Source organism: Etheostoma spectabile, chromosome 7, assembly GCF_008692095.1.
Source record: "Etheostoma spectabile isolate EspeVRDwgs_2016 chromosome 7, UIUC_Espe_1.0, whole genome shotgun sequence".
Taxonomy (NCBI): Eukaryota; Metazoa; Chordata; class Actinopteri; order Perciformes; family Percidae; genus Etheostoma; species Etheostoma spectabile.
The window spans coordinates 23,786,939-23,859,027 of NC_045739.1; the positions used below are offsets into that span (position 1 = coordinate 23,786,939).

Below are 72,089 nucleotides of genomic sequence, written 5' to 3' on the forward strand. Positions count from 1 at the left end.
TAAATACATAAATAAAAACCGCCATTTCACAGGAAAATGGGTCGTATTCTCCCTGGAATCCCAGGAAATAGCTTATTTTAGTTATCTGATTCATCTAATTTTTGGGAAAAATATCAAACCCTGCTCGCCGTCGTCCATTAATGTTTGACAATGGACAACGTGTCGGCCATTAAACTTTACATGATCGGTATCGGTGTTGAAAAACCAGTATCAGTCGATCCCTAATATAGACCAGTGTCCCGGGGAAAACCCCCCAAAACTTCCCCCCCCCCCCCCCCCCCCCCCCCCCCCCAGAGTGTTGTTAAAGGTGCTGCAAGTAGGATTGTGAAGATCCAGGACTTAGCCAAAGCATTTAAACTTCCTGCTAAAGCCCGAACGGTCTCCTAAGCCCCGCCCCCCCAATAAGGGAGAATGAATGCGTGTGATTGACACACTTGCCGTTTCTCCATGTCCTAGGTAGGACTAGTCCTTCCACTGAAGGATCCTTCAGGAGCAGGTCAGAGTCCTCCTTAGCATTTGGAGAACAAGTACAATGGAACAGGCTAGCAAGTGCACGTCATTGAATTTTTTTGCTGCATTTTAAAACACTTTTCGATCGAAGGACTCGGTCCTTAGGGGAAGTCGGAGGATCCTCGACGTTGGACGGTCCTTCGGCGGACGTTGATGACGTGGCCTCCTCCAACTTCTGGCTTTGGAGGGTCCTTCCTCGACATTGGGAAACGGGGTCAGTTAGACCGTAGGTGGGGCCAGAGGAGCCAGATTTCTTTTTTAAATGACCTGCGTAATGAAGTGTACTCGAACATAGGGTCAATTTCAGCAAACATGACAGAAAGTTGTGTAAGTCTTACCGACTGCATCTTCAAACCAGACCACTATCTGGTTTTTATATCTAAACCTTTTGGTGCCACAGCGCGACGTTCACTCGGCGAACCCCCAACGGCCTCGAAACGACCGGCAGCTAAATTTAACTGTCACATGACCGGGCGGTCGCCTCATTTTGTACGATGTCACACAGTCTTGTTCTTTGTAGTATCTCATGATTTGTAACTTGAATCAGGTTCTGTTCAAATTAAATACTGTTGATGCAAAAGGGGGGTTTACGTTGTATTTTGGTCGTGAGTTGGAGTGAACTTTGGAAAGGAGGTTTGGGCTAAAAAGTGAGGAGTTGGATGCGAGCTTTGGTTTCCCACGCAGCAAATCCTGCATGTTATCTAACATGTGACTTAAACATATCTTACATAAAGTGTATAAATGTATTTTCACTCAACCCAACCGTGCTGCCACTTGTGTCTCTATTGTGTTTATGAGTAGCATCTTTTTTATTTTTTATTTTTTTTGTTTTTATTTTTTATTTTCCCTGATGTCTGTATTACATTTGTACACTGTATTCATCAACGGAATTTAAAGAGTTTTATCTGTTTCACTACTTTTCATATTTGTATTGTTGACTGTAACTTTCTCATTGTTGTTGTTTTTTTTCAGGGTTAGACAATGTTAAGATCTGTCCAGGGACAACAGATGAAAAATAGCCTTTTGGCTAATTCTGGGGCATTTACAGCAATGTTAATTGATGTACACTGTCCCTGTCAAATGAATGAATTCAATAAAATATACTGAATTAAATAAATAGATAAAGAATGTCTAAGGTTTTGAAAGTTGGAGTGTGGACATCTGACGCTCTCCGAGCTTCTGCAGAGCTCGTATACTGACGCTGAATCTTTGATATAATAAACTTTATGATGAAGAGGCAGCGTCGAGGCGGCTTTCCTTCAACACGTCCTCCGGCGTCGCTGTTCGGACACCACATCTCAAAAATGTGTGTCGTTTTCTAAGAGCTAGAGATGACTTGTGCCTAGATTCAGTTGAATTAATTTCCATTTGTCTTTGGCGTGACCTCCAGGGCCTCGTTCAGCCCAGACGCCGTGTCACTCAACCAGGGAAACCGTAGTGTAACCCAGGTCAAATTGAATTATTTGCCTCTGTGTTGTTATTTATCTTTTTAACACCTCCATGAGACGAACCTTTGTCTTCTGTAGCCCAATCATACATCACAGCTGTTTCTATCTGCTATATTACAACATACACCCCACGTATATGCTACAATAGCAACACGGTACACACTGTTTTTTGGATTGAACGTGTCCTTGGACTACATTAAAAATAACAAAAACTTAAATCCTCACTTCCACGCTGACTTTCCCTTCCACAGCGACTCTGCCACTCGTTTAGATTGTTGTGTTATTTTCTCCGGCTTCACAGGAGGAAACGTAACAATGTGTGTGTGTCTGTTTAACAAAGTGTGTGTGTGTGTCTGTTTAACAATGTGTGTGTGTCTGTTTAACAATGTGTGTGTGTCTGTTTAACAAAGTGTGTGTGTCTGTTTAACAATGTGTGTGTGTCTGTTTAACAATGTGTGTGTGTCTGTTTAACAATGTGTGTGTGTCTGTTTTACAAAGTGTGTGTGTCTGTTTAACAATGTGTGTGTGTCTGTTTAACAAAGTGTGTGTGTGTGTCTGTTTTACAAAGTGTGTGTGTCTGTTTAACAAAGTGCTTAAACCCTCATGTCGTCCTTGGGTCAAATTAACCCATTTTAAGTTAATTTGTTGTCACCAAAAATGAGGCTGTCGAAATAAGCGCTGAAAATGTCAACATTCAAATATTTTAAGTGGGGGGGGAAAAACACCAAAAACAGTTAAAAAAGCGCCCACGACAAAAAAAAAAAGTGACAAAAATGTGTGAAAAAAGCGATAATAATAAAAACAAATTATTTATAGTTTATTAAACCAGCTCAGGTTTTAAAAAAAAAAAATTTAAAGCGCCAAAAGCTGGAAAAAGTGACAAATAAATCAGAAAAAAACCCGACAAAAACATTGTGAAAAGCACAACAACAACAACAAAAAAATCAATTTTGACCAGGGAGGGCAGGTTCATGGTTGAACAGGGAAAAAATCCCGAGGGTTAAAAGAGGTATATTTGTATATTTGTATATTTGTGCACACATCAGTAAGAGCTGCTGGAAACAAGTGATACAGAAAAATCCCCAAAACTGCTGACACGCTCTGCAGAAGAAAGCTGCATTGTTCCTTCATCTGGGGGATTTCTTAAAGGTTTTGTGTAAGCCATCCGTCCAAACTGTTACCAGTCTAACACTTACCTGGTTGGGCTGACACCCAATGGCCATGAGAATTAAACGGGAGTGGGGGCCTCGGTCAGAAGAGCTCCGCATGGGAAAGGATGGGAGTGAATGGGTTATCTGGCCGTGACGCAGGCAGCCACAAGGAGAGAGCTCTCCCCTGCTGCCTTATCACGCCGGCGGGGAACAGCTGTTACTATGTTGTGCAGCCAAAAAAGGCCCGAAACACCTCGCTGCCTGAGAAGAGACTCGTCAGGTTGGAACCGGATCAGGTGGAAGAGCCTACGTTGTCATTATTGCACAACCAAATCGAACGCGGTCCTTTCCGGGGCCCAAAACATCAGCAAACGTGCAAAAGCAGGTGGAAGGGGACAAAAAAATACAAGAAACCTCTAAAAGTCACCGTTAAAAAAAAAAGGAGCTACACTTTAAGAAATATCTGTAAATTAACAGTTGTGCGACTGTGAATTTGAACAGAACTTGTCCCTTGTACGTGGTTCACGGGTGTGTTTCTGTTAATTTTACAATATAACAGAAAGTGTTATGTGTTGTTGTTTGTTTTGTTATTAAATTAAGTCCCGATAATGAGCTGCCGGTACCTTTTCTGTTATTCAACGAATTTATTTCTTAGAGTGTAGGGGGGTTTTTTTTTCTTCAAAGAAGGGATGAACACAAACAGGCATATCACACAAATAAGACATTCACTGCTAAATGTGTCCTTTAAAGTAGCAGTATGTGACAGAGTCTTTTATTTCATATTTCTCTGTAGTAGTGTCTTAAAATATTATAACTTTCATGCTTATTATATATATTCATATCTTGCTTGTCATATATTCTTACATGCTTATAATATATATCTTTAATGCTTATTATATGCACATTTAACAAAACTGTATGTGCATTTATGGCTTTTGGATAACAACTGTTTTTGAGATTGTTTGACCTGTCCTGAAGTGTCTGTTCAAACAGGGAGAGTCCGGGATGAGAAGGACCATTGTGTAAAAGTCAGGTAGAAAAAAGATACCCTGCAGACCTCTTTAATACCTCATGAAGAAACACTGGGATTTGTTTGGTCTTCCTATTATTCAAATTATTAGAAACGCTGGATTCTTTTCTGAATAATCAATGCAAGTCTATAGTTCTCTTCACCTTTGTCTGTGAGCTTCTGAGCTGGATTTTTTAACTTTGGACAGAGCCAGGCAAGATGTTATGAGACTGTTTTCGCACTTTACACTACGTAACACTAACTTATTAACTTTAGTTATTTTTGGAATTTATGGTCATTAAACCTCATTTATAGGAAATTATACCTAATGTTTGAGTTAGAAAATCAGAAATTAGGAATTATTGAGACTAAAATTAAAGGAATGGATGTTGATGGATATTCACCGACTGGAATATGTCAACTTTTACTCAATACTATTTCAAAAACACTTCAATTTGCTTCTCCAAATGCTATAAAATTAAATAAGACCCAAAATTAGTGAAGTAGAGATTGTACTGCAAAGAGCGTGGTGGAATCAATCATGTTATTTTGGGGAATTAAAGACAGATAGACATGCATGAGGACAACGGGGCAAACGAGGACAACATGGGACAACATGAGGACAACATGAGGACAACATGAGGACAACATGGGGCAACATGAGGCAACATGAGACACATGAGGACAACATGGGGACAACATGAGGACAACATGAGGGCAACATGAGGGCAACATGAAAAATGAGACAACATGAGGACAACATGAGGACAACATGGGACAACATGAGGGCAACATGAGACAACATGAGGTCAACATGAGGACAACATGAGACAACATGAGGACAACATGAGGGCAACATGAGGACAACATGGGACAGCATGGGACAACATGAGGACAACATGGGACAACATGAGGCAACATGAGACAACATGAGGACAACATGAGGGCAACATGAGGACAACATGAGGACAAACATGAGGCAACATGAGGACAAATGAGGGACAGCATGAGGACAACATGAGGACAACATGAGGTCAACATGAGACAAACATGAGGACAACATGGGACAACATGGGGACAACATGAGGTCAACATGAGGACAACATGAGGACAACATGGGGACAACATGAGGACAACATGGGGACAACATGAGGACAACATGAGGACAACATGGGACAACATGAGGACAACATGGGGACAACATGAGGACAACATGAGGACAACATGAGGGTTAAATGTCACCTTTTTCCTTTATACTTTCATGTGAATAACGGGTATTTGGACTCATTATTTGGGGCCTTTTGGGGTACGGGCTGAAGAATCGGCTTTTCCGTCACTGCCCGGCAACCCAAGCCGTGTCTCCTAAAATCCGTCCAATATCCTGTCCTAAACCACAGCTCTGGGCAGGCATTAGGCCGGTCACATTCCAGCTGGAATATGATATAACGGTCACACAAAGTACCGGTTGACCGGGCCCCTTCAAATTCAATTACTTTCCTTGCCTGAAGGTGCAAGGAGCGCTGACACAGCGTCTTTCTCAAAGAACTTCAATTGAATTTGGGTTGAAAGATGACTGTACTGTCTCGGCTGAGGACTTGTCTTCATGGGCTTTGTTTTCTTTTTTGTCACATGATGCTTTTCAATGTATGTCCACTTTGCATTCTATGCGAACCCGTGCATTGATAACTTTAGTTTACATTTTGTGTGTCAATTATTGCATTTACTTATTTAATAAATGATGAGGCCCGAGCTAGGAAAAGCATGGATTATCTTCGAAAATATAAAATGTGATGGATGTTGTATCAATCGTTGACTGGAATATTGTCACTTTTATCATCTTTTCAAACACTTACTTTGTTTTTTAATCCAAAGTTTGAATAGGACGTCTCCAAACATGAAGTAGAATTTAGTTGCAGAGCGTTTGTTGGAATGATAGTGTATAACTGGATTATAGGTAAATTGATATGGAATTGGGGTTAAAAAGCAGGGAAAATGAGATTAATAAGTCAAGAGGTGTTGTCTCTGTGATAAGTCAAAAAACGAATATTCAACAATACCACAACACACACAACACTAATTGGTTTCTGACCACAGGCCAAAATGAAAGCCAGAAAGACCCAACATTAAGGAAAAAGACTGAGTGCAAAGAGGGCTGGGACATCAATCAGAAGTATGGGGAATACAATGAGGAAAACAGGGATTTAAATAAGCGAGACAACATGAAGATAATAAAGTCAAGGAGGTGTTTCTTGGCAAAGGCTTAAAAAACAAATCTACCAACCAAAACACACAGACACACCAAACAGAAATAATGAGGATCTGACCCAGGACAAAGAAAGCCCAAAAGACTCGAGCCAGAGGGTAACGAGGAAACAAGACGCAGGTGACAAGAGGGCTGGGAAAAACATCAGGTCATCAGCACAGGAAGTGGAACTACACACAAGACGAGACAGAGACCCGGACTTCAAAATAAGACAGAAAACAGAACATGGACAAGAAAAACCTAACAAAAAAACGCAAGACGAGACAGAACCAGGCTAAGAAACATATACAGGAAAACCGACAGTTTAGTATATGCTATACTTATGGAGAAGAAAATTAAAGATTTATTCTTGTGTGTATACTGTGTTATTTAGTTTTAAAACCTTACGAAGCGTCGCCACAAAGTGCTTCACTCAAAATCAGTTAAACAGATAAAACACAAGTAAAAACAGATAAAAATCATAAGCATTAAAAACCGATAAAACACATGAATAGACAGTTAAAAACAAAATAGAAACATAAAACACAAGAATAAAAGTTACAGTGCAGCATAAGAAATTTAAAGAAATGAGCAGTCATTTAAAAAAAGGCAGCATCCAAAAAGAAAAGGTCTTCAGCCTTGATTTAAAAGAACCGAGAGTAGCAGCGGATCTGCAGGTTTCTGGGAGTTTATTCCAGATATGAGGAGCATAGAAACTGAAAGTACAAGTACAACTGTACAAGAAAAACCTAACAAAAAAACGCAAGACGAGACAGAACCAGGCTAAGAAACATATGCAGGAAAACCGACTGAACAATAACCCAGGACGTAAACACCAAACCATGTTGTTTTGGTGGCATGGTGCTTGTGTCGTACATCAACTGCTCGCGTGCTGGACAGTTTTGCAAATCTAAGTATGGCCCCAGTTTAGTATATGCTATACTTACGGAGAAGAAAATTAAAGATTTATTCTTATGTGTGTATATACTGTGTTATTTAGTTTTAAAACCTTACGAAGCGTCGCCACTGGGAGAGCGGCGCGGTTAAGCCTCAAACGATCGTCTCAGTCCTTAAATTAAGTCATAACGTCACGTAAACACCACAAAGAATGACTGTTTTTATATATTTATTTTACTCTTTTGTTGTCACAGTGCAATAAATAATGAATGCAATTAAAAGTCTTTTACATACAACACACAATAATAAAGCAGCATACTTGATAATCTCAGAAACACACAAAATAAAATCAAAAAATCAGTTCAACTGACAAGTTAAATTACACACGCTTCTTCTCTGTTACATGCTAACGTCTATATATATATACGTATATGTATATATATATATATATATATATATATATATATATATAAATATATTGAAAGGACTGCAAGTGTCGGGCATTTTCTTTGTCAATCTATCTTCATTCGCGATGAATCTATAGTGTGAGATACATGCATCGACAGATGAAAGAAAGCTTCAGTGAGAGATCCCATCGAGTCAACGGCTAAGTTAGCAGCAGCAGCTAGCCTTGTTCTCCGGTGGGGGGGGGGGGGGGGGGGCTCCAGTATAGGTGTGCTACGTCACCTGGCAACGCTTTTGTTTCCCTCCAGATCTGTTCGGGATCCCTGCTTAGTAGAGAACCCAAAGTTCACAGTCTCAGCATCAGTCTCAGGGTTTTTTTTGTTTTTTTTATGAAGACAAAGGTCACGATTTAGAAGTCGTCCCTGTCTGAGGGGAACTCCCGGGGGTCAACGGGGGCACGCTGGTCGGGTTCTGGGTTTTAATCCTCTTGCGTGACGGGGAACCTTTGCCTTTCCGTCGGAGCGAAGGCTGAGTCTTCTTTCGGTAAGCGTCCCTTTTGGGACTGTCGGGGGCCCCCAGGTGCTCGGAGAGTCTCTTCTGGAACACCGCTTGGAACCGCTGAGCCTGCAACACGAAGGTAAAACACGGAGTTGATCAGAGAACGGGATCGGGTTAGATCTACCAACTTCATTGTGGTGTCAATGTCAATGTCAATTTTATTTCCATAGCACATTTAAAAACAACAACAGCTGACCAAAGTGCTGAACAGGGTGGATGTCAAATACATAAATAACAAGTGTAAACATTACTACAACCTAAATACATCGCAGGGAGACAAACAACAACACTTTAAAACATCAGAATCCAGGTTAACGAGGGTTAAAAGCAAACAGGTGCATCTTAAGCAGCATTTTAAACGTTTGTAAGGTCTGTGCAGCTTTAATGTGCATGGGGGGGGTTGTTCCAATGGGGGGGGGGCGGCGCCCACTGCAAAGGCTCTATCGGCCTTATTTTTTAGCTTTGACCTCGGGACATCCAAGAGCAGCTGATTTCTGACTGGAGAATGATGGCCAAACCATTTAAGGCCTTAAAAACAAGCAATAAAATCTTAAAATCTGTCCTGTAACGGACGGGCAGCCAGTGGAGGGAAGGCCAAGACTGGCGTTATGTGTTCACGCTTTTTTTGTTTTAGTTAAAAGGCGAGCAGCTGCATTTTGGACTAGCTGGTGCATTTTTGGTCCTTGAGGACCATAAGGTGTGTTTTACAGTCCTGGAAAAAGCTAGTGAACTTTGAGTTAAAGGGGTAACTACCGGGTTTTTTCAGCCTTTGACATCGGTCCAGTGTTAACCCTTGTGTTGTCTTTTGTGTCACGGGGGACTTGTTTATTTTATCTACATTTTTTATTAGCCTGACGTTGTGCTTTGGGGGGTCCCGGGATCTTTTTCATTTCATGTCAACTGCCATCGTGGCCTCGCGTGGCCTTCGGGTCTTCGAAGACCCTTGTTTGCTTTCATGCTATTATACGTGTGTTGCCCCACAATCCCGCCTCGTTCATCGAGTCCAAGGAAAACCCGGAGGACAAGTAGAGGGTAGGAAGTTGGACACGCGTTTGACTGCAGGACGGGTCTCTGGGGCCCCGGAGGACGAGATGTGGGTAGTGGGAAATGGACGAGGACGAGGCAGCGGAAAAATACAACTGAACAGGAAGGTTCTCTGGGACCCGAAGGACAACACAAGGGTTTAGCAAGATCGCTGCAGTCGGTAGCGGCAAAACGAGCTTCAATGTAAGTTAACGGGGCAATTGTTGAGCTTGTAATAATTTCACAAAACTGCTTGTTTTGCTACTGACAGACTCAGATTATTATTCTGAGTGTTTGACAACATCATGGAAAGAATCCCTTTACAGATAGACCTTTAAAACCTCCGTTAGACCTTTGTTTTTAACCAGAAACCGCTCTGAGGTCGCTAGCGCTAAACCCACCAGACTCCATTTAAAAAACAATAGTTTTAGCGTGTATAGAGCCGACGTTTCTTCCATGTAAATCGGTCAATTAGGTGTTTATATCAACCAAAGTTGGAGTTGTGATGGTTGGAAAAAGTTTCCTTTTGTTTCTGTCGACTTTGAACAAAGTTCAATTTCTATCCATAACAATTTTATTATTAGTATAATTCATAACAAGAGTTATCTGGAGACCCTTTACAGATGGAGCAGGTCTAGACCACACTCCAGAATTTACAAGGACCCAACGGGTCTAGTAGCTTCCTCCAGAGCAAGCAACAGTGCGACAGTGGCGAGGAAAAACTTCCTTTTAGGAAGAAACCTGGGACAGACCCAGACCCAGACCCAGGCCCAGACCCAGGCCCAGACCCAGGCCCAGACCCAGAACCAGACCCAGAACCAGACCCAGGCCCAGGCCCAGGCCCAGGCCCAAACCAGAACCAGGCTCTTGGGAGGCGGTGTCTGACGACCGGTTGGGGTTAAGTGTATTTTAAGATGCTAAAATTATTGATTATTTACATGGAATCTGGTGGGTTTTGCAAAACAAGAATTCCGCGGATGTTTTTATGTTTAATGTAAAAAAAGGATCTTACTCGTTGACATCTCTTTTCCATAATGTTGTCAGACACTTAGAGTATTAACCTGAGTCTGTCAGCGGCAAAACAAGCACTTTTGGGAAAGTAAATACAAGCTGAACAATTGCTCTATTATCTTACATCATAGCTTCACACTGGACCAATGTCGAAGATTCATTCATTCATTATTATTATAATACGGGAAAGTTAAAAATAACATTACAATATATAAACGGGCCTGACTCAGTTTAAAAACTGGTTTTCAGCAGGTTCCTGTTCTGCAGAAACATAAAACATGGTTACAGCACGTCTTTACTGTACTGAGAGGTCTTACTCGGGTCCTCACTAAGACCAAGAGACTGGATCACATCACTCCATTTCCTCACTAAGACAAGAGACGGATCACATCACTCCAGTTCTCACTAAGACCAAGAGACTGGATACATCACTCCAGTCCTCACTAAGACCAAGAGACTGGATCACATCACTCCAGTCCTCACTAAGACCAAGAGACTGGATCACATCACTCCAGTCCTCACTAAGACCAAGAAAACTGGATCACATCACTCCAGTCCTCACTAAGACCAAGGGGACTGGATCACATCACTCCAGTCCTCACTAAGACAAGAGACTGGATCACATCACTCCAGTCCTCACTAAGACCAAGAGATGGATCACATCACTCCAGTTCTGAAGTCTTTACACTGGCTTCCTGTGTCTCAGAGAATTCATTTCAAAGACTTTGCTAGTTTATAAATCCTTCAGGTTTGGTCCAAAATACATTTCTGATCTTCTACACTATGACACCCCCAGACCTCTCAGGTCATCTGGACAGGTCTGCTACTACACTATGACCCCCCTCAGACCTCTCAGGTCATCTGGGACAGGTCTGCTACTACACTATGACCCCCCCAGACCTCTCAGGTGGTCTGGGACGGTTTCTACTTTCTGTCCCCAGAGTCAGAACTAAACAGGGTGAAGCAGCTTCAGTTTCTATGCTCCTCATATCTGGAATAAACTCCCAGAAACCTGCAGATCCGTGCTACTCTCAGTTCTTTTAAATCAAGACTGAAGACCTTTCTTTTTCATGTTGCCTTTTTTTAAATTATGCTCATTTCTTAATGTTTAATTCTTATGCTGCACTGTAACTTTATCTGTTTTTATTTTTTAACTGTTTTTTAACTGATTTTGAGTAAAGCACTTTGAATTGCCCTGTTGCTGAAATGTGCTCTACAGATAAAGCTGCCTTGCCTTGCCTTGCCTTACCGTGTCTAGCTGTGCTGTGGTCTGAGGTGCGGTGGTGGTGGTGGGGTGGTGGTGGTTTTGGTGGTGGTGGTTTTGGTGGTGGTCGTGGTGGTTGTTGGGTAAGCTGTGGTTTGCTGCTGGCTCTTTGGTTTGGCGCAGTACATCTCCAGATGCTGAAGTTCACAACCAGACGGCCGACAGCACTGGTCCACTATCCCTTTCCCTCTGGGCCGAGAACCGTAACCAGACCACGAACCTTTACCTGCAGAGAGAGAAACGTCCAACCTTAGATTATTTGTCTTTTCTGGTAAAGGGCAACTTAGATTTTGTGTCTAAATGACCAATGGGAACAACAATCTTAGCAATTGGTCCAGTATTAAGCGAGAACGCTGCAGTCAGCAACAGCAAAACAAAGCTGGATTAGGATTATATGGACCATAACATTTACATATTTATATTAACATGTTTAGTTTCAATAAGCAAAATGGGCCATTTTCATGCAGAACACTATCTTATGCAAAGCTCATACTGTGAAGTTTTAATTTTGCTGCGTGAGATTGAACTCAATGTCTCCTCTTAATGATTTCTGCTTGCTAAGCTCTCTGCTCTGCTGTGTGTTCCCGTCTACACCTTTCTTTTGTTTTTAGTGTGAGAGCTGCCGTCGGCCTCAAAACAATTTTTTAACAAAACGCTTCCAAAAAACCCCGGGCACGGGTTTCTCTGGGTATTTCCTTTTTGGGGGTTGCCATCACCTTACGGCTTAGTGGCCTTGGTAGAGGAACGGGAAAAGAAATATGTAAAAGGGCCTTGTGTAGGGGGAGAGGACACCCCTACTACGGCGTTTCCTTAAACTGCACTGAAAACCCAAAAGTTCTCCTGTATTGTCGAAACCCCAAAATTAGCAGTTCATGGGTGGCTGCGTTAAGGGTCAAAAGCGCGGCTTTTTAGGAGGAGTGGGTGTGCAATTATAAACCTACTGCAGTTCAGGAAAGACCCCCCCCCCAACCCTGTCGGGGTTGGGGTAAAAAAGTTTCAGTAATAAGGGTTTAAAGAGTGATTGTCAGGGGTAGGTACTGAGAATCGGTTTTGGACGCTTGGCCATCGTAGCGCTTGGAGGGGTTTTGCCTGCTGCAGTGGTCCTAAAACGCCGGTTCATGAAAAACCCGCACTTTGAAGCCAGGGGGGAGTTCGTCTCCGGGGAACACCATGCAAATAGCTGGCTAAATGTTTTCGAAATGCTGGCTAGATGTAAACGCTAGCAATCAAACCACAAGCTTCGTGAACGTGTTTAGAAAACGTTGCAACCAAACACCAGATATTGCTAAGGGTTTTCTGTAAAGGGCAACCTCGGTTGTCTGTCAACCAACAATGAAATAAACAATTTGTAGCTTTTCCAAGTTTTTAACTTGTCGTACGTTTTGTCCCTTTTCAACGTTTGTTTTTTACGTTTTCAAACACTACGAAACTACTTAGTGAACTAGTTTACCAGTCTTTCGGAATTATGCATAAACTCTTTGTTAGACGTTTTTTCATTCTGTCAATGCTTTTGCGAAAACACTACATCAACTTTTGTGAAGTTTTAAGTTTTTTGGAAATTTGTTCAATAACGTCTTTAATGACTTAACCTACGTGAGTTGCAAAGCTGAATTGGAATTATTAGACTAAATAAGATAATCACACTGTATTTAGTGTCAACTTTTACGATACTATTTCAAAAAGCTATAATTGGTTCATAAGCTATAAAAAGAGTCAACGCCAATGATGAGTAGCGATGTGTATTGGAAAGAGGTTGACATCATCATTTTTTTTGGGAATTAAAAAGACTGACTAGGACAACATGAGAAACAGAGGACAAATGAGGACAAATGAGGACAACATGAGGGTAAATAGTTCCATCTCAGGTTATGTTTGTATGAACAATGATTAGTTAAGATTTCCAATTTCGTGGCTGATGCGTACTGAGCAGTGGAAGTCGTGCTATGGACTAACTCAAAGCACGTTTTAATGGCGAACTAGAGTATTGCCAAAGAACCACCTAAATATTGGCATTTACTGAATCCCATGAGTCCCTATAACTAGCTGTGCAGTAAGGGCTATAATGATTATCAATTTAATGATTGATTTAATATGTGTGACTTGGAGTAATAATTTGGAATGAGGGATCTGGAAGTTCGTGACAGAGCTGTGGGTGGGGTACCTGACCCAAAAGGGAGGTAAGTCCTGCCTACAGACAGAGGTGCTGTTTGTTAGGCTTCGTGTAAATACATGAGCAGCATGCATGTAGTTGTGTGGAGCTGATAACTAGTTCAGTGTAACTGACCGTGACCTTATCTGTGTCACACACCTCTGCCAGAGTAAGAGTTAACACTCAGGGTAGAGTAACCTTGATAGCATTTGGTCCCATTGGCCTTTATTAATATCTAAAGTTTAAAAAAACAACAAGAATCAATCTGCATTTCTGTCATAACAAGATAAATTCTACGATATAAGTAAGAGCTACTTGCATCACGTTGCTTGCATTTATTTACATAACACACATAAACTAAATGAAGCTACGTCTGTGCACGTATGACATTGCAACACCCGAAGTTTATGATAAATCTCCGCTTCACGTCAAGGTGTAAGACTATTTTACACTTATTTTAGCCCACAAAGTAAGCTACCTCACGTAGTATTGTGGTATTTTTGTTTTGCAGTTTTTCAACCTATTGGCGAGCTACCGGTAGCTCGTAAGCTTTTTGGCGACCCCTGGTTGGGAAGTGTGTTCGACCAAACGTGAAAGATCTATCAACAAATAGCAGATCAGGTCATTTTGTATGCACCTTTAAGATGGCGCCAAGGTGTCTAAAGATGATCTGTTCACACCTGTCTTCCCATGCTTCTGTGTCTAAGTGACTGATGGGAACCATCTTTGAAATTGGTCCAGTATGAAGCCGGACACTACTGCAGTGAGCAGCAAGGGAAAACAAGCTACACTCTAAGTTATTGGCCATTTGTGCCCATTAAACACAACTATTGCCACTTTTGCTACTGACAGGCTCAGATTGCATTTCCAAAATCGCTTTGGCCAAACCCACCAGACTCCATTTAAATAAACAGTCATTTCATCATCGTTGTAAAACACACTCACGTTCAAAGTCAAGACAGAAACAAAATCAAAAGCAGTCTTGTCTGTTTTTACACTGTTCGAACAATCGCCACACTGATTTATTAAGTTAAACCCTAAATTCAACCACATGCATGTGAAAATATGCTGGCTTTGTGCTGGTCATGTTTATTTTCATGGGGTCTGGTGGGTTTTGCGAAGGTGTTTTTCGGGTCTGTTTCAGGCTGAACAAAATGGATCTTACTCTTTAACGAAAAAAAGGTCAACCTCTGTGGGGATCCTTTCCATAATGGGGTCAGACACTTAGAACTCTAGTACTATTATCAGCATTTCTAGAGGACGGAAATTGACGAGAAACATCTGCCCAATACAGGGTTAAATTGCAGTCCGGTTTACAGCGTTTTCGCTCAACACCGGACCAATTTCAATCATATGCAAAGAAACGGAGAAAAAGGTGGCTTACCTAAATAGATTCCACGATCCCCGCACACGAATATGAGATCACTGAGGAGATCGGTCCCACAGCGGAGTCTGGCTGCCTCCGAGGACCGGGGCCAGCCTGCCAGACACATGGTTGTGTAGAACACACACAGCCGGACGCACAACACCTGAAGACCAGAGGGAAAACTCTTAATACACAACTCCAACACCAAGGGGTCGATGGTTGTACACGTTCCCATTCTGACCGAAGGTTAACACTGGGGAAAAAAAATGACTCAAGGCAGCTCGCCTGGTTTGTGGAAGACATAGGTGCAATTATAGGGGTAATTTACAAGGGTGGATGGGGGGGGGGGGCAGTGTGGTGGCCAGGTTGGTGCAGTTGTAGAGCAGGTGCAGATATGCTTAGAGGTTTATGTCTCAGTGCAGAGGTCCAGGTTTCAAGTCCAACCTGGGTCAATTGCCTTCGTGTCTTCCTTGTCTTCCCCCCCCTCCCATTTCTCACCTAGCTGTCATGTCCATAAAAGGTGGAAAAGCCCAAAACAATTATCTAGAAAATGAAAACACCCTTTCATAATCTCCTTTACATAAAGACATTTGCGCCATAAATTGATGCAGGAAAGGCAGAAAAATTCACCAGAATGCAGGAAACGTAGTGTCTGACATTCAACATTTTCAATTTTTTGCTCAAAAGTGGAGATCATGTTGTTTTTTCAATTGAACAAAATGCAATTTCACATCATTTTTTAACCGATGTTATTTTTACCGCATCTGTGTCTAAAACGTCAGAAAACCAAACGTTGCTGAAGAAGATCTGAGTCATGTAACCAAGTCGTTAAGTTAATGTTGATGCACTGATTTTGCATCCATTCATTCAGCATGATGTAAAAACCCAGACTGAGTTTTGTGATCCCCTCACACCAAGCGACTGAAACTCTAGCGAGACCAGTAAAAAGAGATCCTGAATCCCAGATGGGATCATTCCTGGTGGAATAAAAGGTTGAATAAAAGAACAACATTACCTTGAGTGTGTGTGGCGTAGCCGAGAGACCGCGAGACGAGTGCATCCTGTCTGAGTGGACCGGCTCCAGGAGAACTTCAGTCTTATAGTGTGGCAGTGGGGGGGGGCAGGACCACAGCGCTGAGGTCTCCTCCCCAAAAACTGCTCCTCCGCACGTTGTTTCACACTCAAATCTCATCTGGAGCTCGTATCAGAGGATTTGACATGCTGTCTCTGCTGTGTCCTACCATGTATTTAACAGGATATTCACCACTGTCACAGACACGATGTCCACGTCCACGTCACCACGCCTGGGGGGGGGGGACACGTTATAACCTGGGGGTCCTCCCCCGTAACATTTAACGATACAACACTTCATTTTCATCGACTCATTTTTCAACAATTTGTGCCTTTTCTGCATCAACGTACGCCGGAATGTCTTCATTCACAAATCTCCCTCTTGTAAATTATCGGGGCCCCGAGAGCTGATTTACTGGTTACTTCTTCCAAAAAGTCAGTTACCACTTATAAAAGTAACTAGTTACTTCAGGAAGCGTTACTTTCAAGTACATTTTTAAATGTTCAAATGTGACCATGTGACCCCCCCCCCACCTCCTCTTTAATGGAACATAAACACATGTGCATGTTCAATTATTTATGAGGATCTGAATTTTATATTGAAATGGACATTTAATATTATCTATTCTTATTGTAGGTTTGGTTAAAGCGTGGAGGGGGGGGGGAACTTTAACGGGGTCCCCCCCCCGTAACTTTTAACAATCCAAAACATTTTTATCCATTCATTTTTTAACAATTTGTGCCTTATCGGTCTTTATTTGCGTAATGGCGATGATTTTTTTTCCACCTCTTTTAGGGTAGTCTTTCAAATTTTTGAAGCTAAACAAATCTACTTCTTGTAATTATTGGGGGGGGGGGGGACTTTTAAATGTTCAAATGTGCCCATGGGACCCCCCCCACTCCTCTTAAGGAACATAAACACAGTGCATGTTCAATATTTATGATGAACTGAATTTTATATTGAAATGGACATTTAATATGATTATTTATTGTAGGTTTGGTTAAAGCGTGGAGGGGGGGGGGGGGGACACGTTATAACCTGGGGGTCCCCCCCCCCCACCCCCCCACAACATTTAAAAACACAACTTCTATATCAACTCATTTTTTAACAATTTGTGTCTTTTCTGCGTCTTTATTTGCGTAAATTGCGATTTTTCTTTTTTTTATTATAGTATATTCGATTATTCATTTCATTGTGTATTGAACAGTTTTTTGGTTTTTTTTTTACCTTTTTGGGGGAAGGGCTTTCAAATTTTGGAGCGGGAATAATTTCTACCCCCCCCCCCCCCCCCCCGACACTTACAAGTTTGAAGCTTTCCCTTTTGTCACTTGTTTCAACAACGCTGTTTGTTTTTCTTAAAAAAAGCAAAATAGAAAAATGAATATAAAACACCCACATTCAATGAAAGTCATTTATTGTGCTTCTTAAGAGCGTTGCATGGCACCATCCACGTGACGTTTGGAGCAATTTGGTTGAAAGAAACACAAATTTCTAATATAGAAACTTTTTGAAAAGGGCTCAATTTGCCCCGAGGGTTCAACAAGCAGCGTACACACATTTATGCCATGTACCGTACGTACTGTATATTATGTCATATTTGTTGTTATATATAGCCTACTGTATGTATGTTATATATGTGAATAGAGTGGATCCATACAAATAACACAAAAGAAGTGTTGGAACTTTTGATATTAGTTGCCCCTCATTAGGGCTCGTCTTACCTGTCTGAGTCGCTTGAGTTGTTCATGGTGTTTGACTATGAGTGCTTGTTAACACCCGCCCACCTCGACCTCTGATTGGCTCACCGTGAAATGTTGCTCAACCTCAGCCAATCGTGCGCGGTCCACTAACCGAAGAAGAAATCGGTCTGATCAAAAACAAAATAAACAGCTGAAGTTATAGTAACAACAACCAATCATCTTTCGGCAGTAACGGCGATGGGAAGAGTAATCAGTTAGATTACTCGTTACAGAAAAAAGTACTTTTTTATTCCCATCACTGCCGGCCAATCAGATTCTGCACCAGCCAAACTCTGTTTTTTGATTTATTTATGTAAAGTCGATTGAGAACAAATTGTCCTTTGGATCCAAGACCTGATCCCATTCAGACCTAAGACCTGATCCCATTCAGACCTAAGACCTGATCCCATTCAGACCTAAGACCTGATCCCATTCAGACCTGGAAGCTGCCCAGTTCAACCCCAGACTGATCTGCTGCCACTGGAGCGGTTGCGGGTTAACAGCCTTGCTCAAGGGTCAGGGTTAGATTTTATTCTGTCGGTCTGGGAATTGAACCGACAACCTCCCAGTCACAGGCTTGCTTCTTTAACCCTCAGGCCTATAGACCTCTATGCTCATAATGAAAACCACGCCTACTAGGATGCTACCGGGACATGGTGTTCATGGGACCGGTTGGGGGTTAAGGGCCTTGCTCAAGGGTCAGGGTTAGATTTTTTTTTCTGTCAGTCTGGGACTTGAACCGACAACCTCCCAGTCACAGGCTTGCTTCTTTAACCCTCAGGCCTATAGACCTCTATGCTCATAATGAAAACTGCGCCTACTAGGATGCTAGGAAACACCGGGACATGGTGTTCATGGGACCGGTTGGGGGTTAAGGGCCTTGCTCAAGGGTCAGGGTTAGATTTTTTTTTCTGTCAGTCTGGGACTTGAACCGGCAACCTCCCAGTCACAGGCTTGCTTCTTTGACCTTTATGGCCACCGCTGCTCATAATGAGAACAGCGCTCGCTATAGGCACGTAGCCAATGCTAACAGGAAACACCGGGACAGAGTGCTCATGGGAAATGTAGGAGGATTAGTACTACAAGTACTGTTGCCAGATAAAGATTACGGTTTCCAATGCCAAACACCAAATCTCATGGCAGCAAACTTATTACGATGTGAACATCATATATCTAGATAGTAAACACATTAAACAACATTCAAATTAAACTCCTTTAACCTTAGTCTAAATAATGAATAATTTCTGCTTTTTTAACTCAAGAATTAGGTATCATTTTCTTCTAAATGAGGTTTTTTTTTTTTACCATAAAATCCAAAATTCAGTGTAAAAGTAGTTGGTAATAAGTGATAAGTGTTAGTGGCGTTTGTAAGTGGCAGAGAAAAGCGTAAAAACAGCAAAAAGCAACAAAAAGGTGTGAAAAAAAAGACAAAAACCTCAAAAATAGGAAATTTGTGTGAAATAAATGAGTATAAAAACACCCAAAAAGTCACAGCTTCTCGCTTCTTTATTGCAAAATACAAATATTATATAATATAAATAAAGTATCCTAGGAGACTTCATGTGAAAAAGTAACTAAATATCAAACAGTTGGTCCCAAAATTGTACATTAAACGTGATATATTGTACGTTTGAGGCAACATAATAGTTCATCAGAGGAACACCAGCCGAAGCAAAGCATCCTGGGAAACTGAGTCCAACGATTGGATAGGTTGGAGTGACGTCCGGCGTCCAGACGCCAGAAATCAGACGTCTTTTTAAATTTAACCCTTGTGTCGTTTTCCCGTCAAACCTGTTTTCTGGGTCGAAATTTCAACATTTTGATGGGTTTTTTTCAACGTTTTTGCAGATTTTTCTTCAAGTTTTTTGTCACTTTTATCACGTTTTTGTAGTTTTTTTTTTTTTACAATTTTTTTCCTCACATTTACCAATTTTTGTCACTTCTTTTTAACAAGTTTTTGGGGATTTTTCCGATTTTGTTTGGTCACTTTTTTCAGCGTTAAAATAAATAAATAAATAAAAAATAAAAAAAATGTTTTTGTCAAATTTTTCTTGCGTTTTTGAAGCTTTTTCCAACATTTGTCACTTTTTTCAACCTTCTTTGGTCGTAGTTGGGATATATAATTATTTTGTAAACGGCTCAATTTGACCCCGAGGACAACAGGAGGGCTAAGAGACGTGTCCCGAAAAACAAAAATTGAGGACAAGTCCCATTCATCTACATACAATGTCCACATTATGAGAAGCATTCCCATCGATTAGTTGACAACTATTAAATTAATCGCCAAGTATTTTAATAAATGATTGATCAGTTTGAGTCATTTTTTATTAGAAAAAGAAAAAATTCCACGTGAATGCGTTCTAGTTTCTTCTCTCCTCTGTGACAGTAAACGAGTATCTTTGATTGAAGGACAAAACAAGACATTTGAGGACGTCGTCTCACTTTAGGAAACACAGATCTTCCTTTTTTACCAATTTTTGCCATGTAAACCAATTCTGGTACGACCTCAAAATACAGCTATTAAACTGAAAATGAGCAGAATACGTAACTGGTTCTTCAACAACATAAATAGACAGATCAAGCCATAACGAAACTTGGCTTACGTGTATGAAAGCATGAATGTAACACACACACGCACGCGCACACAGACAGACACAGACACACACAGACAGACAGACACAGACACACACACAGACACACACACACACACAGACACCACACAGACAGACACAGACACACCACACACAACAGACACACACACCACACACAGAACACACACGCACACAGACAGACCACAGACACAGACACAGACACACACCACACAGACAGACAGACACAGACACACAGACACAACACACACCACACACAGGCAGACCACAGACACAAGACACACACGCACACAGACAGCACAGACACACAGCAACAACCACAAACAGACAGACCCAGACACACACCACCACACACACACACACACACACACAACACACAGACACACACCAGACTCACACAAACAGACAGACAGAGACACAGACACACACACACACAGACACACTAATCAAATTCGGTACCCAGCCTTAACTATCGATTATAAAATTAATCGTAGGTTGCGGCCGTGGTTGAGGTGAACATCCTATCGTGAGTGTGTCATCGTGAGCGTGTAACGCCGATCACTCTGCCTCTGTCATTCGAAGCAGGGCCGCTTCGCTCTGTCTGAGTTTGGCCTTCATCCTGGCGATCTTCTCCTCCTCCGCCAGCTCCTTAAAGTCGTACTCCACCTGCAGCGACGTGGAGGCTGCACCCCGAGACTCTCTCTGCTCAGAGACACCCAGAACCTCCTCGTTATGGAGATAGTCGGGTTCAACGTCTTCGTAGTCCGGGTCCGGTAGCTCACAGTCAGCCCCGTCGTCGTTGACCTCCTCCTCCTCCACCTCCACGTCTGGAGGAGGCTGACACCACGCTGGCTCTGTGCCGGCTGCCTCCTCCTCCTCCGCCGCCTGCTCTCCACCAGCAGGTGAATGTGCAGCTGTGGACGACGACACGTCGACGTTGTTGTGCGTGAAGAGACTCTCCTTCTCGTGTTCACCGGGTGTTACGTTGCACGCGGCGGGCGTGTTGTCGTGGCGGCGCAGCTCCGAAGGACGCACAAAAAACACAAAAAGCAGCGGCGGTGAGGCTCATGTTCACGTTGCAAGATTTAAGATTGAGACGCTTTATGAATCCCAACAGATAGATTTGTCCTATGAATATAATATGTAGATAACTAGTATTGTGAACAAGATTTACAGCTGGATATGTACTGAATATAATATACAGGTGGATATTACTATAAATAGAGTTTTTACGGATATGTACAATGAACATAGTTGTTACTATGTCAGAGTTTACAGGTGAATATGAACTATGAATACATGTTCACTTTGCAAGATTTAAGATTGAGACGCTTTATGAATCCCAACAGGCGATTCATCTGCAGCCGTTCAGGTAACACTCACCTAAGTAAGGGATGATGTAGAGAGAGACGGTTGCTATAGCGTATACAACCCCGATAGTATAATCAGGACTACAGAGTAGAGCCCAAAATTAGTAAATGTGGGGGGAAAAAACAGTTAAAAAGAAGTGAGAAAAAAATTGGTAAATGTGAGAAAAAAGCACGTTAAAAAGTGACCAAAAATAGTAAATGTGAGGAATAAAATGTTAAAAAAAAAGGTGGAAAAAAATTAGTAAATGTGAGAGAAAAAACTTGTTAAAAAGAAGCAAAGAAAAAATAAGTAAAATGTGAGAAAAACTTGTTAAAAAGTGAGAAATAAAATTGGTAAATGTGAGAAAAAAACTTGTTAAAAAGAAGCAAAGAAAAATTAAGTAAATGTGAGAAAAACTTGTTAAAAAGTGACAAAAAAAATTGTAAATGTGAGAAAAAAACACGTTAAAAAGTGAGAAAAAAAAATTGGTAAATGTGAGAAAAAAACTTCAAAAATGACACAAAAAAATTAGTAAATGTGAGAAAAAAACTTGTTAAAAAGAAGTGACAAACAAATTGGTAAATGTGAGGAGGAAAAAACTTTAAAAAAATACAAAAAAATAGTAAATGTGAGAAAAACAAATTGATTTAAAAAATTGGAAAAAACGTTGAGAAAAGTGTGAAACAAAACAAAACAACATCAAAATTTTGAAATTTCGACGCGGAAAAACACAAAGTTGCAGGTCGATGGGAAGACAACACGAGGCTTTAGTCATTTTGTAATGACTCCAGATCAAGAAAAGTCCAAATAAAGCTGTTTTACTTATTGCATATTATTATTATTATTATTATTATTATTATAGTAAAAACTCACCTGGTCCGTGGTAGACTGACTCTCTGTTTCGGGGAGAAGAGACTTCAGTGGTTTTTGGGAGGTTTGGGGCAACGTGACTCGCAGTTTCTTCCTATGTAGTTCTTGGTCTGCAGGATCAGGATCAGGACCAGGACCAGGACCAGGATGAGGATGAGCCTGGGGGGACCGACGCCGCCTCTGCAGGAGGAGGAAGGACAGGTCCCAGATCAGCGTTTAACCCTCGTGTTACAGTGACCCGTTTCAAAGTGTTTTATATCAGAAATATGGATTCATTTCAGCCAAATTGCCCAAAAATAACATGGATGACTCCATACATTCTTCAGTTGACATTGATGATTACTTTCATTGAATTTTTTGGGGTGTTTTATTTTTTTTTAATGGTTTCCAAACAGTATCCGGACTAAACTTTGACATCTGGGATCCACTCAACATCCTCTGATCTTAACTATTAGTCAAAATAATTCATAATTTCTGCCTTTTTAAGTAAAAACGTGTGTATAATTTGATATAAATGAGGTTTTGTTGACCATGAATTCCAAGAATAAATGAAAAAACTTTTATTAAACCAGCTCAAGTTTTTTTTTTTAAAAGCGCCAAAAGCTGGAAAAAGTGACAAATAAATCAGAAAAAGTGACAAAAACATCAGAAAAAGTGACAAAAACATCAGAAAAAGTGACAAAAACATCAGAAAAAAGTGACAAAAAATCAGAAAAAGTGACAAAAACATCAGAAAAAGTGAAAAAACATCAGAAAAAGTGAAAAAAACATCAGAAAAAGTGAAAAAACATCAGAAAAGTGACAAATACATCAGAAAAAGTGACAAATAAATCAGAAAAAGTGACAAAAAATCAGAAAAAGTGACAAAAACATCAGAAAAAGTGACAATAATCAGAAAGTGACAATACTCAGAAAAAGTGCAAAAATCATCCGAAAGTGACAAAACTCAGAAAATGACAATAATCAGAAAATGTTGACCAATAAATCAGAAAAGTGACAAAACTTATGAAAAAGTGACAATATTATTTTAAAAAGTGACCAATAAATGAAAAAGTGACCAATAACATCAGAAAAGTGACAAATAATCAGAAAAAGTGACAAAAACATCAGAAAAAGTGACAAATAAATAGAAAAGTGACAAAAATCAGAAAAAGTGAAAAAACATCAGAAAGTGAAAATAAAAAAGTGACAAAATGGAAAAGTGACAAAAACATCAGAAAAAGTGACAAAAACATCAGAAAAGTGACAAAACATCAGAAAAAGTGACAAAAATCAGAAAAGTGACAAAAACATCAGAAAAAGTGACAAAAAATCAGAAAAAGTGACAAATAAACTAGAAAAAGTGACAAAAACATCAGAAAAAGTGACAAAAACATCAGAAAAAGTGACAAAAACTCAGAAAAAGTGACAAAAACATCAGAAAAAGTGACAAAAATCAGAAAAAGTGACAAAAACATCAGAAAAAGTGACAAAAACATCAGAAAAAGTGACAAAAACATCAGAAAAAGTGACAAATAAATCGAGAAAAAGTGACAAAAACATCAGAAAAAGTGACAAAAACATCAGAAAAAGTGACAAAAACATCAGAAAAAGTGACAAAAACATCAGAAAAAGTGACAAAAACATCAGAAAAAGTGACAAAAACATCAGAAAAAGTGACAAAAATCAGAAAAAGTGACAAAAACATCAGAAAAAGTGACAAAAATCAGAAAAAGTGACAAAAACATCAGAAAAGTGACAAAAACATCAGAAAAGTGACAAAACATCAGAAAAAGTGACAAAAAATCAAAAAAGCATACAGAAAATCAAAAAAGTGACAAAAAAATCAGAAAAGTGACAAATACATCAGAAAAAAGTGACAATAAATCAGAAAAAGTGACAAAAAACAGAAAAAAGGAAAAAACATCAGAAAAGTGACAAAACATCAGAAAAAGTGACAATAAATCAGAAAAAGTGACAAAAAATCAGAAAAAGTGACAAAAACATCAGAAAAAGTGACAAAACATCAGAAAAGTGACAAAAATCAGAAAAAGTGACAATAAATCAGAAAAAGTGACAAAAAATCAGAAAAAAGTGACAAATAAATCAGAAAAAGTGACAAAAACATCAGAAAAAGTGACAAAAACATCAGAAAAAGTGACAAAAACATCAGAAAAAGTGACAAATAAATGAGAAAAGTGACAAAAACATCAGAAAAAGTGACAAAACAACATCAGAAAAAGTGACAAATAAAAATGCAGAAAAAGTGACAAAACATCAGAAAAAGTGACAAAACATCAGAAAAGTGACAAAAATCAGAAAAAGTGACAAAAACATCAGAAAAGTGAAACATCAAAAAGTGACAAAAAACAAAAAAGTGACAAAACATCGAAAAAGTGACAAAAACATCAGAAAAAGTGACAAAACATCAGAAAAAGTGACAAATAAATCAGAAAAAGTGACAATAAACAGAATACAATCAGAAAAGTGACAAAACATCAGAAAAAGTGACAAAAAACATCAGAAAAAGTGACAAATAAATGAGAAAAAGTGACAAATAAATGAGAAAAAGTGACAAAAACATCAGAAAAGCACCAAAAAAATGTTCCATTTCGACAAATGACAACTCTCAAAGTGTATTTTACGATGTTAAAATGACTCTTAAAATGACGTCTATTTACATGGAGTCTGATGTTTTTATGTTTAAATAAAGGATCTTACTCTTTATCCCATCAACCATGAAAAAACATTATTCAACATTATTAATCGCTTTTCCCGACATTTGTCACTTTTTCAGTGCTTTGGGTGCTTTTTTTTTTTTTTTTAAATGGCTGTGCCAACTTGTTTTGATATTTTCATTGTTGACATTTTCAGGGCTTATTTCGACGGCCCATTTAGTGCCAAAAAATACATAAATGCACTGAAAACAGGTCAAATGTGACCCGGGGACAACATGAGCGTTAACAGGAGGGTCCTTAGAAATCCTCCAGAATATTAATCTCAGCCTGGCAGTGGCAAAACCAGCATTCCCGTTGCAAGTTCAGACTTCCGACTAGTTACCAATCTTTAGTCCAGCGAGGGAAATAAGTATTTGAACACCCTGCTATTTTGCAAGTTCTCCCCCTTAGAAATGATGGAGGGGTCTGAGAATCGTCCTCGTAGGCGCATGTCCACTGTGAGAGACATAATCTATTCTTCATTTGTGCGATACAGCTGCAAATACGTATTTGAACACCTGTCTATCAGCTACAATTCTCAGACCCCTCCATGGTTTCTAAGTGGGAGAACTTGCAAAAACAGCAGCGTGTTCAAATCCTTATTTTCCTCACTGAAATGGCACGGTACCTTCTTTGGGCCATCTGGAGCGGCAGCGTGGGACGAAGGCTTTGGCTCCCGTGTCTCTCGTCTCTCGCGGCGGCTGTGATTGGACCTCCTGGTGGACAGGTAAACGTGTCCCCGGTAGATGACGACGGAGTCCTCGTACTTATCCGGTGCCGAGCCCTGGGGTAACTGGGAGGTGTGCGATGTGGGTCCAGGGACCATTTTCCCCGGCATGGTGTCCTTCAGCACCCTGTAGGCTGTCCGGTTGGGACAGACGAAGGACATCTGTCCCGACCGGAACTCGGAAGTGTGCAGCAGCGACGTGTGTGCTGTACCGCCGTTTCCCGTGTGGGAGACAAGTTTCTGACCTTTCCTCCGTACGATCGCTGGACATATGCATATGCCTTCTGGGGAGTCTGCGAGCGTCCCGGCGTCCTCGGGGACGGACACGGGGAGGCCGATTCGTCTAAGCACCGATTTGGGTAAACTCCACATGGGGAAGCTTTTCACCTCCGCCTCCGTTGGGATGTAGATTTCCACTTTTCCCAGGAGATCCATGTTTCCTGCGTATTTCCTTAACATCGTAAAATACACTTTGTTCAAAGTTGACAGAAACAAGAGAAAACTATCGGAAAAAAACATTTTTTTGGTCGACTTTTAGCTTTTCCTATAAACACAGTTTCTTTTTAGATGTCAGTTATTTTGATAATCAATGAATCAAGTTGTAATTTTTTATGAAAAGTCGAAACTTCTCTGATAACAGCTTCTTAATCCTCGTGTTGTCTTCCCGTTAACCGCGAACTTGCCCTTCCAGGTCGAAATTGCACATGGATACTTTTTTTTTGGTGCTTTTCTGATGTTTTTGTCACTTTTTCTGATGTTTTTGTCACTTTTTCTGATGTTTTTGTCACTTTTTCTGATTTGTCACTTTTTCACATATTTTTGTCACTTTTTCTGATTTATTTGTCACTTTTTCTGATTATTTGTCACTTTTTCTGATTTATTTGTCACTTTTTCACATATTTTGTAAACTTTTTCTGATTTATTTGTCACTTTTTTGATTTTTTGGGTCACTTTTTCTGATGTTTTTCCCACTTTTTCTGATTTATTTGCCACTTTTTCTGATGTTTTTGTCACTTTTCTTGTGTTTTGTCACTTTTTCTGATGTTTTTGTCACTTTTTCTGATGTTTTTCATTTTTTTCTGTGTTTTGTCACTTTTCTGATTTGTCACTTTTCCATATTTTTGTCACTTTTTCTGATTTTTTTGTCACTTTTTCAAATATTTTTGTCACTTTTTTTCTGATTTATTTGTCACTTTTTTTGATTTATTTGTCACTTTTTCTGATGTTTTTGCCACTTTTTTCTGATTTATTTTGTCACTTTTTCTGATTTATTTGTCACTTTTTCTGATGTTTTTGTCACTTTTTCTGATGTTTTTGTCACTTTTTCTGATTTGTCACTTTTCACAATATTTTGTTCAATTTTTTTCTGATTTATTTGTCACCTTGTTCTGATTTATTTGTCACTTTTTCACATATTTTTGTCACTTTTTCTGATTTATTTGTCACTTTTTCTGATTTATTTGTCACTTTTTCTGATTTATTTGTCACTTTTTCACATATTTTTGTCACTTTTTCTGATTTATTTGTCACTTTTTCTGATTTATTTGTCACTTTTTCTGATGTTTTTGCCACTTTTTCTGATTTATTTGTCACTTTTTCTGATTTATTTGTCACTTTTTCTGATTTATTTGTCACTTTTTCACATATTTTTGTCACTTTTTCTGATGTTTTTGTCACTTTTTCTGATTTATTTGTCACTTTTTCTGATTTACTTGTCACTTTTTCACATATTTTTGTCACTTTTTCTGATGTTTTTGCCACTTTTTCTGATTTATTTGTCACTTTTTCTGATTTATTTGTCACTTTTTCTGATTTATTTGTCACTTTTTCACATATTTTTGTCACTTTTTCTGATGTTTTTGTCACTTTTTCTGATTTATTTGTCACTTTTTCTGATTTATTTGTCACTTTTTCTGATGTTTTTGCCACTTTTTCTGATTTATTTGTCACTTTTTCTGATTTATTTGTCACTTTTTCTGATGTTTTTGTCACTTTTTCTGATTTATTTGTCACTTTTTCTGATTTATTTGTCACTTTTTCACATATTTTTGTCACTTTTTCTGATGTTTTTGTCACTTTTTCTGATTTATTTGTCACTTTTTCTGATCTACTTGTCACTTTTTCACATATTTTTGTCACTTTTTCTGATGTTTTTGTCACTTGTTCTAATTTATTTGTCACTTTTTCCAGTTTTTGGCGCTTTTTTTTTTTTTTTTTTTTTTAAACCTGAGCGGGGTTAATAAAAGTTTTTTTCATTTCCTCTTGGAATTCATGGTCAACAAAACCTCATTTATATCAAATTATACATACGTTTTTATTTAAAAAGGCACAAAAAGAGTTTAATTCACCCTCGTGTTGACCTCGGGGGTCAAATTGACCCGTTTTATAAGTGATTTATATTAGGAAATATTAGATTTCCTTTCAACTAAATTGACCCAAAAATAACACGGATGATTCCGCACAACGTCATTTAATTTTTTGGGTGTTTTATTTAATCTTATAGCATTTGATTTCTTTTCTTTTTTTATGGTTTCAAAACAGTATGGGGACTAAACTGTGACATCTACCCAATCTGAGACCCACTCAACATCCTCTGGTCTCAACTATCAGTCAAAATAATTCATTATTCTGCCTTTTTAGCTGAAAACGTACACATAACTTGATATAAATGAGGTTTGTTGACCATGAACTCCAAGAATAAGTGTAAAACCTGTTGTTAAACCAGCTTTTTAACGCCAAAAGCATGGAGAAAAAAAATGTCAATTTTGACCTGGAATGGCAAGTTTATGGTTAACAGGAAGACAACACGAGGGTTAAAGACAATGTTGGTTAGCATAACAAACCTGACCGGAAAGTGACACTAAAGTTTGCCCCCCCCCCCCTTGGTTTTAAATGGGTTAGTTAGCGGTTTAAATAAAGCCAAATATAATGTTAATGATTCTCTATCTATAAAACAATATAGCTGTCTCGTTCTTGACGTCCATTATTGTTTTTAACAGACAACATTTGCCCAGAGTTTCGACATTCACTGTTAGCAAGCTAGCATTACTAGCTAGCGTCATTAGCTAGTTAGCGTCACTAGCTAGTTAGCAGCTAACGCTAACGTTAGCTACAATTACGGATACAAACAAAATGAAAGATTGACGTTGCGGTTTCCACATAACGTCATCGATAGGGAACTCATTTAGCTAAATACATATTTAAAAAATGCCCTGTATTATTTTACAAACCTGGATGAAAACACCGTTTCCAGCTTTGAAGAATCCGGCTTGTGTGACCGGTGTCACGTCATCGCAAAAAGTTAACAGGATTTCCGGGTCGTGCCCTTCAAAATAAAAGCGTCAACTAAACAGACGTAAATCAGCTTTGTGTGTTCGCTGTCGTCGGGTCAAAGTTGACCCGTTTTTAACGTTTTTCTTTTTGTATCCGAAATATGGGACGTTGAAATAAGCGTAAAAAAAATGTAAATGAAAATGAACGTCAAATTCAACGGAAAAAAGCGCCAAAAGTGTCGGAAAAAAAGAGACAAAAACGTTGGTAAAGTGGCAAAAATCTCGAAAAATAGCGCCATAAAAATCGACAAAACATCACAATAAAGGACAAAGACATTGAGGAAAAATAGGGAAAATGTTGAAAATTGTAGTCATAATGAAAAAACTAAAACAAAACGACGTATACAGAGCAACATACAATATGTAATATATATATATATGGAATACCTACAGTATTCGGTTTTTTTGTACTTGTACAATCACGTATTCTGGTCTGAAATGCTTTCATGTTTAAATGATAAAACTATGTATGTAATTTGTAAATGCTGCACTTTATCCACAGTTATCTAGTTAATATCATTTAAAGTGACAGTGACACATGGAGACTTACAGCCTATTGCACAATTCTGTTTTTGTTCTTATGAATACACAAATATAGTAGTATTGGCCTGTTATCTATCTTTAACGTATAATCTGTAGTCGGTACGACATTGTGCTACAACCAGTGGTGTCGTCTATGTGACATGCAGGCGTTATTAGCATTATACTCACCAAGAAAGCTCCAGGATGTCCACATACCCACTTAAAAACTCTCAACGACACACAACAACATGCTTTCTATTATATGTTTGATTAATTTTGAATTGTCATCTCTGTTTTTCTTCTTGACGTAGGCTAAATAACAGGTATCACCACCGTAAATTGGCGCGTAAAAGTGTATCAGAACACCGAAAATAGGACGCCCAGACCCCCCCACTATGATATACCCCCCCCCCCCCCCCAAAAAGGCAGATTCTGGCCATTATTTAATACAGTACACCCACTGCAATACATTAGACCACATATAGAGCTCAACAATGTGGTTCCAAAGTAAAAAAATCCCATAATTTTCTCCATAAAGATTCAAATACAAGAGCTCACTTAAACTAGTGAATTTATTTACACAATGACCCAAAAAAACATAAATATTGTGTTAGTATTTTCATAAATATAACAGTAACTTTTTTTGTTAAACTGTACAAAAGATAATAGAAAAAAGCTTCTCAGTTAATTATAAATCCTCAATGACAGTCACACACATCTTTTTACAGCATTTCCACAAAGTCGTGTTCCTCAGTGACTCAGACAGATGAGCATGACGTGTCGTAATGAAGCGCTCGGGCTACACGTTACACCGCTACGTTTTGGTTTTGAGGTAATCTAGCCCCTTATGACTTCATAAGGAGCCAGATTCCAGATCGGCCCATCTGAGCTTTTATTTTCTCAAAGACAGAGCAGGATACCCAGGGCTCGGTTTACACCTATCACCATTTCTAGCCACTGGGGGGCCCATAGGCAGGCTGGGGGGGGCGCATGTTAATGTTAAAAAAAACTCAAAGTGACATTTTCATGCCATTGGACCTTTAAACTAAAACACCCCAAACCAAAATATCTCATTAACATTGTCGTATACTGAATACGAGATGTCATGATCCGATCAGGCAGAGCAGAGCAGGGGGAATGAGAGGGGGTAACATCAGAGCAGGGGAATGAGAGGGGGAAACACCAGAGCAGGGGGAATACAAGGGGAAATGCAAGAGCAGGGGGAATGAGAGAGGGAAACACCAGAGCAGGGGAATACAAGGGGGAAATGCAGAGCAGGGGGAATGAGAGAGGGAAACACCAGAGCACTGGGAATGAGAGGGGAAAAAAACAGAGCAGGGGAATACAAGGGGGAAATGCACCAGAAACACCAGAGCAGAGCAGGAGGAATGGAGAGGGAGAAACGCCAGTGCAGGGGGAATGAGAAGGGGGAAACATCAGAGCAGGGGAATGAGAGGGGGAAACACCAGAGCAGGGGAATGAGAGGGGGAAACATCAGAGCAGGGGGAATGAGAGGGGGAAACACCAGAGCAGGGGAATGAGAGGGGGAAACGCCAGAGCAGGGGAATGAGAGGGGGAAACATCAGAGCAGGGGGAATGAGAGGGGGAAACATCAGAGCAGGGGAAATGAGAGGGGGAATGCCAGAGCAGGGGGAATGAGAGGGGGAAACCCAGAACAAAGCAGGGGGAATGAGAGGGGGAAACATCAGAGCAGGGGGAATGAGAGGGGGAAAACATCAGAGCAGGGGAATGAGCGGGGGAAAATAGCAGCAGATATACTTTTTTTTATTTTTTATTTATATTATTTTTTAATTATTACATTATTTATGTTTTTAAGATTTTTTGGGGGGCATTTATGTTGCCAACTATTGAGATAATTGAATAATCGTTTTAAGTCTTTTTTTTTGGCCTTGATCTTTTATGATCAGCTTATAAAATGTGAATATTTTCTAGTTTCTTCTCTCCTTTGTGAGACGACTATGCAACACCATCACTAACAGGGACGTTTTAGAGCGTCCTCTGGGGGACGACTATGCAACGCCATCACTACAGGGACGTTGTAGAGCGTCCTCTGGTGGACGACTATGCAACGCCATCACTAACAGGGACGTTGTAGGCGTCCTCTGGTGGACAGACTATGCAACGCCGTCACTAACGGGGACGTTGTAGAGCGTCCTCTGGTGGACGACTATGCAACGCCATCACTAACAGGGACGTTGTAGAGCGTCCTCTGGTGGACAGACTATGCAACGCCATCACTAACAGGGACGTTGTAGAGCGTCCTCTGGTGGACAGACTATGCAACGCCATCACTAACAGGGACGTTGTAGAGCGTCCTCTGGTGGACAGACTATGCAACGCCATCACTAACACGGGGACGTTGTAGAGCGTCCTCTGGTGGACAGACTATGCAACGGCATCACTAACGGGGACGTTGTAGAGCGTCCTCTGGTGGACAGACTATGCAACGCCATCACTACCAGGGACATTGTAGAGCGTCCTCTGGTGGACAGACTATGCAACGCCATTACTACCAGGGACGTTGTAGAGCGTCCTCTGGTGGACAGACTATGCAACGCCAACACTCCTAAAATGGTTGAGAGTCCGTTTGTATTTTTTAAATATTCATTTATCAGAATTTAAAAACAAAAACAAAAAAAATCGGGCAATTACAAATGCCGATTTATCCGATATATATGTCGGGCTCTAGTCGGCTGCAGCCAAAACTTAACTCGCGTTAGTCCTCGTTAACTCTGACTAACATAAAAAGAAGTGACATGTTTTAGGCTAAAAATAAAAAAAAACATTAACTTTGTAAGAACATTAGAGTCTAAAACACCGAGTCTCAGCTCTCATTCAGTGTCTCATCTCCTCTAAAGCTGCTTCCTGCTCTTTCAGGAGCTCTTTCATTCGTCTGATCTCATCAAGTCGTCTCAGTTCGTTAGGGTCAGAGGACAAACTGTCCCTGGCTGGACCCTCGTCTGTCCTCCTGCTGCTGCACTTGTCCTTCACTCTTAGACAGCTGGTCCTTCCAGATGTTTTCACAGCTTTTCTCACAGCCTTTTTTCTCCTCCCTTTTTTGCTCGTCTGCTCGGTCGCCCACGCCCACTCGCCAGGCTCCTCCCACATTGGGTCTTGGGCACCGGGGACGCAACAGGGACACATCGTGCGCTTCCTCGTCCGTCCCATTCTCCTCGTGTTCAGATACGCACACGTTTGAGTCTGAGTCCGGCCGGCTGCGTCCTGCGCGTTCGGATTGTCCTTTTCCTCCGTGGCGAGGAAATCCTCGTCTATGGGTTCCACGTAGCCAAACGCCGGCTCGGTTTCGAGATCTCGCGACGATCCCTTGAGTGAGGTGTCCCCTTGATGGCGTTCGTTCTTCACAACATGGAGACGTCTCGCGTTCAGCTTGATGTGTGAACATTTGAGGGGCTCGATGTGTGTGGGAGCACTCGGAGGGGCGGAGCCCTCTAACAGTTCCCGTTCGGTTTTTACTTTCGCACAGCTGCAGCTTTCACGTGGACCCTTAAGGTCCTTTAAAGAAGGACCAGACCCAACTGGGGCACCGTCGATCCTCTGCAGGCGGACTCTCACATCGGCCGTTATCCCAAATATCCGTCTCAGCAGATTATCGTCCATTCGACGGGATTCTGGTGCCGGCGAAGACGTCCAGCTGGTGGCGGGATTCACAGAGCTCTGCAAGTCGAAAACAACAACAACAACTTTAACCCTTGTTTGGTATTCGGGTCAAATTGACCTATTTCAAATTTTTACAAGAAGAAAAATAGTACAAGTTACATTTTTTCTATCTGAAAACCAACGTCCTTTCCTTATTTCCTGTGATAAACATGTATTCCTGACTCAGAACATTATTCTGGATATGACACTTATGTTGTTTCCATAGTGGATTTTTAACATGAATTATAACTTATGACAAAGAACGAACCCCACTTCCATGTTTAATAGTGGTCTAGTAGAGACTGATGCATTCCCTGAACATAGATGTTATCTCAGCTGTTGGAAATTGAGATAAAGACAATATTTGTTAATAGGTTATGAAGTAAAATTTTACTTCAGAATTGGTTTTAAAACCCCAAATAAGTCCCGGGTCAGTTTGACCCGAGGGACGCGAGAGGGTCCCGAACGTGAAGACAACACCAGGGTTAAATCAGAGATCTTCAACAGGGGGTCCGGGACCCCTAAGGGGGGGGGGGGGTCTTGAGAGTAGCTGCAGGGGGGCCGTCAAAATTATTATACCATGATTTTTTTTTTAAAAAGAAAAAAATGAAAATGTAACATATGTCTGAAAATATAAATTAACATGACTCGTAGTAGTTCAGATTAAAATTTTTTTTTAATGTACACAACATTGATGACTGGTCTACAGCTGTTAGGCCTGCTGAATATTAGTGGAATATTTACTATTACTACCCATGTAAACAGCTTACATGTAGTCAGAATATTGTCTTTTTCTGAGTAAGAGCAAAAATCGGACTAATAATGTGCATGTAAACCTAGTTGTAATGCCCCTCAAAAAGGTATTTTAACTGGTGAAAGTAATGGATGCGTTATGATCTGACAGATGTACCCCTTATTAACCAAAGCAGGTAATTTGGAGGCAAAACAACCTTTCAGTGACAAGGTAGGGGCTGGGATCACTTTTTGGCAATTGCAAAAGTTCCTTTTAGGGGTGGTAACAACCCCCAAAAAGGTGTTTTAGTAGGAGTAGTACGGGTAGGAATAATGGATGGGTTATAATATGTCAGATTTAACCCTTATTAAGGAAATTTGGAGGAAAAAACAACCTTTCAGTGACAAGGTAGGGGCTGGGATCACTATTTGGCAAAATGGATGGATTGTTAATAATCCAGGGCACAGGACGCTCGCGCACATACGTCAATCACGTTTTGACACGAGACCGGTCTACTCATTAGCATCGCTCTAAACCTGGTTAGTGTCAATGTAAATGCAAAAAATGGGCTTCAGATCGGACTAATTATGTGCATGTGAACCTAGTCAATGTGGAGTATATACAATAGAAGTGCCCTCACCTTCATTTTGGGGGTGTCCATGGCTCCCTTGCTGCTGTCAGAGTTGTTGGGATTGGCTGGACTCTCCTGGACCTCCATGCTCTCCGATGGTTGGCCGGCGGTGCTCTGCTGACTGCTAAAGCTCGGACCCTCATTATTCTGCGTGTTCATCGCTGCTGGACCACAAACACGCGTTGAGTTTTTCACCGTGTTGACTGCTACGCTCCGGCCAGGTTGTCTTCTTCTATCGGCGTCCGTTGTTCCATCCAGGCTCTTCCGGTCTGCCCCCGAGACCGGATTCGTAAGGGCGTCCCAGTGCTTGGTGGCACCTTCTCTCTCCGCAACCACCCGAAGAATCTCCGAACTGATGGAAAAATTTGCAGGATCAAGAACCGGAGCCGTGAGGATGTCCTCGTCTTCAACTACCCACTTAATGGGGCTGTTGGGCCTGTGTGAAACCTTTGGAATTAATTTCAAATGCGGCTTTTGACCTTTTGATGGCGATCCACATGGAGTAGCATTGGACATGTTGCAGAGGAACTTGAGCGTGTCGAGTGCAGAGACACTCTGTGGACCGGCGGTTCTGACGGGCGGTGACGTGTAGACCACGCCGGCTGAGCCTGAACTCCGAGAGGAGTCGGCCGGCGAAGGAAAAATAGGTCTCTGGACACGAGGAGGTAGTTCAGATGCTGGGACTGCCGGGACAGCTGGGACTATTGGGACTGTTCGGACTGCAGGGACTGCCGGGACTATTGGGACTGCTGGGACTGCAGGGATTATTGGGACTGCTGGGACTATTGGGACTGCAGGGAGTGCTGGGACTTGTACATTAGGTAGAATCTGAAGGTGCCGTCCTCTGGGGACGGCTGGAGCTTTCACTGGGACTGGGAGTGGACCTGGAAGTCTTCCCATCTTCTCCCTGTTTGCCATCTGAGGTATGACAGCGATTATGTTTACTTTCTGCTGCTGTAGTGGAAGATCCAAACAGACTTGATTAGGGGTGACATTCACGAGGGAAATCTGCTTCCCGACAACCTGCTGAGCGGCAGAAGGACTCGACGCTGCCTTTTTCGCCATCTGAACAGCTGCTGGGGCAACTATTACGCAATCTGCTGGACTTTTTCTTTCTACATTAACTTCCACGCCCTTCGACTGTTGGGTGGCGGCGCTCCGCCGACTGCTCATGTTGGGACCCTCGTTATTCTGCGCGTTCATTGCTGCCGAACCACCAACGCGCGGAGCGTTTTTAACGGTGTTGACGGACATGCCGTGGACAGGTTTTCTTCTTGTAAGCGTGCCAGTTGCACCATCCGGGCTCTTCCGTTCTGTCCCGCTGTTCGAGCCGCTCGTACTCGTCTTGTCCGCTTCCTTCACAGGTGCCTTTTGTGTTTTTTGTCTCAAATCTTGTGTGGACTCAGACTCGGTCTTGGGGGGGATGTACGACACAAATATCACATTGTCTTCGTCCGGATGAGTGGCCGCTGACGTGTGAACGGATGCCGCCGGCTGAGACGACTCGCTGTGAGCGTCGTCGTCACAGAGATCGATCACTTCGTGCGACCGTTTCGGGATGATTATTCGGACACCCGGCCTTTTCTGAGGTGAAACCGACTCGCGTGATTGTTGGGACGAAGGCACGGTGGTTTTGTTGAATTCACTACTTTTTCCCGCTGCTGTGGGCGAGTCGCTTTTTCCCATTTTCCCAACAACAGGAACAACATCTGGACTGACGGAAGAAATAACCGGATCAAGCCCCGGAGCCCTGAAGCCGTCCTCTTCTTCGATGACCCACTTAATGGGGCTGTTGGGCCTGTGTGAAACCTTTGGAATTAATTTCAAATGCGGCTTTTGACCTTTTGATAGCAATCCACATGGAGCAGCATTGGACATGTTGCAGAGGAACTTGAGCGTGTCGAGTGCAGAGACACTCTGTGGACCGGCGGTGGTGACGGGCGGTGACGTGTAGACCACGCCGGCTGAGCCTGAACTCCGAGAGGAGTCGGCCGGCGAAGGAAAAATAGGTCTCTGGACACGAGGAGGTAGTTCAGATGCTGGGACTGCAGGGACTGCAGGGACTGTTGGGACTGCAGGGACTGTTGGGACTGCTGGGACTACCGGGACTTGTGCATTAGGTAGAATCTGAAGGTGCCGTCCTCTGGGGACGGCTGGAGCTTTCACTGTGACCGGGATTGGACCTGGAAGTCTTCCTATCTTCTCCCTGTTTGCTGCAGGCGTTTCCATCTGAGGTACGACGGCTATTAACTTCCCATTCTGTTGCTGCGGTGGATGCTTGTTTAACGAACTACCGAGATCCAGACCCACTTGATTAGGGAAGACGTTGATGATCGAAACCTGCTTCCTGACCACGTGCTGAGCGGCAGGGGGACTCGGCGCTGCCTTCGGCGCCGTCTGAACGGGTGCTGAGGCGACGTTCAAGTCCACGGCTTTCTGTCGCGTCTGACCCGTCTTACTTAGTTGAGAATGGAAAAACTGCCCGTTGACCATTTGTACGGGAATCAGCTTCATGATGTTCTTTCCGTCGGCTCCGACCGCCGGTATCGCCTGGTAGAAGACACCCGTCCCGCTGACAGAAGACAAAGACAAAACACAGAAAGGCGTCAGTCAAGACGAGTAAAGACTGAAAGGGAAACACATAGTTAAATCTTACACTGTTGTTAGAAAAGTCTGTAGAAATCCGGGCTAATATCCTGTGTTAAAATGAACGATTTTTCACATGTTTTTCCCGTATTTTGATTTTCTGGATTAACAGAAATATCTGTTAATAAAAAGGTACAGGGTATATACTCTAAATCTACAGGATTTTTTCCGGTTTTGGATTTACAGAAATGTCCATAAATTTATAAAAAGGTGTGAAGCGTCTGGCGCAGGTGCATTTACGGCGTTTACCAATCCACTTTTTTGCTAGTTTGACGGCGAAAAAAAGGATCCACGCGCTGTGTGCATGGTTCAAAATGGTCGTACATAGTGTCATTCATTAATCAGAGGTGTGTTTTGGGCGTGACATCCAATCAGCCAATCAGAGGTCATCTCCCATTGCCTTTGACAGCCAGGCGGGTTTGGACCTTGGTGCCTTTGGTATTAAAATGGAGGATTTGCTGAGCAGGAAGGAGAAGAAACTGAGCTACTGGTGCATGAAGTGAAAGTACGTGACCAGATCATATACATTTATAGAGTATTTACACACATATATATATATAAATACATATACTGAATATATGTATAAAATAACAATGAGATGCTGCGTTATTGACTTTAGACCAGGTTTTTGTTGGTCAATGGGGCGATCACTTCCTTCTGCCTCTAGATTATCTATTATATATGTGTGTGTGTATATATATATATATATATATATATAATTTTCCAGATTGTGTCACAAGTAAGTCCGTGACCACGTTTTTTGCAATCAATTGAAAAACGTTAAACTGGTTTCAACCCTCGTATTGTCTTCCCGTCAAAATTAAAAATCAACACTTTTGTGTTGAGGCTTTTTTATCAATGTTTTCAACTTTTTCTTACGTTTCCCCCCCGTTTTTTTAACGCTTTTGACACTTTTTTTTGACGTTTTTAACACTACGTAATAGTAACTACCTTCTTAACTTTAGTTTTACAGTTATTTTGGGGGATTTATGGTCAATAAACCTAATATTAATATAACCATAATGTTATAAGCATTTTATGGGTTGTAATGCCCCCCCCAAAAAAAGTATTTAAACTGGTGAAAGTAATGGATGTGTCATAATATGTCAGATATGACCCTTAATAACCAAAGTAGGTAATTCATTTGGAGGAAAAACAACCTTTCAGTGACAATGTAGGGGCTGGGATCACTATTTGGCAAGTGCAAAAGTGCATTTTCTGGGTGGTAATGCCCCCAAAAAAGGTGTTTGAACTGGTAGAAGTAACAGATGGGGTATAATCTACAAATATACCCTTTATTAAGGAAAACAAGTAATTTGGAGGCAAAAACAACCTTTAAGTGACAAGGTAGGCGCTGGGATCACTATTTGGCAAGTGCAAAAGTGCATTTTCTGGGTGGTAATGTCCCCTAAAAAGGTGTTTTAACGGGTAAAAGTAATGGATGGGTTATAATATGTCAGATATAATTCTTATTAAAGGAAATTTGGAGGAAAAACAACCTTCCAGTGACAAGGTAGGGGCTGGGATCACTATTTGGCAAAATGGATAGACTGTTAACAATCCAGGGCACAGGACGCTCGCGCACACACGTCAATCAACGTTTTGACACGAGACCGGTCTACTCATTAGCATCGCTCTAAACCTGGTTAGTGTCAATGTACCCCCCCCCCCCCCCTTCTCCCCCCTCCCCCCAGCCCCCCCGCTTCTCAACCCAAAGTACCAACGGTGACTGTAACCATAGTTACCTGTGAACGGAATCCATGTTCTTCGTAGCGGGAAACATCGTGAAACCACTCGAGGCTCGCGCCCCATCCAGAAGCAGCTTTGTTGGGTCTCGAGACACAACAATCCCCCCCGTCACGTGCGCGTGTTACTCCCGTTAGCCACGCCGGGCGGTTGCCTATAACAACGCGCGGGGTCAACCGTCGCCTAGATGAACCCCCGTTTCACGCGCACCGACAACATCTCTCACTCGACCTGTTTTCTTCGGGGAACTTCCGTTTCTTCATCGCGTCCGTTACATTAGACTTCCGGTCTGTTACAGCGATTTGGTTCCGGGTGGTTGGTTGCATGGTTCCGGAAGTATATAAAAAAAAAAATCCCATTACTTTTCCGTCATAATGATGTCGATTAGTAGCCGTAATGTCTAAAAACATCCAGGGTAGACTGAACGCGAGTAGTGGGATTGTGAAAACGAAGGTTTCTGCTCCTGTAGAGATCAACAAAACGTGTGAAATCAAGCTTTGTTTTTAAGAAAATGTCATGGCAACTCAGGACTCTTTCAGTGACGGGCGGGTGCACCCGCGACACCGGTCTTTCCTGTTCGTCGGGTTGCCAGGTCTCGCGGGATTTGGCTCCTTTTTAAATTGTTGCCGCCAGTGTTGCCAAGTCCGCTTATTATAAGCGACTTTTGGCTCGTTTTTTTTGTAAAGTCGCTTGCAAATATTGGTAGTCGCGGGTCACGGTTTTTTGGGGCTTGTTACTAAACTGTAGTTGCATATTTGGGCTTGTTCCCAGCTTGTCCTTGCCTGTTCCCTAGGTCCCGCCCCTTTCCCCATACACACTATAGGCAGCAGCGTTATTTCCCGCCCACTTCCTGCTTCTCATTGGCTCTGACCCAGATGGCAACGACTACCAGCCAATCAGAGGCTGAGGAGGGCGATCTGTTGTTTTCTGGTTAGGAAAAAGTGCGGGAAGAAATGTAACAAAGACTGGGAGAAAGAGAAAGGAGGAAAAGAATGGAGTCAACCAGTTGTGGGGAACAAGAACAACTCAAAATCACTGTGAACAGTGTCTGTATTTGATACTCCATCAGTTTTCTAATGTTAAATAATGATAAAAGGTGATTTAACTCCCTCCTGTGGTCATTGTCCTGAAGCTCAGGGGGAGAAAATAAATAAACTCCACCGTGTGTGCAGTTTACCAATCTGTCCACATGGATTGTAAAATTCAGTTGCATTCAGTTTTATTTACTTTTATCTTCCAGAATCTTACAAAAAGTCGCTTGTTTTGGGCTTGTTTTCACAGGCCTGGTTGCGTGTTTGTCTCGCGAGATCTGGCAACACTGGTTGGTATATAGGAAATGGACAATGGGACGCCGTTGTGTCAACGGAGGCTGTTGAGTTTAAAAAAAAAAAGAAGTTAAAACAACGTTGTGTAAACCATGTATTTCTGTTTCATGTACTCTGCAGCCAGAGGAGGGTGAGCAGATATCCCCGGTTTTGGTGACTTGTCCCCGGATGGACCTGTCCCCGGAAATGTCCCCGGCTCTCACTGTGACTGACAGACCCGAAATTGGAACGAAAGAAAGAAAACACTAATTACTGATAACTAACATGCTAGTTAACATGATCATTGACACAGGTTAATTACTGCTAACTAACATGCTAGTTAACATGATCATAGACACAGGTTAATTACTGCTAACTAACATGCTAGTTAACATTAACATAGACACAGGTTAATTACTGCTAACTAACATGCTAGTTAACATCAACATAGACACAGGCTAATTACTGCTAACTAACATGCTAGTTAACATTAACATAGACACAGGTTAATTACTGCTAACTAACATGCTAGTTAACATGATCATAGACACAGGTTAATTACTGCTAACTAACATGCTAGTTAACATTAACATAGACACAGGTTAATTACTGCTAACTAACATGCTAGTTAACATCAACATAGACACAGGCTAATTACTGCTAACTAACATGCTAGTTAACATTAACATAGACACAGGCTAATTACTGCTAACTAACATGCTAGTTAACATTAACATAGACACAGGCTAATTACTGCTAACTAACATGCTAGTTAACATCAACATAGACACAGGCTAATTACTGCTAACTAACATGCTAGTTAACATTAACATAGACACAGGCTAATTACTGCTAACTAACATGCTAGTTAACATTAACATAGACACAGGCTAATTACTGCTAACTAACATGCTAGTTAACATTAACATAGGCACAGGCTAATTACTGCTAACTAACATGCTAGTTAACATTAACATAGACACAGGCTAATTACTGCTAACTAACATGCTAGTTAACATTAACATAGACACAGGCTAATTACTGCTAACTAACATGCTAGTTAACATTAACATAGGCACAGGCTAATTACTGCTAACTAACATGCTAGTTAACATTAACATAGACACAGGCTAATTACTGCTAACTAACATGCTAGTTAACATTAACATAGACACAGGCTAATTACTGCTAACTATCATGCTAGTTAACATTATCATAGACACAGGCTAATTACTGCTAACTAACATGCTAGTTAACATTAACATAGACACAGGCTAATTACTGCTAACATGCTAGTTAACATTAACATAGGCACAGGCTAATTACTGCTAACTAACATGCTAGTTAACATTAACATAGACACAGGCTAATTACTGCTAACTAACATGCAAGTTAACATTAACATAGCACAGGCTAATTACTGCTAACTAACATGCTAGTTAACATTAACATAGACACAGGCTAATTACTGCTAACTAACATGCTAGTTAACATTAACATAGACACAGGCTAATTACTGCTAACTAACATGCTAGTTAACATTATCATAGACACAGGCTAATTACTGCTAACTAACATGCTAGTTAACATTAACAGACACAAGCTAATTACTGCTAACTAACATGCTAGTTAACATTAACATAGACACAAGCTAATTACTGCTAACTAACATGCTAGTTAACATTAACATAGACACAGGCTAATTACTGCTAACATGCTAGTTAACATTAACATAGGCACAGGCTAATTACTGCTAACTAACATGCTAGTTAACATTAACATAGACACAGGCTAATTACTGCTAACTAACATGCAAGTTAACATTAACATAGGCACAGGCTAATTACTGCTAACTAACATGCTAGTTAACATTAACATAGACACAGGCTAATTACTGCTAACTAACATGCTAGTTAACATTAACATAGACACAGGCTAATTACTGCTAACTAACATGCTAGTTAACATTATCATAGACACAGGCTAATTACTGCTAACTAACATGCTAGTTAACATTAACAGACACAAGCTAATTACTGCTAACTAACATGCTAGTTAACATTAACATAGACACAAGCTAATTACTGCTAACTAACATGCTAGTTAACATTAACATAGACACAGGCTAATTACTGCTAACATGCTAGTTAACATTAACATAGGCACAGGCTAATTACTGCTAACTAACATGCTAGTTAACATTAACATAGACACAGGCTAATTACTGCTAACTAACATGCTATTTAACATTAACATAGACACAGGCTAATTACTGCTAACTAACATGCTAGTTAACATTAACATAGGCACAGGCTAATTACTGCTAACTAACATGCTAGTTAACATTAACATAGACACAGGCTAATTACTGCTAACTAACATGCTAGTTAACATTAACATAGACACAGGCTAATTACTGCTAACTAACATGCTAGTTAACATTATCATAGACACAGGCTTATTACTGCTAACTAACATGCTAGTTAACATTGACAGACACAAGCTAATTACTGCTAACTAACATGCTAGTTAACATTAACATAGACACAAGCTAATTACTGCTAACTAACATGCTAGTTAACATTATCATAGACACAGGCTAATTACTGCTAACTAACATGCTAGTTAACATTAACAGACACAAGATAATTACTGCTAACTAACATGCTAGTTAACATTAACATAGACACAAGCTAATTACTGCTAACTAACATGCTAGTTAACATTAACATAGACACAGGCTAATTACTGCTAACATGCTAGTTAACATTAACATAGACACAGGCTAATTACTGCTAACTAACATGCTAGTTAACATTATCATAGACACAGGCTTATTACTGCTAACTAACATGCTAGTTAACATTGACAGACACAAGCTAATTACTGCTAACTAACATGCTAGTTAACATTAACATAGACACAAGCTAATTACTGCTAACTAACATGCTAGTTAACATTATCATAGACACAGGCTAATTACTGCTAACTAACATGCTAGTTGACATTAACAGACACAAGATAATTACTGCTAACTAACATGCTAGTTAACATTAACATAGACACAGGCTAATTACTGCTAACATGCTAGTTAACATTAACATAGGCAGAGGCTAATTACTGCTAACTAACATGCTAGTTAACATTAACATAGGCAGAGGCTAATTACTGCTAACTAACATGCTAGTTAACATTAACATAGGCAGAGGCTTATTACTGCTAACTAACATGCTAGTTAACATTAACAGACACAAGATAATTACTGCTAACTAACATGCTAGTTAACATTAACATAGACACAAGCTAATTACTGCTAACTAACATGCTAGTTAACATTAACATAGACACAGGCTAATTACTGCTAACATGCTAGTTAACATTAACATAGGCAGAGGCTAATTACTGCTAACTAACATGCTAGTTAACATTAACATAGGCAGAGGCTAATTACTGCTAACTAACATGCTAGTTAACATTAATAATTAAACCTAAATAGCTAATGGAAGTCCAAACTGCCTGTGAGCTTCTCCTGTACTTTACGGTAATTCCTCTACTATGCGACAGTAGGTCGCGTGGTTATGACACAATCGCTTGCGGGTCTTCTGCCTGTGTGTGATACCGTAGTTGTATATACTGTGTATGCTTTTTGTGTGTCTTTGTTGATGTCCTATCATGAGCACAATGACGCAAATCCCTAGGAACTTGCACCGAGTTGTATGGCAACCAAGTGTTCAACGTTGGATCCTTTCCAAAATGTCGTCAGACACTTAGAAAAAACAATCTGAGCCTGTCTGTCGGCCAAAAAAACTCAACTTTTAATGGACGTAAATTGACAGTGAGTGAGTCACTTAGACACCAATGCATGGGTGCAGCTTGAGAACCCAAATTAGCTTTTAATAGTTATCTAGTCCAAGCAGCACATTAACCCTCGTGTTGTCTTCCCGTCAAAATTGAAAATCAGCACTTTTGTTGACGCTTTTAAATCGACGTTTTTAACTTTTTCTTACGTTTTTGTCCCTTTTTTTTACATCACTTGACGCTTTTTTTCAACGTTTGTCACCTTTTTGAAGTTTTCAACACTGCGTAACACTAACTTATTAATAACTTTAGTTTTACAGTTATTTTTTGAATTTATGGTCAATAAACCTCATTTATGGGAAATTATACCTAATGTGATACCTCCAACATGAGGACAACATGAGGACAATATGACGACAATATGAGGACAATATGAGGACAATATGAGGACAACATGAAGACAACATGAGGACAACATTAAGACAATATAAGGACAACATGAGGACAACATGAAGACAACATGAAGACAACATGAGGACAACATGAGGACAATATGAGGACAACATTAAGACAACATGAGGACAACATGAGGACAATATGAGGGCAACATGAGGACAAAATGAGGACAATATGAGGACAACATTAGGACAACATGAGGGCAACATGAGGACAACATGAGGACAATATGAGGACAACATTAGGACAACATGAGGGCAACATGAGGACAACATGAGGACAATATGAGGACAACATTAAGACAACATGAGGACAACATGAGGACAACATGAAGACAACATGAGGACAATATGAGGACAACATGAAGACAACATGAGGACAACATGAAGACAACATGAAGACAATATAAGGACAACATGAGGACAATATGAGGACAACATGAAGACAACATGAAGACAACATGAGGACAATATAAGGACAACATGAAGACAACATGAAGACAACATGAGGACAACATGAAGACAACATGAAGACAACATGAGGACAATATGAGGACAACATGAAGACAACATGAGGACAACATGAGGACAATATGAGGGCAACATGAGGACAAAATGAGGACAATATGAGGGCAACATGAGGACAAAATGAGGACAACATTAGGACAACATGAGGGCAACATGAGGACAATATGAGGACAACATGAGGGCAACATGAGGGCAACATGAGGACAACATGAGGACAATATGAGGACAATATGAGGACAACATTAGGACAACATGAGGACAATATGAGGACAACATGAGGACAACATGAGGGCAACATGAGGACAACATGAGGACAATATGAGGACAACATTAGGACAACATGAGGGCAACATGAGGACAACATGAAGACAACATGAAGACAACATGAGGACAACATGAGGACAATATGAGGACAACATTAAGACAACATGAGGACAACATGAGGACAATATGAGGGCAACATGAGGACAAAATGAGGACAATATGAGGACAACATTAGGACAACATGAGGGCAACATGAGGACAACATGAGGACAATATGAGGACAACATTAGGACAACATGAGGGCAACATGAGGACAACATGAGGACAATATGAGGACAACATTAAGACAACATGAGGACAACATGAGGACAACATGAAGACAACATGAGGACAATATGAGGACAACATGAAGACAACATGAGGACAACATGAAGACAACATGAAGACAATATAAGGACAACATGAGGACAATATGAGGACAACATGAAGACAACATGAAGACAACATGAGGACAATATAAGGACAACATGAAGACAACATGAAGACAACATGAGGACAACATGAAGACAACATGAAGACAACATGAGGACAATATGAGGACAACATGAAGACAACATGAGGACAACATGAGGACATATGAGGGCAACATGAGGACAAAATGAGGACAATATGAGGGCAACATGAGGACAAAATGAGGACAACATTAGGACAACATGAGGGCAACATGAGGACAATATGAGGACAACATGAGGGCAACATGAGGGCAACATGAGGACAACATGAGGACAATATGAGGACAATATGAGGACAACATTAGGACAACATGAGGACAATATGAGGACAACATGAGGACAACATGAGGGCAACATGAGGACAACATGAGGACAATATGAGGACAACATTAGGACAACATGAGGGCAACATGAGGACAAGATGAGGACAATATGAGGACAACATTAGGACAATATGAGGGCAACATGAGGGTTAACTGGAGCTGACGAACCGGTTTCACTGCACCGTGCACACACAAACACACACACACACACACACACACGCGCACACACACACACACACACACACACACACACACACACACACACACGCCCAAATGTGTCACCTTTGGTCTGTCATTGAAAGAGGAAATCCCAGCCTGAGACTACACGTTTCGACAAGTGCACTTCCTCATCCTCTCGCTGCTTCGTCGTCTCTGACAACAGTTGTTTACACTTCCTGCATACGCTGCGGAGGAACGAAGCCGTCGTCACGTAGCGTTTGACAAGTTGTAACGTTAAAAAAACTGGATTCGGGGATTTAAAAGATTTCAGTCATCTGCTCGGCCGAGACCAATGGACCCGACGTCACAGCAGGCGCAGGTGGTGAGCCAGTTCCTTCCATGCGCCACTTGTCTGAACAGGCTCGACTGTGATTAACCTGCCACCTGTCTTGTCTGTTCTTTCTTTTCTTTTTTATTTAATGCTCACTTTCGGTACGAGTCACTGAGATACCAGCGTCCGGCGGGTGTCACGAACGACGAACGGTGCAGTGAACGCTCTCTCGGTTGCAATCTGAAGAACCAGAAGAAGAAGTTAAAGAGTGAAATTTAAACACGATAAACCGACTGAGAGTTTCTGTGGATACGTCACATGACGGGAGGAATAGAAACCTTTTATCATAACAACTTCACTTTTACTTCCTGTGGTTAGGGGCTGCTTTACAAATGCACATAGTTTTGATGTTGGTGTGTGTGTGTGTGCGTGTGCGTGTGTGTGTGTGTGTGCATTTATGACTTTGTGGGTAATCGTGTGTGTAACATGACATTTCCCCACTATATATCGGTAACCTATTATCTGCAGTAGCAGCTTCCTGCCCACCTGGCAGAGCTTGAGTACAAAGGTGCTGCAGCCAGATTTGAGTGCCAGGGCCTAACCTGCAGCATGGGGGGGGGGGGGGGGCGGCGGGTTGGAATCGAACCTGCGGTGAGGACTGGGCCTTGGTACATGGGGGCGCACGCTCAACCAGGGGAGCTACCAGGGCGCCCCCACCAAGATTAAAATAGACTCAGACCAACATGTACCTTAAATGCCCTTAGCGGCCGTTACGTGTCATTGTCATTACTTAGAATTCCTCATGGGGGCGCCAGAAACTAGAGCTTTCACTTAAAGTGCTAATTTTGGGCTTTTTTCCCCTTAACTTTATTGTGTTATATGTCTTTTGAAAAAAGGGATTTACCATCTCCAACAGAAACCACTGTTCACAAACTGCTCCAAACAGCTCCAATGTAGTCCAGCCTTTACTTCAGAGACAGACGTGCGTCACTTGGTAACACGCAAGTGGGCGTGCCATGCTAGCCTCTGGCTAGCATGGCACGCCCTCATGCTCTGCTCCTGACTGGCTAGTAGTCCTTACCTAGCTACTGTCAGGACCCTCATACTCTGCTTCTGACTGGCTAGTAGTCCTTACCTAGCTACTGTCAGGACCCTCATACTCTGCTTCTGACTGGCTAGTAGTCCTTACCTAGGTACTGTCAGGGCCCTCATGCTCTGCTTCTGACTGGCTAGTAGTCCTTACCTAGGTACTGTCAGGACCCTCATACTCTGCTCCTGACTGGCTAGTAGTCCTTACCTAGCTACTGTCAGGACCCTCATACTCTGCTTCTGACTGGCTAGTAGTCCTTACCTAGGTACCTTCAGGGCCCTCATGCTCTGCTTCTGACTGGCTAGTAGTCCTTACCTAGGTACTGTCAGGGCCCTCATACTCTGCTCCTGACTGGCTAGTAGTCCTTACCTAGGTACTGTCAGGGCCCTCATAATCTGCTTCTGACTGGCTAGTAGTCCTTACCTAGGTACTGTCAGGGCCTCATACTCTGCTTCTGACTGGCTAGTAGTCCTTACCTAGGTACTGTCAGGGCCCTCATACTCTGCTTCTGACTGGCTAGTAGTCCTTACCTAGGTACTGTCAGGACCCTCATACTCTGCTCCTGACTGGCTAGTAGTCCTTACCTAGGTACTGTCAGGGCCCTCATACTCTGCTTCTGAGTTTTATAGACGTGTTGTATTGTTTGTCGTCCAACTGCTTCTGCTTTAGTTGAATGCAAACAATCATCACAACTGTGATCCCTTGTTAGTGGTCGTCGCTGAGCCATCGGGCATGCAGCTCATTTCAACAACAAATACTGAGAAAAAAATTCAAAAACCAACCTCTCGTCAAAAATCATCATCGTTGGTTGCAAAGAAATTAGGCTAGAAGGGAAACAGCTGTGGCCAGTTTATCTAATCTAATAATTTAAAAAAGGGACAAAAATGTTAGAAAAGTTTAAAAACATTTATTAAAAAGTGTCAAAAGTGTTGATTTTCAATTTTGACATGAAGACAACACAAGGTTTTAAATAAACAACTTAACCCTCCTGGTGTCTTCGGGTCTAATTTGACCCCTTTCCAAAAAGTTTCTATATCAGAAATGTGGGTTTCTTTCAAACAAATTTTCCAAAAAAGTATTGTGGATGGTTCCCAACAAGGCTCCTCACACGTTAAAGAAATAATCAGTTCACTACTTTTACTTAATTTGGGTGTTTTTTGTCAATTTTACTGCATTTGAAAAAACAGTGTTGTTGAAATAGTATTGAGTAAAAGTTGACATATTCCAGTCTGTGATTATCATCAACATCCATTCCTTTAATTTTAGTCTCAATAATTCCTAATTTCTGCTTTTCTAACTCAAACATTAGGTATAATTTCCTATAAATGAGCTTTATTGACCATAAATTCCAAAAATAACTGTAAAACTAAAGTTAACGAGTTAGTGTTACGTAGTGTTGAAAACGTCAAAAAAAAAAAGTTACAAGCATTGAAAAAAGGAATAAAAATGTGAGAAAAAGTTAAAAACATCGATGAAAAGCATCAATTAAAGTGTTCATTTTAAATTTTGACAGGAAGACAACACGAGGGTTAAAGCACAAAGCATCCAGTTTGGCAAAGTGCTTTTTTTTGGGGGGTCAATTTTATAGCATTGTAAAACCAATGGAAGTGTTGTTGAAATAGTGTTGAGTAAAAGTTGACATATTCCAGTCTGTGATTATCCATCAACATCCATTCCTTTAATTTCAGTCTAAATAATTCCTAATTTCTGCTTTTCTAACTCAAACATTAGGTATAATTTCCTATTCCTATTCCAATCCCGTGGATCAGATTTTATATCCAGGTCGGGACATTCAGTGTACGAGGGTATTTCTTCTTTCTTAGACTTTCCGGTGAAGTGTTTTTGACTCAACGTGTGATGTTTTAAACATGCATTCAACCTCCCAGTGTCTTCATGCTGTGGACTCCGTGTCCCATGGAGCCTTGAGATTCATCACAATCTTAAAACCTCTCACCCATCACTGTTTGCTGTATTCTCGGGTCGGGTGCTTCTCCCTCTCCATTGGGCGTTGGATGCACTGGCATCTTTTTATTCATAAGGCAGTATTAGGACTTCTTCCTCCTTATCTGAACACCTCCATCCTCCCGAGGTCTGCAGGGACACATCACCTGTCCTCACAGGATCTGGTTTTACTGACAGTCCCTAAAGCCTGCACTGACTTTGACAAAAAGGCTTTTTATTATTATGTATATTTTAATTTTGCAACCCCATCAGCATGGAATCAGCTTCAGATGAACTCCAGCTGAAGGAGTTGGTCTCATTTTATTCTTTTAAAGGATTTTTAAAGGACCAGTCTGCAGAAAGGCCGTCTGGATGTCACTGGTTTTAAATTGATTTAGGACCCAGGTTTTTTATGATGACATTGTAGTTTGAATATGAGTGAAAGTGTGTTCATGTATTTACCTGGAAGTGTCTCTGTGTCTATTTGAAACTGCGCTGCTGCCACTTGCCAGGACACTCTTGTAAAAAAGAGATTTTTAATCTCAAGGAGTTTTTTAATCCTGGTTAAATAAAGGTTTGAATGAATGAACGTAGGCGGCACGCTCTACTTCCTGTGCCAGACGACTTTTCCCAGGAAACGACTGACTGAAAAGCAAATGCTAAAGCTTTCAGAACCCCCCCCCCCCACCCCCACCCCCAAAAAAAGGGAAAGCAGAATGGCGATGTCTTACACCCATAAACTCACTCATATTACAGATTCCTAACGTTAATGTCGTGCTCCTCTAACCCGGCCCTGACGCATTCCTCTTGTACACTGGTGGTTTCCATTGCTGGGGAGTTTTCCCATGGGGCATCATCAGGTCCTGTCATTTTGGGCGGCTATAAATAGTGCCCGTGTCTTCCCATGCAGAACAACCAATAAGACTCATGCACAGTTCACGCAGAATGGGATTCAAACAAGAGTCAGTAGCAACAACAGCTACGGTAGAAAGGGAATTTCCCCATTGTGTGATGAAGAAAGTATTATCTTATCCTATCCTATCTTATATCATCTTATATCATCTTAAAGGACTTGTGTCTGTAAACTAGTATTAGCTGGTTTTAGTGACTTGGAATTCACACTTTTCCAAGTTTCCGAGTTTCCAAGGAAGGAGTGTCAAACTCAGTTACCCAAAAGGCCACACTGGAAAATAAGACTTAAGTCAAGGGCCAGATATACAGATTTTTGACATGTTTTTGTTTATTTAGGGAAAAGTCAGGTATCTTTGACTGTATTTTTGCACGTCTCGTGTGTTCTTCTCGACATAAAGTTCTTTAAAAAAGTTGCTTAGTCGTCATTTGAAAAACAAACCAAAAACACTGGAAAAGCGCCTAAAAATTTCCGAAAAAGTCAGAAAAAGTGGCAAAACAGAGAAAAAATACAACAACAAAAAATCACAAAAAAGCAACAACAACAAAAACATGCAGGCCAAAATAAACCTAAATTGATATGCGGGCCGTATCAAAGTTGCCGAGGGACCGGATTTGGTCCGCGGGCCCAGAGTTTGACACAAAAGATCAAAAAATGAACTCTTAAAGCCACGTAACATCTAGACAGTGTGAGCCTGTACACCAAGGTTGTTTTTTAGGGGCTTTTCGGCTTTTATTTGATAAGATAGATGAAGACAGGAAATTGGGTGGAGAGTCATGTTTTTTTTTTAATCCACCGTGTCCTCCTTGGTTACTAGCAACTGCGTGGAGGAGGGGGGGGAGGGGGGTTGTACGCCGTCACGGAAGGCTTGTATCACGTGGACGCGCTGACAGTTTTGATGTCGTTACCTAGAATTCCTCATGGGGGCGACAGAAACTACGCACTGTCCCTTTAAGTAAATACCACAAAACACTTTACCTGACTTTATCGCGCGTGTCGTCTTCCTGTCGACCAACCTTTCGCTTTTTCTGGGTCAAAATTTGAGTTGTTTTCTTTTTCGACATTTGTCACTTTTCCCGGCCGTTCTTGGTGTTTTTTCCCACATTTTTTTGGGGTCACTTTTTACGATGTTTTTGTAGGTCTTTTTCAGCGCTTTGTTGATGTTTTCGTAGATGTTTTTTCCGAAATCTTGGACACATGTCACATGTGAACAACATAGACAGTCTGACGCCTCACACTACACACACACACACACTCACTACATGATCACCATACACCATCTGGATCTGGATCGGTATCTGGATCTGTCTCTGGATCTGGATCTGGATCTGTCTCTGGATCTGTATCGGTATCTGGATCTGTATCGGTATCGGTACCTGTATCTGTACATGATAGGTAGGCTACTGTAGCTGTTGGGATACTGACCAACAGACTAAGATCAAAATGTGTACTAATCCTTTATTTTGGGTCCACTTAGTGATTGTATAATCTACGTCTTTGTTACGTTTTTAATTAAAACGTGTCTTTGTTCTTTTTTCTCTCAGAAGTCGGCGCAGCAACTGTCTCCAAACGCAAGACGGAGTTTCAGCTTTTCATCTCTCCGCATAAAAAGTAAGATCACACACACACCAGGGCTGTAGTCAAGACCCCCTTAGTCGAGTCCAAGACAAGTCCAAGACCAGGACTAGTCAAGTCCAAGTTAAGATTCAGTCCAAAGAGGTTCGAGTCCAAAGACAAGACTGAGTCCAAAAAGGTTTGAGTCCAAAGACAAGACCGAGTCCAAAGAGGTTTCAAGTCCAAGACAAGACCGAGTCCAAAGAGGTTTTGAGTCCAAGACAAGGCCGAGTCCAAAGAGGTTTCAAGTCCAAGACAAGACCGAGTCCAAAGAGGTTTTGAGTCCAAGACAAGACCGAGTCCAAAGAGGTTTGAGTCCAAGACAAGATCGAGTCTAAAGAGGTTTTGAGTCCAAGACAAGACCGAGTCCAAAGAGGTTTGAGTCCAAGACAAGATCGAGTCTAAAGAGGTTTGAGTCCAAGACAAGACCAAGTCCAAAGAGGTTTGAGTCCAAAAGGGTTTGAGTCCAAGACAAGACCGAGTCCAAAAAGGTTTGAGTCCAAGACAAGGCCGAGTCCAAAGAGGTTTCAAGTCCAAGACAAGACCGAGTCCAAAGAGGTTTTGAGTCCAAGACAAGACAGAGTCCAAAGAGGTTTGAGTCCAAGACAAGATCGAGTCTAAAGAGGTTTGAGTCCAAGACAAGACCAAGTCCAAAGAGGTTTGAGTCCAAAAGGGTTTGAGTCCAAGACAAGACCGAGTCCAAAAAGGTTTGAGTCCAAAAGGGTTTGAGTCCAAGACAAGGCCTAGTCCAAAGAGGTTTCAAGTCCAAGACAAGACCGAGTCCAAAGAGGTTTTGAGTCCAAGACAAGACAGAGTCCAAAGAGGTTTTGAGTCCAAGACAAGACAGAGTCCAAAGAGGTTTCAAGTCCAAGACAAGACCGAGTCCAAAGAGGTTTTGAGTCCAAGACAAGGCCGAGTCCAAAGAGGTTTTGAGTCCAAGACAAGACCGAGTCCAAAGAGGTTTGAGTCCAAGACAAGATCGAGTCTAAAGAGGTTTGAGTCCAAGACAAGACCAAGTCCAAAGAGGTTTTGAGTCCAAGACAAGACCGAGTCCAAAGAGGTTTGAGTCCAAGACAAGATCGAGTCTAAAGAGGTTTGAGTCCAAGACAAGACCAAGTCCAAAGAGGTTTGAGTCCAAAAGGGTTTGAGTCCAAGACAAGACCGAGTCCAAAAAGGTTTGAGTCCAAAAGGGTTTGAGTCCAAGACAAGACCGAGTCCAAAAAGGTTTGAGTCCAAAAAGGTTTGAGTCCAAGACAAGGCCAAGTCCAAAGAGGTTTCAAGTCCAAGACAAGACCGAGTCCAAAGAGGTTTTGAGTCCAAGACAAGACAGAGTCCAAAGAGGTTTTGAGTCCAAGACAAGACAGAGTCCAAAGAGGTTTCAAGTCCAAGACAAGACCGAGTCCAAAGAGGTTTTGAGTCCAAGACAAGACAGAGTCCAAAGAGGTTTGAGTCCAAGACAAGACCGAGTCCAAAAGGGTTTGAGTCCAAGACAAGGCCAAGTCCAAAGAGGTTTGAGTCCAAGACAAGATCGAGTCTAAAGAGGTTCGAGTCCAAAAGGGTTTGAGTCCAAGACAAGGCCGAGTCCAAAGAGGTTTGAGTCCAAGACAAGACAGAGTCTAAAGAGGTTCGAGTCCAAGACAAGACCAAGTCCAAAGAGGTTTGATTCCAAAAAGGTTTTAGTCCAAGACAAGACGAGTCCAAGACAGGAACTAAAGGTCTTATGCATGACAGTATCAAGACAATAATTTTAGGTTTCACTTTCCCTCCAATATTATTATCAACACCTGGACTGAAAAGCCATATTGGGCAAGACCAGTGGCCGAGACCGAGACAAGTCCGAGTCCAAATACTAGCGAGTCTGAGACCATAGAAAAACGGTCTCGAGTCTTGAGTCCGGACTCGAGTCCTACAGCCCTGGAACATGCATATATACAGAACAGTATACATCATACATCATATACAATACACAGTCCCAGTGATGTAACAGATGTGTGGATTTAACTGAAGACAATTCGGTCTTTAATTCAGCGATAACTCATCATTATGTTGTGATTTCTCCAGAAAGGCACAACAGTACTGAGGAGGGCGGGTTCACACGGCGGAGAGGGTTGCTGTCTTTCTCATCCGTACGTGAGACATCGACAAAAGGTGAGCAACTGACACTTCTATAATTCCCCAAAAAGTCAAGTTCTCAAGTACAATCTTGTATCTACCAAGGTAACCATTACCAAAAACATGAGTGATTAGTTTGTTCCCTCACGAAGATACAGGGCTGTCAATCAATTACATTTTTTAATTGCAAGAAATGACATGATTGTCTACAGTTAACTCACGATTAACTGCAAATCAATCGCAATCAAACCAATATTTTCATCTGTTGTAAATGTCCTTTAACCCTCATGTTGTCTTCAGGTCAAATTGACCTGTTGTCCTCTATCAATGTCCTTTTTAATTCCCCAAAATAACATGATTGATTCCACCCAACGCTCTTTGCCAAGTACAAATCTCTACTTTCATTAATTTTGGGTCTTCTTCACTTTTATATAATTTGAAAAACAAGTTGAAGTGTTTTTGAAATAGTGTTGAGTAAAAGTTGACATATTCCAGTCTGTGATTATCCATCAACATCCATTCCTTTAATTTTAGTCCAAATTATTCATAATTTCTGCTTTTCTAACACAAACATTAGGTATAATTTCCTTTAAATGAGGTTTATTGACCATACATTCCAAAAATAACTGTAAAACTTTAATAGTTAATAGTGTTGAAAATGTCTAAAAGAAGTGACAAACATTGAAATTAAGCGTCAAAAGTGTTGAACAAAGGGACAAAAATGTGAGAAAAACTTAAAAACATCGATACCAAGCGTCAACTAAAGTTTGATTTTGACGGGAAGACAACACGAGGGTTAAAAGGATATACAGAATAAACTAGAATATAAGACATGTCTTCAGTTATTTCACACCTTTTTTGTTAAGTACATAATTCCACGTGTGTTCATTCATAATTCTGATGCCTTCAGTGATAATCTACAATGTAAATAGTCCTGAAAATAAAGAAAACGCACTGAATGAGAAGGTGTTTCAAAATTTTAGGTCTAAAGTTTGGGATCACTTACATATTTCACCACATTATAGACAGAATATCAGCTGATCTGAGTGTGTGTGTGTGTGTGTGTGTGTGTGTGTGTGTGTGGGGGGGGGGGGGGGGGGGGGGTGGTGGGGGTGGGGGGCTGATCTTTAACCCTCATGTTATCCTTAGGTCAAATTTGACCCTTTAAAAAAAATGGGTCCTCAAAATAAGCACTGAAAATGTCAACATTAGAAGAAACTTTTGAAAAAAAACATCCACCCACAACACTGAAAAAGTGTCAAAAATGTTGGGAAAAGCGGGAAAAGTGCTGATTTTTTTTTTTTTTTTTTTAAATGCAGAGGAGAGGAAGGCAGGAGAGAGTTTTATTCCTTAAAACAGGAAGTCCACACAGAAAGAGGATCCGGCGAATGCAAAAACCACAAGGTCCAAAATCCAAAAATCCCCAAAAAACAGAAAGGTCCAGGGGAAAAAGGCAAGAAAAAAACAGAACAAATGCAGGGAAAAAACTCAGGAAAACACAGGAAAATACAGGAAAGTACAGGAAAATACAGGAAAGTACAGGAAAATACAGGAAAGTACAGGAAAATAACAGGAAAAACTCAGAAAATAACAGGAACAAAGCAGGAAAAACTCAGGAAAATAATATGAAAAACTCAGGAAAATACAGGAAAATAACAGGAACATAACAGGAAAAACTCAGGAAAATACAGGAAAATAACAGGAAACTACAGGAAAACACAGGAAAACTACAGGAAAATACAGGAAACTACAGGAACATAACAGGAAAATACAAGAAAACAACAGGAAACTACAGGAAACTACAGGAAAAATACTGGAAACTACAGGAAAATACAGGAAAACTACAGGAAAATACAGGAAAACTACAGGAAAACACAGGAAAACTACAGGAAAATACAGGAAAACTACAGGAAACTACAGGAAACTACAGGAAAACACAGGAAATTACAGGAAAAATACTGGAAATTACAGGAAAACTACAGGAAAACACAGGAAAACTACAGGAAAATACAGGAAAACTACAGGAAACTACAGGAAAACTACAGGAAACTACAGGAACACAACAGGAAAATACAAGAAAACAACAGGAAACTACAGGAGAATACAGGAAAAATACTGGAAACTACAGGAAAATACAGGAAAACTACAGGAAAACACAGGAAAACTACAGGAAAACTACAGGAAAATACAGGAAACTACAGGAAAGTACAGGAAAATACAGGAAAGTACAGGAAAATAACAGGAAAAACTCAGAAAATAACAGGAACATAACAGGAAAAACTCAGGAAAATAATATGAAAAACTCAGGAAAATACAGGAACATAACAGGAAAATACAGGAAAAACTCAGGAAAACACAGGAAAACACAGGAAAAACTCAGAAAATAACAGGAACATAACAGGAAAAACTCAGGAAAATACAGGAACATAACAGGAAAATACAAGAAAACAACAGGAAAATAACAGGAAACTACAGGAAAACAAAGGAAAACTACAGGAAAATACAGGAAAAATACTGGAAACTACAGGAAAACTACAGGAAAACACAGGAAAACTACAGGAAAATACAGGAAAACTACAGGAAAATACAGGAAACTACAGGAAAACACAGGAACTTACAGGAAAATACAGGAAAACTACTGGAAACTACAGGAAAATACAGGAAAACTACAGGAAAACACTGGAAAACTACAGGAAAATACAGGAAAACTACAGGAAACTACAGGAAAATACAGGAAAACTACAGGAAATACAGGAAACTACAGGAAAACACAGGAAAACTACAGGAAAACACAGGAGAACTACAGGAAAATACAGGAAAACTACAGGAAAATACAGGAAAACAACAGGAAACTACAGGAAAATACAGGAAAACTACAGGAAAACAAAGGAAAACTACAGGAAAACTACAGGAAAACAAAGGAAAATACAGGAAAGTACAGGAAAATACAGGAAAATACAGGAACATAACAGGAAAATACAAGAAAACAACAGGAAACTACAGGAAAATACAGGAAAACTACAGGAAAATACAGGAAAACTACAGGAACATAACAGGAAAATACAAGAAAACAACAGGAAAATAACAGGAAACTACAAGAAAACACAGGAAAACTACAGGAAAATACAGGAAACTACAGGAACATAACAGGAAAATACAAGAAAACAACAGGAAACTACAGGAAAAATACTGGAAACTACAGGAAAATACAGGAAAACTACAGGAAAACACAGGAAAATACAGGAAAACTACAGGAAAATACAGGAAACTACAGGAAAACACAGGAAACTACAGGAAAATACAGGAAACTACAGGAAAATACAGGAAAACTACAGGAAAACACAGGAAAACTACAGGACAATTACAGGAAAACTACAGGAAACTACAGGAACATAACAGGAAAATACAAGAAAACAACAGGAAACTACAGGAAAATACAGGAAAAATACTGGAAACTACAGGAAAATACAGGAAAACTACAGGAAAATACAGAAAAACCACAGGAAAATGCAGGAAAATACAGGAAAACTACAGGAAAACACAGGAAAACTACAAGAAACTACAGGAAAATTACAGGAAAATACAGGAAACTACAGGACAATTACAGGAAAACTACAGGAAATTACAGGAACATAACAGGAAAATACAAGAAAACAACAGGAAACTACAGGAAAATACAGGAAAAATACTGGAAACTACAGGAAAATACAGGAAAACTACAGGAAAACACAGGAAAACTACAGGAAAATACAGGAAAGTACAGGAAAATACAGGAAAGTACAGGAAAATAACAGGAAAAACTCAGAAAATAACAGGAACATAACAGGAAAAACTCAGGAAAATAATATGAAAAACTCAGGAAAACAACAGGAAAATAACAGGAAACTACAGGAAAACACAGGAAAACTACAGGAAAATACAGGAAACTACAGGAACATAACAGGAAAATACAAGAAAAGAACAGGAAAACACAGGAAAACTACAGGAAAATACAGGAAAACTACAGGAAAATACAGGAAAACTACAGGAAACTACAGGAAAACACAGGAAACTACAGGAAAATACAGGAAAAATACTGGAAAATACAGGAAAACTACAGAAAAACACAGGAAAACTACAGGAAAATACAGGAAAACTACAGGAAAATACAGGAAAACTACAGGAAAATACAGGAAACTACAGGAAACTACTGGAACATAACAGGAAAATACAAGAAAACAACAGGAAACTACAGGAAAATACAGGAAAAATACTGGAAACTACAGGAAAACTACAGGAAAACACAGCAAAACTACAGGAAAATACAGGAACATAAAAGGAAAATACAGGAACAACTCAGGAAAATACAAGAAAACAACAGGAAAATAACAGGAAACTACAGGAAAAATACTGGAAACTACAGGAAAATACAGGAAACTACAGGAACATAACAGGAAAATACAAGAAAACAACAGGAAACTACAGGAAAATACAGGAAAAATACTGGAAACTACAGGAAAATACAGGAAACTACAGGAAAGTACAGGAAAGTACAGGAAAATAACAGGAAAAACTCAGAAAATAATATGAAAAACTCAGGAAAATACAGGAACATAACAGGAAAATACAGGAAAAACTCAGGAAAACACAGGAAAACACAGGAAAAACTCAGAAAATAACAGGAACATAACAGGAAAAACTCAGGAAAATACAGGAACATAACAGGAAAATACAAGAAAACAACAGGAAAATAACAGGAAACTACAGGAAAATACAGGAAAACTACAGGAAAATACAGGAAACTACAGGAACATAACAGGAAAATACAAGAAAACAGGAAACTACAGGAAAACACAGGAAACCTACAGGAAAATACAGGAAAACTACAGGAAAATACAGGAAACTACAGGAAAACACAGGAAAACTACAGGAAAATACAGGAGAAATACTGGAAAATACAGGAAAACTACAGAAAAACACAGGAAAACTACAGGAAAATACAGGAAAACTACAGGAAAATACAGGAAAACTACAGGAAAATACAGGAAACTACTGGAACATAACAGGAAAATACAAGAAAATACAAGAAAACAGGAAACTACAGGAAAATACAGGAAAAATACTGGAAACTACAGGAAAACTACAGGAAAACACAGCAAAACTACAGGAAAATACAGGAAAACTACAGGAAAATACAGGAACATAACAGGAAAATACAGGAAAACTACAGGAAAATACAGGAACATAAAAGGAAAATACAGGAAAAACTCAGGAAAACACAGGAACATAACAGGAAAATAAAAGAAAACAACAGGAAAATAACAGGAAACTACAGGAAAAATACTGGAAACTACAGGAAAATACAGGAAACTACAGGAACATAACAGGAAAATACAAGAAAACAACAGGAAACTACAGGAAAATACAGGAAAACTACAAAAACACAGGAAAACTACAAGAAACTACAGGAAAATTACAGGAAAATACAGGAAACTACAGGACAATTACAGGAAAACTACAGGAAACTACAGGAAAATACAGGAAAAATACTGGAAACTACAGGAAAATACAGGAAAACTACAGGAAAACACAGGAAAACTACAGGAAAATACAGGAAAGTACAGGAAAATAACAGGAAAAACTCAGAAAATAACAGGAACATAACAGGAAAAACTCAGGAAAATAATATGAAAAACTCAGGAAAACAACAGGAAAATAACAGGAAACTACAGGAAAACACAGGAAAACTACAGGAAACTACAGGAACATAACAGGAAAATACAAGAAAAGAACAGGAAAACACAGGAAAACTACAGGAAAATACAGGAAAACTACAGGAAAATACAGGAAAACTACAGGAAAATACAGGAAACTACAGGAAAACACAGGAAACTACAGGAAAATACAGGAAAAATACTGGAAAATACAGGAAAACTACAGAAAAACACAGGAAAACTACAGGAAAATACAGGAAAACTACAGGAAAATACAGGAAAACTACAGGAAAATACAGGAAACTACAGGAAACTACTGGAACATAACAGGAAAATACAAGAAAACAACAGGAAACTACAGGAAAATACAGGAAAAATACTGGAAACTACAGGAAAACACAGCAAAACTACAGGAAATACAGGAACATAAAAGGAAAATACAGGAACAACTCAGGAAAACAACAAGAAACAACAGGAAACTACAGGAAAAATACTGGAAACTACAGGAAAATACAGGAAACTACAGGAACATAACAGGAAAATACAAGAAAACAACAGGAAACTACAGGAAAATACAGGAAAATACTGGAAACTACAGGAAAATACAGGAAACTACAGGAAAGTACGGGAAAAGTACAGGAAAATAACAGGAAAAACTCAGAAAAAAATATGAAAAACTCAGGAAAATACAGGAACATAACAGGAAAATACAGGAAAAACTCAGAAAACACAGGAAAACACAGGAAAAACTCAGAAAATAACAGGAACATAACAGGAAAAACTCAGGAAAATACGGGAACATAACAGGAAAATACAAGAAAACACAGGAAAACAACAGGAAACTACAGAAAATACAGGAAAACTACAGGAAACTACAGGAACATAACGAAAATAAAAGGGGAAAACAGGAAACTACAGGAAAACACAGGAAAACTACCGGAAAATACAGGAAAACTACAGGAAAATACAGGAAACTCCCAGGAAAACACAGGAAAACTACAGGAAAATACAGGAGAAATACTGGAAAAATACAGGAAAACTACAGAAAACACAGGAAAAACTACAGGAAAATTACAGGAAAATACAGGAAACTACAGGAAACTACTGGAACATAACAGGAAAATACAAGAAAATACAGAAAAACAGAAACTACAGGAAATACAGGAAAAATACTGGAACTACAGGAAAACTACAGGAAACACAGCAAAACTACAGGAAATACAGGAAAACTACCAGGAAAAACAGGAACATAACAGGAAAATACAGGAAAACTACAGGAAAATACAGGAACATAAAAGGAAAATACAGGAAAAACTCAGGAAAACACAGGAACATAACAGGAAAATACAAGAAAACAACAGGAAAATAACAGGAAACTACAGGAAAAATACTGGAAACTACAGGAAAATACAGGAAACTACAGGAACATAACAGGAAAATACAAGAAAACAACAGGAAACTACAGGAAAATACAGGAAAAATACTGGAAACTACAGGAAAATACAGGAAAACTACAGGAAAATACAGGAAACTACAGGAAAACACAGGAAACTACAGGAAAATACAGGAAAAATACTGGAAAATTCAGGAAAACTACAGAAAAACACAGGAAAACTACAGGAAAATACAGGAAAACTACAGAAAACTACAGGAAAATACAGGAACATAACAGGAAAATACAGGAAACTACTGGAACATAACAGGAAAATACAAGAAAACAACAGGAAACTACAGGAAAATACAGGAAAAATACTGGAAACTACAGGAAAATACAGGAAAACTCAGGAAAACTACAGGAAAATACAGGAAAATACAGGAAAGTACAGGAAAAATACTGGAAAATACTGGAAAATACAGGAAAACTACAGAAAAACACAGGAAAACAACAGGAAAATACAGGAAAACTACAGGAAAATACAGGAAACTACAGGAAAACACAGGAAACTACAGGAAAATACAGGAAAAATACTGGAAAATACAGGAAAACTACAGAAAAACACAGGAAAACTACAGGAAAATACAGGAAAACTACAGAAAACTACAGGAAAATACAGGAACATAACAGGAAAATACAGGAAACTACTGGAACATAACAGGAAAATACAAGAAAACAACAGGAAACTACAGGAAAATACAGGAAAAATACTGGAAACTACAGGAAAATACAGGAAAACTCAGGAAAACTACAGGAAAATACAGGAAAGTACAGGAAAAATACTGGAAAATACAGGAAAACTACAGAAAAACACAGGAAAACAACAGGAAAATACAGGAAAACTACAGGAAAATACAGGAAACTACAGGAAAACACAGGAAACTACAGGAAAATACAGGAAAAATACAGGAAAACTACAGGAAAACACAGGAAAACTACAGGAAAATACAGGAAAACTACAGAAAACTACAGGAAAATACAGGAAAACTACAGGAAAATACAGGAAACTACAGGAAACTACTGGAACATAACAGGAAAATACAACAAAACAACAGGAAAATAACAGGAAACTACAGGAAAACACAGGAAAACTACAGGAAAATACAGGAAACTACAGGAAACTACAGGAACATAACAGGAAAATACAAGAAAACAACAGGAAACTACAGGAAAATACAGGAAAAATACTGGAAACTACAGGAAAATACAGGAAAACTACAGGAAAATACAGGAAAACTACAGGAAAATACAGGAAACTACAGGAAAATACTGGAAACTACAGGAAAAATACTGGAAACTACAGGAAAATACAGGAAAATACGGGAAAATACAGGCCACAGGACCGGGAGGCAGGTGACGAGGGGGCAGGGAAACAGGTGGAAAATATCAGGTGATCACAGGAGGCGGGAAAACACAGGAAGTAGAACTAAAGGCAAGACAAGACAGAGACCCAGACTTCAAAATAAAACAGGAAACAGAACATAGAGACACTCAAAGGGTTAACTAGACCGGAACAACAACAACACAAAACCAGGGAGGAACACATGGAGAAATAACCAAATTCATAACACTTTTATTCTTAATTGAGGAAGGTGTACGGGGTCAAAACAAATTTGCGTTAACTGGTCAAAGATCTTAACCCTTGTATTGTCTTCATGCTTCATATTCAATTAACAAATATTGTCTTTATCTCAATATCAATTGACAACAATTGAGATAACAGACATGTTCAGGGAATGCAATCATGCAGTCTCTACTAGAACACAATAAAAAAATGGAAGCGGGGGTTCGTTGTAATTCATGTTAAAAATCCACTATGTGTGTCAAGTTCAATTTCCAAACTTTCAATTTCCAACTTAATCTCTTTTTATTCTCATTTGGCTTTGTCAGGCGACTGGATTAGTGGTCGATTGGGTTGGAAACCTTTTAAAGACAGAACCAAAGTTAACATTTTGGACATTTTTAAATACATTTTAAATGCCTAAACCACTTAAACATTACACACTGAATAAAGAAAAAGACAATTTCAAGAATCTTACAAAGTCAGTAAAGCTCTGGCATGTAACAGAACTTAACATTTTACCAGTATTTTGTGTCTTACTTTTAATTTCTTAACCAACTCAGAAGGAACTTTTATTTTGGCGTACACCCATTTAACTCAAAATCCAGTAATTAGGTCAATGCCGCAACGTGTGTCTTAACCAAGCTACACAGCAGGTAAACATATAAGGAGCCGTAGTTCAAAACCCCCCGGTGCACTCTGGGAAGTGTAGTTCTACGAGAGAGCGTCGTTCCTGTGATTCAACTTAACAATGTGATCATTCTTATCTTGCAAAACAACATAAGTGGTCATATCCAGAATTATGTTCTGAATTGAGTCAGGAATACCTGTTTATCACAGGAAATAAGGAAAGGACGCTGATTTTCAGGTAGAAAACATGGAACTTGTTCCATTTTTCTTCTTGTAAAAATTAGAAATGGGTCAATTTGACCCGAATACCATTTAAGGGTTAATGAAACCTTTTATGAATGAAACTCAGTTTTGTTTTTGTTTCTAATCCTAGACTCAGTCCGAGATGAAGACGGTGCGTCACAGCGTTACACAGATGGAGCTGGATGTGGAGGTAACCGGAGCATCAACCCTGAAAATCAATCAATCAATCATTTTTTTTTTTTTTTTTTTTGTTTTTTTTTTACATTTTTGTCAATCGGGAAAAGTGACATAAAAACATCAAAAACGTTGGCAAAAGCCAGAAATTTTTTTTTTTTTTAAATTGACTAAAAAATAATTTTAAAAAAAGTCAAAAATGTGACAAAGAAATAGGAATAAAAGTGACAATTTGCAAAATGCAGGTAAAAAAAAAATCAACCAAAGCATTTTTTTTAAATGCTGAAAACTGACCCCCCAAAAAAAAAAATAATTGTGACAAGAAAAGTGACATAAAAACGTCAAAAACATTGGACAAAGCGACACAAATATTGTCAAAAAAATACTAAAAAATAATTTTAAAAAAATGTCAAAAATGTGACAAAGGAATAGGAATAACATTGACAAAAACGTTGAGAAAATTGTAGAAATAGAACAACAAAATGTTGAAATTTCAACCCAGAAAAACAAAGCTGCAGGTCGACGGGAAGACGACACGAGACACTTTTGACGCGTTTTTTCCCCATGTTTGTCTTTTTTTTTAAACTTTTAACACTGCGTAACACTAACTTATTAACTTTAGTGTTACAGTTATTTTTGGAATTTATGCTCAATAAACCTCATTTATAGGAAATTACACCTAATGTTTGAGTTAGAAAAGCAGAAATTAGGAATTATTGAGACTGAAATTAAAGGAATGGATGTTGATGATAATCACAGACTGGAATATGTCAACTTTTACTCAATACTATTTCAACAACACTTCCATTTGTTTTACAATGCTATAAAATATAATAAGACCCAAAATTAATGAAAGTAGAGATTTGTACTTGGCAAAGAGCGTTGGAATCAATCATGTTATTTTGGGGAATTAAAAAGAACATTGGTATAAGACAACATGAGGACAACATGAGGACAACATGAGGACAACATGAGGGCAACATGAGGACAACATGAGGACAACATGAGGCAACATGAGGACAACATGAGGTTAACATGAGGACAATATGAGGACAACATGAGGACAACATGAGGTTAACATGAGGACAATATGAGGACAACATGAAGACAACATGAGGGCAACATGAGGACAACATGAGGACAACATGAGGACAACATGAGGACAACATGAGGGCAACATGAGGACAACATGGGGACAACATGAAGACAACATGACAACAACATAAGGACAACATGAGGGCAACATGAAGACAACATGAGGACAACATGAAGACAACATGAGGACAACATGAGGACAACATGAGGGCAACATGAAGACAACATGAGGATAACATGAGGACAACATGAGGACAACATGAAGACAACATGAGGACAACATGAGGACAACATGAGGACAACATGACAACAACATGACAACAACATGAGGACAACATGAGGACAACATGAAGACATCAATAGAACAACATGAGGACAACAAGGGGACAACATGAAGACAACATGGGGAAAACATGAGGACAGCATGAAGACAACATGAGGACAACATGAGGGCAACATGAAGACAACATGGGGACAACATGAAGACAACATGAGGACTACATGAGGGCAACATGAGGACATCATGAAGACAACATGGGGACAACATGGGACAACATGAGGGCAACATGAAGACAAGATGGGGACAACATGAGGGCAACATGAGGGCAACATGAAGACAACATGGGACAACATGAGGGCAACATGAGGACAACAGGGGATACATGAGGGCAACATGAAGACAACATGGGGACAACATGAGGGCAACATGAGGACATCATGAAGACAACATGGGACAACATGGGGACAACATGAGGGCAACATGAAGACAACATGGGACAACATGAGGGCAACATGAGGGCAACATGAAGACAACATGGGGACAACATGAGGCAACATGAGGACAACATGAGGACAACATGAGGACAACATGGGGACAACATGAGGGCAACATGAAGACAACATGGGGACAACATGAGGGCAACATGAGGACAACATGGGGACAACATGAGGACAACATGAGGGCACATGGGGACAACATGAGGGCAACATGAGGACAACATGAAACACATGGGACAGCATGAGGACAACATGAGGACAACATGAGGACAACATGAGGGCAACATGGGGACACATGAGGGCAACATGAAGACAACATGGGGACAACATGAGGACAACATGAAGACAACATGGGACACCATGAGGACAACATGAGGACAACATGAAGACAACATGGGGACAACATGAGGACAACATGAGGGCAACATGGGGACAACATGAGGACAACATGAGGACAAAAAGGGGAAAAACATGAGGGCAACTGAAGACAACATGGGACAACATGAGGACAACATGAAGACAACATGAGGACAACATGGGGACAACAGGGGCAACATGAGGACAACATGGGACAACATGGGACAACATGGGGACAACATGAGGACAACATGGGGACAACATGAGGACAACATGGGACAACATGGGGACAACATGGGGACAACATGGGGACAACATGGGGACAACATGAGGGCAACATGGGACAACATGGGGACAACATGGGGACAACATGAGGGTTAAACTTGTGACTCACTTGGTTCACTGGTCCCAATACAGACTGTAGGAATTGAACTGACAGGACAAAGGTCAACACACAGCAAGAAAAACGTGAAGTGCTGATTTTTCCGACTGAACATCAACGCAACACAAGACAGCACCGCTTGGGCGCGCGCCAGCATAGAGAGCTGTTTCAGTCCGTGAACTACGCCGGTTGGCCAGTGGCGAGCGCGAGCCAGGATGCTGCATGATGTCCGCACGGGAATGGAGACACAAAGTGCCGCTGTCTTGTTGCTAACGACGACGAAAACGGCCGAAAGCACAACAACGCTACAGCGCTCGTGTGGAGTTAAGCAGCGATGAGTGAAACGGCTATAAGGAGACGAAAAGGACCCGGATTGACGAACTTTAAGAACAGATGGAGTAAGTTTTGGACGACCAACGCCGCCGAAGGGTTTTCACCCCCTTAAAGTATTTTACTAACTTTGTTCTGACTGTACCCGTTCGGGGTGAGATTTTGATTTTAAAAAGCCAAAGAAACCGTTCAAAGGTGATTTGCGAAACCCTTGGGCATGGGCGGGTTTAAAACCGACGAGGGCCCTAGCGTAAACCCGTCGGGCAAGTGCGATGTTGACATTCCTCGTGCGAGTTGTAGCCTAACTCCCCGAGGTAAAGGGAGTCAAACCCTTTAGGGAAAAAAAAAAGCTGGGTTTTTTCACTTTCCCCCGTTGGGAAAAGCTACGGGGACAGATTTAAACCCAAATAAAGCTTAAAAAGACTCTAAAAACCATTTTTTTTTCAATTGGGGTTTGGTGTATTCGAATTAAATTATTGTTTTTTTAAAGAAATTTGGGGTGATTACAGAAGTTTTAAAAACCTTGTTTCCCCAATGGAGTTTGGGGTGATTTAAAAGTTTTAAACCACTTTTTTTAAATGAAGTTTTTGGGGGTGATTACAGAAGGTTTTTAAACCACTTGTTTTTTTGGGGTTTGGGGGTGTTATAGAAGTTAAACCAATTGTTTTTAAAAGGGGTTTTGGGGTGAATTTTGAAGTTTCAAACCACTTTTTTTAAAATGAAAATTTGGGGTTTTCAGAAGTTAAATCCACCTGTTTTTAAATTGGGTTTTGGGTTTTTACAGAAATTAAAAACCACTTGTTTTTTAAATGGATTTTTTATGATTAAAAGGAATTAAAACCCCTTTTTTTTTCAATGGATTTTTTTTTTGATTTTAGAAGTTAAATCCCTTTTTTTTTCCGGGAAATTTGGTGTGATTTTCAGAAGTTAATCCCCCTGTTTTTTAAAGGGAAATTTGGTGTGATTACCGAAGTTAACCCCCCTTTTTTTTACATCAAATTTTGGGGTTTCAGAAGTTAAACCCCTATTTCAATGAAGTTTTTTGGGGTGATTACAAAATTAAAACCCTTGTTTCTAAATGAAGGGTTTTTGTGATTTCAGAATTAAAACCCCTTTTTTTTAAATGGGTTTGGTGCGATTAAAAGTTAAATCCACTTTTTTTTCCAAAGGGGGTTTTTAGTTTTTAAAAAGTTAAAACCACTTTTTTTAACTGGGAAATTTTGGGGTATTACAGAAGTTAAATCCACTATTTCTAAATAAAGTTTGGTGCGATTAAAAGAAGTTAAACCGCTTTTTTTTACATCAGGTTTTTGGGGAATTACCGAAAATAAATCCACTTGTTTTTCAATGGAATTTGTTTTTGGGGTTTTAGAAGGGTTTAAAACCCTTTTTTTAACCCGAGTTTTTGGGGTGGGTTTCCGAAGGTTAAAACCACCTGTTTTTTTAAAAGAAATTTTTGGTTTTGATTACCGAATTTTAAACCCTTTTTTTAAAAAAAAGTTTGGGGTGATTACCGAAGTTAAAAACCCTATTCTAAATGGAAATTTGGTGTGATTTACAGAAGGTTTAAATTTCCCTTTTTTTCTAAAAAAGTTTGGTGTGATTACAGAAGTTAAATCCACTTGTTTTTAAATGAAGTTTGGTGTGATTACAGAAGTTAAAACCAAAAAGTTTTTTTTTGGAGTTTTGGGGGGGTAAAAGAAAATTTAAAACCTATTTCCCAAATAAAGTTTGGTGCGTTTTCAGAAAAAAATCCACTATTTCTAAATAAAAATTTTGGGGCCCATTACGAAGTTTTAAATTTCCCCTTTTTTTTACAAACTATTGTAAATTTCAGAAATTAAAACCACTTTTTTTTCAAGGGGGTTTTTTGGGCGATTACAGAAGTTAAATCCACTTGTTTTTCAATGGAGTTTGGAGTGATTACAGAAGTTAAACCAATTTTTTTTTAAAAAAATTTTTGGGGCGGGTTACAGAAGTAACCCCTTGTTTTTTTTTTAATTTTGTTTAAAAATTAATTTTTTTTTTTTCCCTTTTTTTAAAAAAACCCTTTTTTTTACAGGGTTTTTTTTTGGATTGATTTGAATGTTAAAAAAAAAAGTCATATCGAAGATAATATTGCACAATGATTTAACTTCTTCTTTTCTTTTTGGGGATGTCCGAAAAAGGGTTTGAAAGTTTTTTGTCAACCCCAAAGCCAAACCCTTTACCGAGACCCAATTTCCCCTAGCGTACTTTAGGGATGTTTTTCCAAAACCCTTTAAACCCCTTAAAACTTGATACTTTTCAACTGAACTACTTAATAAAGTCACCTTGAGAATTCAGATTACTTTAAACTTTTGAAGCCTCTGCAGCTAAAAAATAAAAATGACACTCAGAATGAGTCTCACTTTTGTTGCAATCCGTTCAATAAACTGCTTAATATAAGAATAAAATATAAGAACGAATATTTAAATATATACAGGATGGGAAAACAAAATGTGCAACTGCTTAAATAACATGCTAAAATGTAAATTAACCAATTGTGCAGGTTGCCACTATAATCAGCAAGCCACCTTTTTTTTTTTAAATTTTAAATATTTTAAAGTCACGTCAAACCCCATGTGGGGCTCCTCATGGCCCGGTACATATTAAACCAGGAACGTGTCTGTTTACATAGAAAAGGAGCACCGATGATACAGCATGTAGAAGCTTAAAATCATGCACGGCTTTTAAAGAATTATGTGCATTTTTGCAGGCATTATGAAAGGAAAAAGAGCACATGAAGCTACATAACCCAGGTAGTTTTAATTGGGCTTTTGTGACTGCGCCATTCCCTTTTCTTATAGATTCGACAACATGGTGTCGTAACATGTTCGGGAGCCTTTAGGGCGTCTGCACCCACGTCGTAGCTGCAGAAGCATGCAGGCGTTAGACAAGTCTTCTGTTATGTAGTTGTACAGCTACTCAATTATCAGATGTGGAATGTAACTATGTACTTCTACTCATGTACTGCACTTAACCCTCATGTTGTCCTCGCGTCAAATTGACCCGTTGTCCTATATCAATGTTCTTTTTAATTCCCCAAAATAACATGATTGATTCCACACAACGCTCTTTGGCAAGTATACATCTCTACTTTCATTAATTTTGGGTCTTATTCTATTTTATAGCATTTGAAAAAAGTGTTGTTGAAATAGTATTGAGTAAAAGTTGACATATTCCAGTCTGTGATTATCCATCAACATCCATTCCTTTAATTTTAGTCTAAATAATTCCTAATTTCTGCTTTTCTAACTCAAACATTAGGTGTAATTTCCTATAAATGAGGTTTATTGACCATAAATTCCAAAAATAACTGTAAAACCAAAGGTAATAAGGTAGTGTTACGTAGTGTTGAAAATGTCAAAAAAAGTGACAAACACTGAAAAAAGGGACAAAAGTGTTGAAAAAAAGGGACAAAAATGTAAGTAAAAGTTAAAAACCTCAATGAAAAGCGTCGACAAAAGTGTCTCGTGTTTTTGAAATAGTATTGAGTAAAAGTTGACATATTTCAGTCTGTGATTATCCATCAACATCCATTCCTTAAATTAAATGAGAATCAAAGTCATGAAAAAGAGAGCTACCCGGCCTTATCATTGTCTATGTCAAGAGTAAAAAGTGACGCAACCTAATGTAGTTTTTGCTGTAGTCCAAAGGGCAACTAATGATTATTTTCTGGATAAATTGATGAGTTGTTTGGTCTTTAAAAAGTCTGAAAATGGCGAAAAAATGGACCAGTGTTTCCCAAAATGCCAAAATGTCTTGTTTTTGTCCACAACTCAAAGATATTCAGTTTACTGTCACATAGGGGAGAATAAACTAGAAGATATTCACATTTAACAAGCTGACATCAGATAATGTTTGTCATGAAAAATGATGTTGCTCTCCTGTTGACCTCGGGCCAAATTTGACCCATTTTTTAAAGGTTTCTACATCAGAAATGTGGGATTCTTTCATCCAAATTGTCCAAATATTACATGGATGGTTCCATATATAACGCTGAAGGATCGGTTCACTACTTTATTGAATTTTGGGTGTTATAATAATATATTTACCCCAAAAAAGAACTTCGACAAAAGACTAAAACATGATATGATTTCATATAAATGAGGCTTCTTGACCATGAATCTGAAAAAGACAACAGTGTAAAACTAGTGGTGATGTATTGGTGTTATTGACGTGTGGTAGTGCTACAAAAAAGGATAAAATGCTGAAAAAAAGCGTCAAAAAAGTGTTGAAAGCGTCAAAAAACTGTCAGTTTTGACCCTGGAGGACAACACAAGGGTTAAACCGATTCATTCATTATCTAAATAGTGATGTCAAGAGTCAAAAACAGCCTCTACAGGCTTAATATAGTTTTAGCTGCAGGCTGCATTCTGCATGTTCTCTTGGCAGCTGATTGAGTGCAGAGTTGTGCAACGGCAAGGTGTTGGCTGGGGAAACGGGGCCGTGGCTATTGACAGTGCAAACACATCGTCCTGACAACAGAGGCGGTTTAAGACGGACTTTGGGCTTTAGGAAAGGTTGTTGTGTAAGGAAAACCAGATTGAACGTGAAAACCTAGACCGTGTCTTGTTCTCTCTGCTCCAGTTGTAGGTCAACTACGTCTTCATGGGCTCCTCATTTCAACTTAAAGTTCAAGTTTAAGTTTGTTATATGCACCTTA

The 72,089-nt window shown here is 39.9% G+C and overlaps 4 protein-coding genes across 4 annotated transcripts in view; 1 reads left to right on the forward strand and 3 right to left on the reverse strand.

Moving 5' to 3' along the window:
• Positions 1-7,964: 7,964 nt before the first annotated feature.
• Positions 7,965-16,242, reverse strand: igf3 (insulin-like growth factor 3). The gene is made up of 5 exons (XM_032519866.1): positions 16,049-16,242; positions 15,052-15,196; positions 11,589-11,744; positions 11,504-11,547; positions 7,965-8,286 (listed from the first exon to the last, which is right to left on the reverse strand). The coding sequence occupies exons 1-5, from the start codon at positions 16,223-16,225 to the stop codon at positions 8,065-8,067; spliced, it is 744 nt and encodes a 247-aa protein (XP_032375757.1). The 5' UTR covers positions 16,226-16,242; the 3' UTR covers positions 7,965-8,064.
• Positions 16,243-19,358: 3,116 nt separating this feature from the next.
• Positions 19,359-29,473, reverse strand: si:dkeyp-110g5.4 (uncharacterized). The gene is made up of 4 exons (XM_032519851.1): positions 29,327-29,473; positions 25,998-26,547; positions 22,678-22,853; positions 19,359-21,477 (listed from the first exon to the last, which is right to left on the reverse strand). Exons 2-4 carry the CDS (start codon positions 26,529-26,531, stop codon positions 21,012-21,014), a joined length of 1,176 nt encoding a protein of 391 aa, XP_032375742.1. The 5' UTR covers positions 26,532-26,547; positions 29,327-29,473; the 3' UTR covers positions 19,359-21,011.
• A 2,854-nt stretch (positions 29,474-32,327) lies between these two features.
• lrif1 (ligand dependent nuclear receptor interacting factor 1) lies at positions 32,328-39,944 on the reverse strand. Its single transcript, XM_032519827.1, has 3 exons — positions 39,384-39,944; positions 35,002-37,564; positions 32,328-33,646 (listed from the first exon to the last, which is right to left on the reverse strand). The coding sequence occupies exons 1-3, from the start codon at positions 39,419-39,421 to the stop codon at positions 32,807-32,809; spliced, it is 3,441 nt and encodes a 1,146-aa protein (XP_032375718.1). The 5' UTR covers positions 39,422-39,944; the 3' UTR covers positions 32,328-32,806.
• A 6,926-nt stretch (positions 39,945-46,870) lies between these two features.
• The window catches only part of LOC116693005 (DENN domain-containing protein 2D), a 43,853-nt gene continuing 18,634 nt past the window's right edge, over positions 46,871-72,089 (forward strand). The window contains 4 exon segments of the mRNA XM_032521678.1: positions 46,871-47,109; positions 52,544-52,610; positions 54,675-54,761; positions 64,418-64,477. Of these exon segments, the coding sequence (XP_032377569.1) occupies positions 47,080-47,109; positions 52,544-52,610; positions 54,675-54,761; positions 64,418-64,477 (244 nt within the window). The 5' untranslated portion in view covers positions 46,871-47,079.

What these genes read in the sequence shown, in the direction of transcription:
- igf3 (XM_032519866.1), bottom strand. Translation starts at nt 16,225, where the DNA reads ATGAGATTTGAGTGTGAAACAACGTGCGGAGGAGCAGTTTTTGGGGAG. An exon ending in CTACGCCACACACACTCAAG is followed by an intron (nt 15,197 to 16,048) that starts GTAATGTTGTTC and finishes TCTGGTCTTCAG; the next exon opens with GTGTTGTGCGTCCGGCTGTG. An exon ending in GGATCGTGGAATCTATTTAG is followed by an intron (nt 11,745 to 15,051) that starts GTAAGCCACCTT and finishes CTCTCTCTGCAG; the next exon opens with GTAAAGGTTCGTGGTCTGGT.
- si:dkeyp-110g5.4 (XM_032519851.1), bottom strand. Translation starts at nt 26,531, where the DNA reads ATGGATCTCCTGGGAAAAGTGGAAATCTACATCCCAACGGAGGCGGAG. An exon ending in CTCCAGATGGCCCAAAGAAG is followed by an intron (nt 22,854 to 25,997) that starts GTACCGTGCCAT and finishes CTCCTCCTGCAG; the next exon opens with AGGCGGCGTCGGTCCCCCCA. An exon ending in AGTCAGTCTACCACGGACCA is followed by an intron (nt 21,478 to 22,677) that starts GGTGAGTTTTTA and finishes TGTGCGTCCTTC; the next exon opens with GGAGCTGCGCCGCCACGACA.
- lrif1 (XM_032519827.1), bottom strand. Translation starts at nt 39,421, where the DNA reads ATGTTTCCCGCTACGAAGAACATGGATTCCGTTCACAG. An exon ending in AACATGGATTCCGTTCACAG is followed by an intron (nt 37,565 to 39,383) that starts GTAACTATGGTT and finishes GTCTTCTGTCAG; the next exon opens with CGGGACGGGTGTCTTCTACC. An exon ending in TGGACACCCCCAAAATGAAG is followed by an intron (nt 33,647 to 35,001) that starts GTGAGGGCACTT and finishes TTCGACTTGCAG; the next exon opens with AGCTCTGTGAATCCCGCCAC.